Genomic DNA, 52,093 nt, shown 5'->3' with positions numbered 1-52,093 from the left:
TGCATCCTTGCAGAATAAAAATATTACTTTCTCTCAAAAATAAATCTTATTTACCCCAAACTTTAAACAGGACTGTAAGTCACATTGTGATATATAAAGTTATAATAGAGTTTCAGTTATGAAAAATAAAGTCACAACTGTGAGATAAAAAATAAATTGCAATAGTAAGAAAAAGAGTCAAATTTGTTTTTACTCCATGGTGGAATATTGTGTGTCGTAAAGTCATTTATCACAGAAAATATTTCTGACTCATCCTTAGGCTTTTTTGAAGTAGGACATATAGTTATACAACATCATAAATCATGATACAAGAACATTCGATAGCAAGAAGCAATACACAAGGTGTATGAAGAATGTAGAATGTACAGAATGTAAATTGCTGTCCGTGGTACTGAAGATGCAACACTGTTTTGTATTACAAAGATTCTCATTTCTCCTTTATATACCATAGTTTTGCCCTCATGGCCTTTAAGAGAATATTTAGTGTGTACTTAATGGTCTGAAAGACAGAACTGTCAGTGCAAAAAGGACAAGGAGAAAGACAGATTGTCCCCCAAGTAGCAGTCAGTCAACAGAACAAATGTCTCATTATCATAGTCACACCACAGTCTGGGATAGTTAATGTGTCTGAGTGCCAGCCCAGTGCTTCACACATTAACCCAAACATCAATAAGAAGGTGATGGAAAAGTGGTTAAAGAATTGAATTGCCTTTTAAATCCAACCCTGTATAGTGGCAATGTGTGAACTAAAAACATGCTGAACTGCCTAATTACAGCTGTGAACTGAAAAGTTAAGAGATAACTTGATTGCACAAACCAATCAAATCCATTGGTTAGCCTAGAAATCCACCATTATAGCATTTATTTGGCATTTATCACACATCTGTCTGACCATCGACTGCTGAATGATGTAAAAAAAAAAAATCTTTCAAACCATATTTATTATTACTAATTCATTATATGTATTACATTATTAGCCAGACTGCTGGAGGAATGATTCTTTCACAAAAACTAAGTTTTAAAGATGCTTTGTTGCATCATTTGAACTCCAACATTGATGATGAACGATCTGCTCACTTCAAAAGCTCTCAACGGTGAAATCTGGGCTTATGCTCTCAGAGGTTTTTAGAGGTCTCAACAGCTTTATTTCAATATTATTCTTAAATATTATTTAGCAGAATCTGTTAAAATAAAATATTTGTATCTTTACAATTACAACATGACTTACCTTCAATGATTTAAAAAAAAATATATATATATATATAATTTTTACTTTATCCTTATTTGAGTAACAGGTCAAGTAGTTGTGTTCGCATAAGTTTAATTTGTGCATGAGAGTGCACACAAATTTTATGCTATGATGCAGTCAGTGGATGAATGGAAATGAGAATTGAGAGAGACCTCATCTGCCCCTGATGACTCAGCAAATCTGGGCTCTGACTCAGTTACCTTCTCATGCAAAATGGAGTCACTGACAGAGCTGCAGCTACAGTGCTTAGCTCAAATACAACAATTGATACATCTGGTGATCCATTTGCTTGGATATTTGCAGAATATGCAAGATGTTTATCTTTTTTTTTTTAACGAGAGGGATCATAAACATTGCAATTTTATTTTTTATTTTTTACTGTGTACAGTGTATATAAATATAGAAAGTAACTGAAAGGGCTTTTTGTTTACAAATGATCTGACTCTGTTGTTTATCGAATGGGTGATAGCCCATTGCGTTGCATGTGCCTGTGTCAACAGTATTCTATAGTGCCCCTACAAAGAAATGTTTGTGCGTGGGGTTACAGAGGAGCTCAATTTGATGCAAGGTGTAAAGCTGGTCTTTGAACGATGTGTTTACATCATAAATCATAGATTTTCAGTTCTCATATATAAAAAAGCTTGATGAAAAGCAAAAAAAAAAAAAAAAAACAATCCATGCTGTAATCTTGGAGCCACCTTCAAATTTTTTAGGAAGGAGTCAACCAGAATATTTCAAGCATCAAGCAATGCAAAGCACGTGCAACCAAAATGCTTACATAATGCATGTAAAATTATATAATGCTATATAATGAAATTCATTTAATACTATTTTATTTATATACAGGATACTATACATGTATATAACCTATAAAATGAAAATTCTGTCATCATTCACCACACTTCCAAACCTGTATATGTTTCTTTCTTTTTTTCTGGAACACAAAATAAGATATTTTGCTGAATTTTCCTGAACTGGTTAACAAACATTCCTTCTATATATATATATATATATATATATATATATATATATATATATATATATATATATATATATATATATATATATATATATATATATATATATATATATGTGTGTGTGTGTGTGTGTGTGTGTGTGTGTGTGTGTGTCCCACAGATCAATCACTTTAAGGGAACTGTATGGACACCCTTATAGCTTATGCCCTTAACTCATATAATATGAATTTAATTATTTTTACATTTAACTTACAAAACAAGCATGAATCAAGTGTACTACCTCTTTTCGAGCGTTCGTTAGAATCAAACTTGCAACAGCGTTGAACTGCGGTGTTAAACAGTGAAAACTTGTTTATGGTACAGTACAGCCTGCTGCAATCTTGACGAAAGCATTTAAAAAGACTAAAAAAAAAAGACTAATGCTCACGCGCTCTAGAAACATCGCTGCTTTGAAATGTATCCAATAATTCACTCTGAGACAGACAAGTTCTGTTTCATTCAGAACTCTAAGCTCTGAGCTCATTTTGAGAAGCAGTTACAGAATCAAGCGATTAGAAATCGTGACTGTTCATGGTAAAAAGCCAGAAGCTGAAGCAGCACGTAGCCGTGTGAAGACACGACCACCTGTGCACGGAGTGCGCATGCGCATTAAATGCTGCCATTCTCTCTATTATTTAGGTTTATTTCTAGTTATTAGGAGTTTATGATCCGCCAATACTGACGTTTCGTCTAATATAATTTGGCTTTTTTTTATCCATGTTAAGTGTCAATAAACTGTCTTAAAGGTATATTAAATACACCAAAATATACAGTACAGACCAAAAGTTTGGACATACCTTCTCATTCAAAGAGTTTTCTTTATTTTCATGACTATGAAAATTGTAGATTCACACTGAAGGCATCAAAACTATGAATTAACACATGTGGATTTATATATGGAATTATATACATAACAAAAAATGTGAAAAAAAAAAACTGAAAATATGTCATATTCCAGGTTCTTCAAAGTAGCCACCTTTTGCTTTGATTACTGCTTTGCACACTCTTGGCATTCTCTTGATGAGCTTCAAGAGGTAGTCACCTGAAATGGTCTTCCAACAGTCTTGAAGGAGTTCCCCGAGAGATGCTTAGCACTTCTTGGCCCTTTTGCCTTCTGTCTGCGGTCCAGCTCACCCCTAAACCATCTCGATTGGGTTCAGGTCCGGTGACTGTGGAGGCCAGGTCATCTGGCGCAGCACCCCATCACTCTCCTTCTTGGTCAAATTGATGCCTTCAGTGTGACTCTACAATTTTCATAGTCATGAAAATAAAGAAAATTCTTTGAATGAGAAGGTGTGTCCAAACATTTGGTCTGTACTGTATATGTTGCATTATTTGCCACAACAACAACAACAAAAAACTCTTGTGATACACATTAAATTTAACATGCTTCAGTGCATCTTTCTTAGATTAACAGGTAAATTGCATCAGCCCAGCACAGCCCATCTGTCTGGCACAGCAGATATGAAACATTGAAATATGGAAACATTGCCAAGCTACGAAACATGTTGTCTGTTTCTGATGCAGAAAAGCTAGTTCATGCATTCATGACCTCTTGACTGGACTATTGTAATGCACTTCTAGGTGGTTGTCCTGCTTCTTCAATAAACAAGCTACAAGTAGTCCAAAATGCAGCAGCTAGAGTCCTTACCAGTCCTTACCTTAAAAACGCATCTCTTTCGCCAAGCATTCGAATAATGTATCTTAAATTGTGTGTGTAGTTGTATCTGATCAAATGTGCATTCTTATTCTTTAGCTTGGGTTAAACTAATTAATTTTACTTTGTTGGAACAGCAGCTATGCTAATGATGTCTCTATTTGTTTCTATGTTTTGTAACTAGGATTTACACAAGCTCCAGTCTGGATCCAGAACACCTGAGAAGAGATGATGCTGACCATCAGAGGACCTCAGATGATGCTAACCCTGAATCAACAACAGAACCAACTAATATTGCTACAAGTGTGACTGCATCATATAATAATTATTAATTATTAATAATATTAATAATGTTCATCATCTGGCTGACTACGTCTTGTATTCATTTTTCTACAAATCCTGTCATACGTGCACAAACTGACAGTCACCACTTATAAGCTATTACTAAATATTGTAGAAACATAATTTTCTTTAAAGTTGCTTTGTAACGATTTGTATTGTAAAAAGCGCTATACAAATAAACTTGAATTGAATTGAATTGAATATGGCAGTGCGTGGCATGGGGGAAAGAAGGAAACTGGCCAAGAATAGAAGGAAGGAAGTGGCACTTGGAGGGTGGTAAACTACCCAGGAAGAAGGATTGCAAAGCCCTTTTGATCCAACATGATCATGACTCATACATGCTCATGATATGCATGAGACTTTTACGTTTCAGAAGAAATGTACCGGTAAGTGGTTTTTGTCCATGCCACAGGTCTAGGGTGTTGTGAGTTTTTACCAAGTTATGGCCATGCAGCTGCTATTGCATTCTGTTTTTAACATGTCACTATGAGGATGTTCTGGGTTGCATTTCCCAAAAGCAACAATGGTTGCAAGTTCCATCACTACCAATAGAGTTCAGTGGAACTTGCAATAATTGTTAGATAACAATGCTTTTGGGAAACACACCCCTGGGTGGCTGTGTATTTTTCCAACCACCAAATTTCTAGGACATTCTGGTCCCTATATAAACCTGGGGCCAATTTAATATCGGTTTAATCCTTCTGTGTATATAGATGAGATATTTTTCCCTCCATTTTATTGTTGACCAGACAAAATTCTTAATTCTGATTGCTAAAAAAGTAATAGGCCAGTAATATCTCATCAATAAGCCACACAATTAGAAAAATAATTAATGCCAACATTCCGAGTAGCATGCCAAAGTTTAATACAAATTTTAATATTTAATATCTCTAACTCTTAATTATGAGAAATTATAACCTAGTGATGCTGACCTAAGCAAACAACATTAAATGTTAATTTTCATACTTAAAAGTAAATGTATGTTAGTTCATAAATAAAAAACATTATCTTTTTAATAAGCAGCACATTTATTTGTCCTCTTTCTGCATTGTGCTGTCACATCATGTGTGGGGATCTTGTCTCTGCAGTGTGGGAGCTTCACGGTCCACAGCCAGGTTTTGAAAATATGCTAGCAGTGGGGGTGCAACCCACAGTTTTTGTGTGTGTGTGTGTGTGTGTGTGTTTGTGTGTGTGTGTGTGTGTGGTGAGAAAATGGGAGTTCATTCAACTGTTAGCACCTATCGATCGGAAGAGCCGTCTCTACCCCACAAAAGCCTCAGTCAGGAGACCTATGCTTAGCTAAGCAAAAACTTCTAACAGTGCCGTCAATATCCTCCAGAACGCTGAAGAACGCCATAGATAGAAGAGGTCTGCACTGCATATGCTTAACTCAAAATTGAGCTTGGCACATACAGTACTGTAGTGAGACCTGACATCTAATGAGGCAATGAGGCATGGAAGAGAAGAGTTTAACTGAAAAATATTGGGTGAGAACTATCGAAGCGCTCTAGTGAAGATTATTCGCATTTACCAAGGACACACCAAAGACAAAGTTAAAAGGAGACATTTATAAATAACAACTGCAGTATTCAATAGTTTGTTCTCATCTGTTTTTTAAATTCATTAGAAGCTTCATACTGAACCAGGCAGCCCTGATGTACATGCATGCTATGATTTTTTTCTCATATATTGTATTGCATGACAGCATGGGCTCAAGCCACTCCCATTGCAACCAAATACATAGGTTCTCTTTACAACCGAGCAATAAAAAGTATGGATAAAAAACCAATATGCCACCATCACTGTACCATCCTTAAGAAATATAATTTAATGAATTTTGAGAGCTTTAGCAATTTTTGCTTTCTTAAATTAATCCACACGTGCATTAATCATTTAGCACCTGAGCCAATAAGTTCATTTATTGAGAGACAAAGCAGCACTCGAGTCACTATGGCTTTCACAAATCATGACTGTAAAATACCATTCTGCAGGACCAGCTTTGGTCAGACGACCTTCTCTGTGAAGAGCTCCGAACTCTGGAACTTATTACCATCTGACATCAAGACTATACTGGACTTTAAAGTTTTTACTTCCAGGTTAATAAACTGGTTAAAAAAAACTGGTTAAAACACAAACAAAGGTGTACTCATTTTTAATTAATGTAAGTAGGTAAGAGTTGTAAATGATTTTTTTGAGGTAGTGTAGTATGTAAACTTTATGGGTAAATTTCATGGGTAAACTTTATTGTGTATAACCAGGGACAGGAGTTGTTTATATATCATGTTGTATTGTTTTAAATTGAAATAGTTAAGTATGTAAATTGTATTGTGTCTAAAAGCCCAACCAGGGACAGGAGTTGAAAATTAGCATTTGCTATAAACTTTTTATGCAGCTCTTCAGTGACAAGCTTGCTTTGACAATATGTATGTTTGCATTGTCCCCTGCCAAATAAAAATAAATAAATAAATAAATAAAATCATGGAGAACAGAATGGTAAAAAGAATAAAATGACCCCTCCATATTTTTTTCTCTCTACCATAGATGGCACATAATATCATCTCAGCACATTTAATGAATGGACATGCTCTTTTTAGTTTTGTCATTTCATCTGAATATCAATATTTGTGAGATTTTGTCACTCAAGTTTAGAAGTTAATTGGTATAATTTTGTGTCTCTGGAAAATGGTGATCTATGGTATTATCTTATTGAAGGCTTTTTGTCTGTTTGCTAATAGGGAATTTGTGGAAAGATTGATGTTTTTAGATTTGTGAATATTTTGTGAATTGTGAATATATATATAATTAAAAATTAAATATTTATATATATATATATTACTACACAATTATAAAAACATTAATATTGTTAGATTTGTGGTTAAAAATATTTTAATAGACTTTTGGACTTTTAGACTTTTGGGTAAGATGGGTTCCCCACGAATTTGTACGAAAAGGCCCAGAGTGGCATGTTGTTACTAGTGTTATTTTTTTAATATATATAATATGTATTGTAATCCATAGGGTTATTATTCAGTAATTTCAAAAGTTATACAAGGGTGGCTTCTTGCTCCAGATAGGAGGTCATCTAACCCTCTTGAGTTGATCTGCTAGTCCTTCAACTGCCAGATAAAATACTGTACCTTTACCTTTGGTAACACACATCAAATGTTTTCATAGGAAAGAGCCATCAAAACAAAATCATCAATATTGTGGTTCTTTCTCCCAGATAGCAATGAGACTGAATGAAGATCAAAGAGTTCCCTTTCAAGGGAACTTCGAACTGCGTCCTCTGAGGGGACACTATGGGGAACACCTCGTCGTGACCCGTGTCTGAAGCATACTTTGAAAAACGCCAACGTGTTGGCCGGCGACAGCCTCTGACGTCACTACCAGCGTGACTATAAATACGCGCCCGTAGGACCCGTCACTTATCTTCTTCGTCTTCAGTTGACTGTTTTGTTTGAAGCGTGCATCTGAGAAACAACCAAAACGGTAAGAGCGATCTATTACTGTTTTCATCATGGCTTCCACTAGCAAGGCGTTTAGACAGTGTGTGCATCCATGTCAGCGTTATCTGACACCCGATGACACACACACTCTTTGCGTGTCTTGTTTGGGGCGAAGAGCACGCGCGCGATGTCCTTGAGGGGGCGGTCTGCGTGCACTGCGAGCGTTTCTCTCTGAGAAAGCTCCACTCTCGTTTGTCTCTCTTTTCGAAAGCCGTTGCCGAGGCACGGAGGAGAATGAGCTCGTGGGGATCACAAATGGATCTCGCTGAGGAGTGTAGAGAGGGACCTTCCCTTTCACACTCTCCGGCGGCGAACGAGAGCGAACTTCGGGAGGCAGATGTGGTATCATTAACCCATTCTGACACTGAAGTTAGTGCTCTGCTGGGTTCTACCCAGGAAGAGCAGGAGATGTCTGAGAGTGGTGAAGAAGCTGAGGCTGAGCCTTCTCAATCCTCCTGTCCCGCGTATGAGGAGCTGTTAGAGGTTATGGATCGCGCCACGGCAAAATTAGATTTGCCATGGAAGCGTGCCAGTAAGGTGGTGCCACGAGGTCGCCTCGCTGAGCGGTACTTGTCTGACCATAGCCCTCCAGCCCAGGTGAGCCTTCCATTCTTGCCTGACTTACATGAAAGGCTTAAATGGCAGGTCATACACGGCAGCTGGTCAGGCTGTGGCTTCACTGCACACGATGGCGGTGCTCCAGGCCTACCAGGCTGACCTGCTGAAGGACCTGGATACAGGTGAGGGCCTTTCACCTGACCAGGTAGCCAAGCTGCGCCGCACCACAGACCTCTCTCTCTGAGCTACCAAGCAGGCCGCCTCCGCCATGGGCAGGTCTATGGCGGCCATGGTGGTGACGGAGAGACATCTGTGGGTGAACCTGGCAGACATCGGGAAGGAAGAAAGGGGGTTTCTTCTCGATGCTCCGGTCTCGCCTTCTGATCTTTTTGGTACCTCCGTCGAGATGGTGGTCGGGAAGTTCAGGGAGGCAAGGGCGCGCTCAGCGGCCTTTAAATCCTTCATTCCACGAAGGTCCAGGTCCGAGCCCGAGCAACTCAGGGGTCCTGGCCCATCTCGAGCTGAGGGTCGTAGAGGGGCGCAGAAGGCTAGTGTTGCGGCTCGCGCTCCTCCCCTGTCTAAGGGCAGGGGCAAGAGGAACCGCGGGTCACGGAGCGGTAAGCAGGGTCTGAGGGACGTGATTCAGACGAGGCAGCGTCCTCGCCCGGGTCAGAGCGGTAGGATGACCTAGTAGCTCCGGATGTTTTTAACCTCTGTTTTTAGCCTCTGTTTTTTGTCCTCCCCTGCCTAATTCCCCTGTAGCCACCAGCTTTCCACCTGATCGAGGTTAGGTGGACAGTCTCTCACATAACAGTCTCCTTCCTGGACCTATGATGTTTTGGTTGGTTCTATGTTCATAGCAACCGCCTTACTGACGGTCCGGACCAGAAGGGGGCGCCCCGCAGCGGGACTCCAGTACAGGAGAGTGGGTGAGTACGTAACCCTTGCTCTACCTGTTTATGGACGTTATGTTGCTGGTGGTTATATGTCTACTAACAATCTCTGTGAGTTTCCTTTACAGTAGCTAGGTGGCCAAAGAATTGGCACAGCACTGCAGGGAATTCCATAGATGTCCGGCCAGGTCACCCTGAGGGGCCGCCTGGCCGCCTGGCGCATCCGGGGAGGTGGTGGTTATGGCAAGAAGCTCTGTATTTACTGCCTCAGGTGATGCTCCCCTCGCCTAGAAAAGAGGGTTGGAGCTCACCGCTCCCGTGCGATCCAGCGCCTCTGCGATGCTTGGGAACCTCTCTGTACACACGCTTGCCTGTGTACTTTCTCAAAACCACATAGTGGTCAGTGTGCACGTTAACGCTTTGCGCACTGTCTGAAATCCACGTAAAGTGGTAAGTGTGCACGCAAGACTCTGCGCACTTTCTGAAATCCATGTAAAGTGGTAAGTGTGCACGCATGACTTTGCGCACTTTCTAAAATCCTGTACGGTAGGGGTTACGCGCTTCGCTTCGTTCCCTTTCTTATGATGATTAGCCCTGGGTTCCATGGGCTTCATTCAACCAGTGTGTATTTGTTATACACCTCAAGCATCGCTTCCCTCAACATGAGGGGCTGGGTGGACTCCCACATATTGTGGTTATCAGGTGGTAGGCTTCATCAGGCCTCCCTGATGGTGAGCTCCCACATACTGTGGTTGCCAGGTAGTAGGCCTCACCAGGCCTCCCTGGAGATTTAGCTCCCACATACTGTGCATCTCCACTAAATAGCATATTGTGGTCTTTTCAGATAGTAGGCTTCACCAGGTCTCTCTGAAGGTGAGCTCCCACGTTCGGTGGTCGCCAGGTAGTAGGCCTCACCAGGCCTCCCTGGAGATTTAGCTCCCACATACTATGCGTTTCCACGGAATAGCATATTGTGGTTTTTTCAGATAGTAGGCTTCACCAGGTCTCTCTGAAGACGAGCTCCCACATACTGTGGTTGCCAGGTAGTAGGCCTCACCAGGCCTCCCTGGAGATTTAGCTCCCACATACTATGCGTTTCCACGGAATAACGTATTGTGGTTTTTTCAGATAGTAGGCTTCATCAGGTCTCTCTGAAGGCGAGCTCACACATACTGTGGTTGCCAGGTAGTAGGCCTCACCAGGCCTCCCTGGAGATTTAGCTCCCACATTTTGTGCGTTCCACTAAATAGCACATTGTGGTTTTCAGATAGTAGGCTTCATCAGGTCTCTCTGAAGACGAGCTCCCACATACTGTGGTCGCCAGGTAGTAGGCCTCACCAGGCCTCCCTGGAGATTTAGCTCCCACATACTGTGCGTTTCCTAAAAAGCGAGCTCCCGCGATTTGTGGTTGTCAGGTAGTAGGCCTCACCAGGCCTCCCTGGAGTCAAGTGCTTTCAGTTTCCACTGAGGTGGTTATCTGGTAACAGACAGTAGGCCTCTCTAGGCCTCTCTGTAGGTGAACTCCCACATATTGTGGTTATCAGGTAGCAGGCTTCACAGGCCTCTCTGAATGTGAGCTCCCACATACTGTGGTTGTCAGGTAACCTTTCAGTACACACGCTTGCCTGTGTACTTTCTCAAATCCACATGGTGGTCAGTGTGCACGTTAACGCTTTGCGCACTGTCTGAAATCCACGTAAAGTGGTAAGTGTGCACGCAAGACTCTGCGCACTTTCTGAAATCCATGTAAAGTGGTAAGTGTGCACGCAAGACTCTGCGCACTTTCTAAAATCCTGTATGGTAAGGGTTACGTGCTCCGCTTCGTTCCCTTTCTTGGGATGATTCACCCCGGTGTTCCTTGGGCTTCATCCTACTGGTGTGTACTTATTGTACACCCCAAGCCCCCTCAACTTGGGGGGGCTGTGTGGGCAATTCTCGGGTAGTTCAGCAGCGCTCCCCTTTTCTGAAAGGGTCACCTATGAGCATGCTGCTCGGAGCTCGGAGTCTTCCTCTCTTGGGAGACTGATTCCCGGTTCTTCAGAGCGCTCCAGTACCACATACTGTTTGAGACGCTCTGTGAGAGCAGGCATCCTGCTGAGGCAGGGGCTGAGGCCTCCAATTGCTCTCCCGGGCCATTCTTCTACGAGCTGCTCTGACAGAGTTCCACGAGAGCCCCTCCTTAGAACAGTATTTGTAAATCCATGTTATGGAAAGTGTGCACGTGGAGTCTTTGCGCACTTTCTGAAATCCACAGTGTGGTAAGTTCGCACGCTAGTCTCTGCGTTCTTTCTAAAAACCCTAGATGGTAAGGGCTTCGCGCTGCTGCTTCGTGCCCTTTCTTGAGTTGGTTTAAGCCCCGTTCATCTTGGGCACCACTCCACCTAGGTATCCTCGGATACCTATCTAGAACAGGGCGCCGCTACTAGAGTGCTGTGGGGACAGCCCTTTCGGCAAGTTTTGCGAAAGCTAGCAGTAGCCCCTGTGTGACAGGCAAAGACTTGGTAGAGGAAAGTGCCAGGCTCTTAGCCGTATCCCTTTAAAGGAATCTCTGTGATTCCAAGCCTTTAGCTCTACCCCGGGCCAGGGCCCTACAGGATAAGTTGGGTATGTAGCTTAGGCCTTTGGCCGTAAGGGATAATGTCATAAGGCAGCCGTCAGACCGTCCCAGGGGCGACTCTCGGTGAAGAGAAAAGCGGTAGAGTTGGTACTTAGTGTTTGCCATGATTCTGGTCTGCACTCCCCTCAGCATGGCGGCGTGGGTATACTGTTCCCCATAGTGTCCCCTCAGAGGACGCAGTTCGAAGTTCCCTTGAAAGGGAACGTCTCAGGTTACGAATGTAACCATGGTTCCCAGAGAGAGAACGAGACAGTGCGTCCTCTATCTCCCTGCCATGCTTCGGACGCAAGCTTCACGTAGAAGATAAGTGACGGGTCCTACGGGCGCGTATTTATAGTCGCGCTGGTAGTGACGTCAGAGGCTGTCGCCGGCCAACACGTTGGCGTTTTTCAAAGTATGCTTCAGACACGGGTCACGACGAGGTGTTCCCCATAGTGTCCCCTCAGAGGACGCAGTGTCTCGTTCCCTCTCAGGGAACCATGGTTACATTCGTAACCTGAGACGTTCTATATGAACCCAAATTTTTCTCATCAAATACTTTTGAAGCCTAATAATTCATATAATTTGTTATTTAAATGTATTTACATTTTAGCTATAATCTCCGTATAAGCATTCACAATGAATGAACTCTGTACTTTTACTGTTTGTTAACAAATGTCTCAATTGTCTCAAATGTCTCATATAAAGTCAATACCTACAGAAAATGAATCATTACTTAAACTTCCAGCTCGTTTCCTGAGGTATGCAAGAAAAATTTGTCTATTGCATGTTAATCATGCATCTAAAATGAAAACCAGCAGATACTAACAAGACATTGTTCAGAATATACTCAAAACCATCATTTTCCTATGATGTCAAGGAATTATTCACCTTTAGAGAAACCCTGAAATATAACCTATCGCTAAAAGCAAAATACATTGTCCATTTACAAGCTCAGCTTTCTCAGCAGTATTATCATACGCTGTGAAGATTATGAAAATGACATTTAGATGAATGTCTATAGGGAAGCTCAAGAAGGTCTCTTATAGTTTCATGTGCTGTCCTGTTCAAGTTTAACAAAGTGAACACAGCTGCAGGGCCTTGTTAACATAACCTCGGCCCAATTTCAGCACCACTATTACAGGATGGCATCAAATTCACTTTCAAACATCAGAGTAAATATCTCTTTTAACAGCACTGAGCAGGCATTCTGATAAACTGTTAACAGACTGTACAGCTGCTCAGGGTTTTAACACACCTATATAGCCTAGCAAAATAATCAAAGTAAACAACTCTTGAGAGGTGGAGATGTGTTTGGATTACATTTGATATGTGCTGCAAGTTCTGTTTCAGTTCATATGTACAAAATTGCGCTACTGGCTGAAGAATGGACACAATACAATTACAACATCTACAGTATAACCAAAAATCTAGTTTATTCTGTTTTGTTAAAGTGCAACTCAAGACATACAATAAATGCACAACTTTCAGTATCTTTAGGCATGTGCAATACAATTTAAATATGAAAATTAAAACCAAAAATTAATGATAAATTAACATTAATTCCCTTCAGCAATTTACCCAGTCACTGGGTATATGTCAAGAATGTACCGATGCACTGATGTGACTTATGTTCTCATCTTACAATACAACAGTAATGCCACTCAATGCACAACAGCACCTTTAGGTGGTGGACAATGCCTACTGCAACTGCAGAAGAGCCAACATGACTAAAGCCAAGTAAAGAAATGAAATATACAGATTTCTGATTGTCTGATGTCTCTACTAAAATGTATATTTTAAATTCCCTTTACAAGTTAATTAAAGAATGTCACAAGGGCCCTGCCACTGTCTATTCTAAAAAATCTCAGAAAAAACAACAACAATGCGCCATGGCTAAAGGCTGGAATACACTACATGATTTTTCAAATCTAAACAGATTTTAAAACACTAGGCATCGTGCAATTACAGACCTTGAGTAGAATTAAGACTGGAATACACCACACAACTTTTAAAACGACTAAAAGTCTATGGATCAAACAATCACCAGATTTTCAAGACTTTCCAAAAACACAACAAAAACAAAAACACAAAAAAAGGAGTCTGTGCCCATCATACACACCTTAAATGATTTTCTGCGAAATCTGTCAACTCTGACTGCCTAAAATTAATAGACTGATAGTGTCAACTTTTCCAGACTGTAAATCAGGGCAAAAATTGCCTTAAGAGTCATTTAGTGTTTTCCTGCCTTAAGCAATGCCTACAAACTTAGTAACCTGAAGACATGATTCCCATTAATACAGTATCATCTGTAATACAGGGTGTGGATCCCTTTAAGTCACCTAACAAGAACAGCATATGAAGTATGATATACTAGTCTACAACCACTTACCAGTTAACTATTTATATTCAGAGTCATGGATGGATTTATCTTTTACATATGCACACAAACACACACAAAACCCTGGTCACAACATGTTTTCCAGTTCAGCAGCTGCATGAACAATGATCTCATATGATATCATGTATTCTACAAATTCATATAATCCTTATCAATAACAAATTACCTTTAGCATGTGTTTCAAATATTTCTATCTATGGTAGTTTTCCATTAATGTGACAGCAGAATACACTAACAATACATTTATACTCTTAGCGGAGATGTTTCAGAAATATTAACGTGTCAAGTTTCGTGACAGAATTTCAGTACGTCTCATCGGTCCATTGGTCCACTGGAGGTAGCAGGTGAGGCAGAGACTATGTCATCAGGAAACATATCTGTCTTATCTTCCCTAAATGAGGCTGCCTGGTCTGACACAGAGGCAAATGAGAGGTGATCATGATCCACAATGTTAAGCTGGTCCTCTGTTTTTTGTTTCCTTAAGTAGAACATCTTCCTGAGCTTCTTCAGGTGCTGAAGTTCACAGAAGGTTTCCAGAACCACCAACATCGCGATCAAGCCCAATATCAGGTATACTGTACAAGAGAGAAACAGATTCAGAGAATCAGAAAGCGACCCTTAAGGGGTCTGCAGTGATATTACTCGGAGCGTTGGTCAATTAATTGTTTGGAAAAAAAAAAACAAAGTATGTAAATACTAAGTTAACAAAGCAACCTAAGATCTAAGATAAAGTTCAATCAAAGTTAAAGAAGCTAAAGTTCAAGTTCTGCTACATGTTTCATTGTCTCTATCAAATTCTGTTCAAAAGTTTTGGGTCAGTGAGATTATTACTTTTATTAAACACAAATGCATTAAATTAATCAAAAGTGACAGGAACTTTACACTGTTGAAAAAAAAATGCTGTTCTTTTGGACTTTCTATTCTTCAAAGAATCCTGAAAAAATGTGCCACAGTTTCTTAAAAAATATCAAGCAGCCTTAACCATGTTACTTGAGCACCAAATCAGCAGCATCTTCTTTTAAAAAACGTTTTAAACATCTTTCCAAACCCAAACCTTTGAACAGTAGTGCATGTATAAATGCAAGAAAGTAAAAGTAAAATGTAATGTACAATATATAGCTCTGTACAGCAACAATTAAATTGGTTTAAAATTTTTATTAAATTAAAATGATTAAACAAACTGTTCACTTACTTGTTATGCCTAATTTATAGAGTTCTCTGAACCTCTGATGATAGCCTTCTCCTGGTACATAGTCGCCTAAGCCAATAGTACTTAGAGAGATGAAGCAGAAATAGAAGGACTCCAGGAAATTCCAGTCCTCTTCCAGTACTGAGAAGATGATGGCAGGTATGAGGAAGAAGCAGGAGATGGTTATAATAGCCAGAAGAGTGGCGTGCAGGGCAGCCAGCGTAGGTTTGGACATGCCCCAGCGCCGGTGCAGGTACTCCACTGGCCTACGGGTACTGAACTCCATGATCCTCTGGACCACTGCAGTCAGGAACAGCAGGGTGAACGGGATTCCCACCACTGAGTAAATGATGCAGAAGGCCTTACCACCATCCGAGAGAGGAACGCTGTGTCCATATCCTGGAAAAAAAACACATGAAGCTCTTTGAATAGGTCAGTTCACAGGTTGATTTTTTCCCCCCGCTGGTTATAGGTCATATTGCACAGATTGTATTTGACTGTAATGCATGTACTAAACTATTTTACCGATTTTATATTCTACCAATAATAAAACTGTTCTACATGATGAGATAAGAGAGGGATACTGGTTGGGAGACATTGAGCTCCTATTAATGAAAACAGTTTAAAATAGTGCAGAAACAATGCATTCAAAAATTGCTAGTAAATTTCATAATTACAAAAAAATAATTGCACCGCTTTACCTAAATTTATTACTTCAGACTTGTGTTCACTCTAGAAACTTGCATTCTGCAATCGAACATCGCTTTATTGTCCCATCCCAAAGAGGCACAAAATCACTTTCACATAGTCCTTAGCCATCTTCAAGAATCAGCTAAAAACACATTTCTTCCATCTTTATTTGACCCTCTAACTCTAGCATTCTCTACTCTAATTATATTCTTTTAAAAAAAGACTTGCACTGTATTTTTTTAACTTCGTGTTTTCTTAAAAAAGCTGCTCTATTATTGTTCTATTCTTTTTATTATATAATAAAAATAAAAAATAAAAAACAAGAAAAAAAACCTTGCTAAGCTAACTGAAACTTGTTATAGCACTTGTATATCATTGCTCTCTTGTTGATTTTGATTGTTTCCATTGTCTTCATTTGTAAGTTGTTTTGGATAAAAGCGTCTGCTAATTGACTAAATGTAAATGTGAATGTAAAGAAATGGCAAGACATTGAATTAAATATAAAATTTGTAAAACATACTCCAATAATCTGTTAATTTTAAGTTAATTTTGTGTATAAAGCATAAACATAACTAAATTTGTTTTTAGGTATGGGAGTGGCATATTTTGGATTTTGGTATGTTTGGGATAAGTCATTTGGCTAGTTCATATCTAGCATTTTACTTAATTAACCAGTTAATTTGTTTTTTAATTGAACACCTTATTATTCACATAGTGCAAAGTTACTAGGAATGTCAAGGTTGGTACCTGTTGTAGTACTTAAATCCTTCTGGATTAAGTTACATAATCCTTGGAAACACTACACAAACGGCATGCTTATCCTTCAGACATCCTTCAGATCACCCACAGCAATGAATTACAAAACTACTAGGGCTCCTAAGGGGCTGTAAATATGTGAGCATGCACTTGTTTTTCTTTATTTGTAAGGGTGTATTAATAAATATAGTAAAATCTCTGATGATCATCATCATCATTAGTACAAAACGATTTAAAAGTAGCCCAATTACAATTGTAATGTTTTACCTATGTATTTGGTATTATATTATTGCTACTATCATGAGCACTGACTGAAATTTTAATGTTATTAATTAATAAGTTGCATGACACTGCTGGTCATTATTTTTGAAATAATGAAGCCCATTATAAGTAATTTGGTCTATGTTAAATATATATGATTTTTCTGTTAATAAAAGCCTCTCAGAGGCCACGCCCACTTGTGTCTGTCTTGTGCTCCTTCCGTCACAACACACAGGTGATGGTCACATAATTAGACGCATTAGACACAGACGTATGCAAAACTTGGGTTTCAGCTATTGCATTCCTTGTGTCAATCCACTCTTGAACAACAGACAGCGTCAGAAGCGTCTAAAGACAAAAAGGACTGGACTGCTGCTGAGTGGTCGAAAGTTATGTTCTCTGATGAAAGTAAATTTTGCATTTCCTTTGGAAATCAGGGTCCCAGAGTCTGGAGGAAGAGAGGAGAGGCACACAATCCACGTTGCTTGAGGTCCAGTGTAAAGTTTCCACAGTCAGTGATGGTTCGGGGTGCCATGTCATCTGCTGGTGTTGGTCCACTGTGTTTTCTGAGGTCCAAGGTCACACAGCTGTATACCAGGAAGTTTTAGAGCACCTCATGCTTCCTGCTGCTGACCAACTTTATGGAGATGCAGATTTCATTTTCAAACAGGACTTGGCACCTGCACACAGTGCCAAAGCTTCTAGTACCTGGTTTAAGGACCATGTTATCCCCGTTCTTAATTGGCCAGCAAACTCGCCTGACCTTAACCCCATAGAAAATCTATGGGGTATTGTGAAGAGGAAGATGCGATATGCCAGACCCAAGAATGCAGAAGAGCTGGAGGCCACTATCAGAGCAACCTGGGCTCTCATAAAACCTGATCAGTGCCACAGACTGATCGACTCCATGCCACGCCACATTGCTGCAGTAATTCAGGCAAAAGGAGCCCCAACTAAGTAGTGAGTGCTGTACATGCTATACTTTTCATGTTCATACTTTTCAGTTGGCCAAGGTTTCTAAAAATACTTTCTTTGTATTGGTCTTAAGTAATATTCTAATTTTCTGAGATACTGAATTCGGGATTTTCCTTAGTTGTCAGTTATAATCATTGTGAAGGCCAAAGCCATGGCCTCACAACCAGTTTAAGAGCGGTAACCTCATGTACTTAGTTTGTGCTGTTTTTCTTTAGGATTAGTTTGTATGCATTTTTCATTCACATTTGTTGCAAACATTTATTTAGTTAAAAATAACTCACAGGACACAAAGGTCATTTCACGTACATTGTATTTTATTTAGTTGACCATACAGAAGTATAGTTTTGGGAGCGCTCACCATTAGTTACTTTTGTAATTTTGTTTGTGTAATTATTTGTTTCTGAGCTTACCAGTGTTGGATTCCACACCCGGGAGAGATCCAGGAAGTTGGCTGGTTTAAAGGGGTGGCGGTTGGAGCAGGAGCAGTTTTATAGGGGAGGTGGCCTAATTGGACACTACCACTGTTTATGTCCTGGGGGGATAGCTCATTCTCTGCTTAGATATTATGGGGTTTGGATTTATATTATATTGAGTACTTTTGTTGAATTAAGATTAATTAAATGTTTATTACTTTTGGAATAAGTTTTATGTAGATTTTGCTGTTATTTGTAGCTTGTGTAGTAGTGTTGTTGTTGTTGTTAGTCTTCCCCTGTGTGTTAAAATTGGTCTGATCAGCCAATATATAAGTCCCCGTTGTTTCTTTGTAAGAGTTAGTTGTATTTTTTGTTTAGAGCTTTAGTTACTGTTTGTTTATTTGACTTTTGTTTTTGGGCCCAAACCTTTATTTTCACTTTGTTGTCATGATTTTTGGGAAATAAAAATTCTTATTTTTTAATTTCCCTTGCGACTCCTCTTGCTTAACTGCTTGGTCCCTGACATATGGTGGTAGCGGTGGGATTAGCCAGTTGAGGAGTGCAAGAATTTTATTTATTTTTTCTTTTTGAAGTTGGTGAAGCATGCGAGGAGGAAGAGTGATAAGAGGTGGCCAGACAGGGAATAAGAAGACTGAGTCAACCCATATAGAGCAAGGACACCGGGTGGAAAGTGAGGTCGCAATGGAAGGTGAAGCATTAAAGGGAGCATCAGGTGGTGAGGATGAAGATGGCAAAGAGCCAACAATGAGTGACCTGGCTGGGATTATGCGGTCATTTATGGATCAACAGGAGACCAGGGAAGTAAAATTGAGAGAGGAAGCTAACCGCCAGGAGTACCAGTTCAAAGCCCTACAGCATCAGTTTCACCTTCTACAGCAGGAGGTAGAGGTTCGCATATCTCCAATACCAGAGCCTGTTTCCACAATGCCAGATCCTTCTGAGGACTATGATTTGAATGTCGATCATCCAAAGGCCCAAGCCTCACACTCTATAGAGTCGACCCAACCCACTATGTCTACAGCAGGTCAGTTTCGATCTCTTCATGAGCTTAGAATGGAAAAATTAACAGAAAATGATGATGTTGAACATTTTCTAATTACCTTTGAGAGAATTGCAGCGGCATGTCGGTGGCCAAAAGTGGACTGGGTTTTTCGTCTCCTCCCATTGTTGACGGGTAAGGCTAGAGGAGCCTATGTGCACATGGATATAGATGATGTTCACGAATATGAGAAAGTGAAAACCGCAATTCTGAAGAAATATGATATTAACCCTGAGACTTACAGGCAGAGGTTTAGATCTCTCTATGTGGAACCTGAGGAAAGCCCCAAGGAGCTGTATGTGAGGCTTAAAGAGCTGTATGTAAAATGGATCCAACCGCAAGGTAAAACACTCCATGAAATTAGTGAAATCCTGATTATGGAACAATTCTTGAGAATGCTGTCCCCTGAGCTTCAGGTTTGGGTAAAGGAGCATGGGCCGAAATCTGCGGCTGAAGCTGCCACACTTGCTGATGTGTTTGTGGCTGCCCGGAAAAAGGGCCAGCCATGGAGTAGTATGGGTGGGAAGACTGGTAAGGATGGCCACAGGCCCATACCCCCTCAGTACCAACAGAGGCCGGCGCCAGGAGTGGGTAAGCCCCCTGCGAGGGAGAACCAATATATACCACCTAGAGCTCCTAACAGAACACCCATTTGCTACTTGTGTGGGCAGGAAGGTCATGTTAAACCAATGTGCCCAAAGAATCCAGGAAAGCTGACCCAAATGTGTTTTATTCCACGCCAGAGGGCTAACCCTGAACCCAAAGGTAATCTCACTATGAAAATGACTTGGGTTAAAATTAATGGGGAAAGCCTTAGAGCCTTGATTGACACTGGCAGTACTCAGACCCTTGTACAGAGAAAATATGTACCAGCTAATGCTATCTGTACCCTAGAGACTGTCCCTATTTGCTGTGTACATGGTGATGAGAAGCATTACCCCACTGCTGATATTTATCTGGAGATAGAGGGACAGATGTATCTGTTAAATGTGGGAGTTGCGGATAATTTACCATTCCCTGTAGTTTTGGGTGAAGATCTGCCAGTACTCTATGACTTGATAAAGCCAGTGCAAAGCTGTAATGTGGTCACTAGAGCACAAGCTAAGCAGGTGGATGCAGACTCCATAACCCTCAGTGCCTTACCCTTCTATAATGAAGTGTTTGAGACTGGTCCCTGGAAAGCTCACAAGACTCGTAGTCAGAGGAGGCAAGACAAGTTTCAGGGTACGCCTATACAACCATCAGCTGAGGCTACTCCAGATATGTCCCTGGGGTTTCAAATACCTACAGATATAATGCAAATGCAGGAAAATGACCCCACTTTGTCTACCCTTTTGCAGAGAGCACGAGGAAGGAAGCAGGAGACTAATATTAATGGTGTGCAAAATGAGTACGTCCTACAGAACGGTGTTCTTTATCATCAGAATGGCCAGGTGAAGCGGCTAGTGGTCCCACAGGTGGCCCGAGAAATAGTACTTAACTTGGGTCACTCCATTCCCTGGGCAGGCCACTTGGGGAAATATAAGACCACAGCTCGTATTAAGCGCCATTTCTACTGGCCAGGTTTGCAAACGGATGTCGCCCAGTTCTGTAGAAGTTGCTCTCAGTTCCAAAAGACATCAATGAAAAGTCCCTCCAAAGCTCCACTTCAACCTCTCCCAGTTACAAGCATCCCCTTTGAGCGTCTTGGGATGGACACTGTTGGTCCGGTGGAGAAAAGCAAAACAGGAAATCGCTTCATGTTGGTAGTAACTGACTATGCAACCAAATATCCAGAAGTCTTCCCATTAAAATCAGTTAAAGCAAAAACTGTGGCTTTTTCCTTGGTGCAATTTTTCTCAAGAGTTGGTTTTCCTTGTGAGATTTTAACCGACCAAGGCACTAATTTCATGTCTGAACTTTTAAAACAGGTTTACCAACTCCTTGGCATAAAGAGGTTGCGCACTACGCCCTACCACCCACAAACAGATGGGCTGACAGAGCGATTCAATCAGACGCTCAAGCAAATGCTCCGTAAGTTTTTTGAATGAAACTGGATCTGACTGGGATCACTGGCTCCCCTACCTCCTTTTTGCATATAGGGAGGTACCTCAGGCTTCCACAGGTTTTTCCCCTTTTGAATTACTCTATGGTCATGAGGTGAGGGGTCCTCTAGCCTTATTGAGGGACACTTGGGGAGGAGATCAGGGGAAGGAAGGGACCATTAATGTAATCTCCTATGTTGTTCAGATGAGAGAGAAACTGCAGCAAATGAGGGGACTAGCCCAGACACATATGCTGGAGGCCCAAAAGCACCAAAAGACTTGGTATGACAAGTCAGCTCGACAGCGAGTCTTTCAACCGGGCCAGAAAGTCTTGGTTATGTTGCCAACCAGTGATAGTAAGCTTCTTGCAAAATGGCAGGGCCCCTTTGAGGTGCAGAAAAAGTTGGGGCCCACCACCTATCAGGTTTCCACTCCAGGGCATCAGCGTTCTAGCCGGGTGCTTCATGTGAACCTCCTTAAGGAGTGGATCCCAAGAGCTGAGGTGCTCCTGATTCAGGCCGTAAAGGAAGAGGAGGAGGCGGATGACCAGTATCTGCCCTTGCCAGTGTCCACAGAGCTTGATGTAAGCCATCTGTCAAAGGATCGGCAGTCTCCGGTACAAACTCTACTTTTCAAGAATATCCAGGGCGCACAAACCTGGTTGAACACGACATTGTATTAAAACCTGATGTAACAGTGAGACGGATGAGTTATAGGATACCAGAGCGCCTCCTGGTGTCCCTGAAGAAGGAAGTTGACCTCATGCTATTTCTGGGGAAAAGCAAAGTATCTAACCACCATTGACCTCTGTAAGGGTTACTGGCAAGTGCCCCTAACTAAGCAGTCTCAGGAACTGACAGCCTTCCGAACTCCCTGGGGGCTTTTTCAGTTTACGGTGTTACCATTTGGGCTACATGGGGCTCCAGCAACGTTTCAAAGATTAATGGACCAGGTTCTCTATGGATTGTCTGAGTTTTCTTGTGCATACCTTGATGATATTGTCATCTACAGCCCAACGTGGGGGGAACATGTGGAGCATCTCAAAGTGGTCTTTGACCGCCTACGTTCTGCCGGCTTGACAATCAATCCAGCTAAATGTGTCCTGGCCAAGAAGGAAACTGAGTATCTGGGTTTCACCATTGGAGGTGGGTTAATTAAACCTCAGGTCCGAAAGATCCATGCAATTGAGTCATGTCCTCTCCCACAGACCAGGAAGCAGCTAAGATCTTTCCTGGGGATGGCTGGCTTCTACCATCGGTTCATCCCAAACTTCTCTGCCAGGGCTGCTCTACTAACTGATAAGACTGGCTCAAGATGTCCTAATCAAGTCAAGTGGACAGGGGAGGCAGTGGCAGCTTTCAAGGACATTCAAAAATCTTTGAGTAAAAGCCCTGTTTTACATAGTCCAAACTTTGAGGAACTGTTTATATTACAGACTGATGCCTCTGAGAGGGGTGTGGGGGCGGTGCTTCTACAGGGACCTAAGGAGGAACGACATCCTGTGGCATATATCAGTCGGAAACTTCTACCCAGAGAGGTCCGCTATTCAACAGTGGAAAAGGAGGCCTTGGCAGTCAAATGGGCCCTGGACTCTTTCAAGTATTACCTAATGGGTAGAGAGTGTACCTTAGAGTCTGACCACCGGGCATTGCAGTGGCTGGAGAGGATGAAATATACCAATAGGCGGATAACCAGGTGGTATCTGGCCATGCAGCCGTTCCGGTTTACAGTCCAGTACATCCCTGGCAAATTCAACACCACTGCAGATTACCTCTCTCGCTGGCCTAGCAGCAGCTTTGAAGGGGAGGGATGTGTGAAGCCCAAAGCCATGGCCTCACAACCAGTTTAAGAGCGGTAACCTCATGTACTTAGTTTGTGCTGTTTTTCTTTAGGATTAGTTTGTATGCTTATTTTCATTCACATTTGTTGCAAACATTTATTTCGTTAAAAATAACTCACAGGACACAAAGGTCATTTCACGTACATTGTATTTTATTTAGTTGACCATACAGAAGTATAGTTTTGGGAGCGCTCACCATTAGTTACTTTTGTCATTTTGTTTGTGTAATTATTTGTTTCTGAGCTTACCAGTGTTGGATTCCACACCCGGGAGAGATCCAGGAAGTTGGCTGGCTTAAAGGGGTGGCGGTTGGAGCAGGAGCAGTTTTATAGGGGAGGTGGCCTGATTGGACACTACCACTGTTTATGTCCTGGGGGGATAGCTCATTCTCTGCTTAGATATTCTGGGGTTTGGATTTATATTATATTGAGTACTTTTGTTGAATTAAGATTAATTAAATGTTTATTACTTTTGGAATAAGTTTTATGTAGATTTTGCTGTTATTTGTAGCTTGTGTAGTAGTGTTGTTGTTGTTGTTAGTCTTCCCCTGTGTGTTAAAATTGGTCTGATCAGCCAATATATAAGTCCCCATTGTTTCTTTGTAAGAGTTAGTTGTATTTTTTGTTTAGAGCTTTAGTTACTGTTTGTTTATTTGACTTTTGTTTTTGGGCCCAAACCTTTATTTTCACTTTGTTGTCATGATTTTTGGGAAATAAAAATCCTTATTTTTTAATTTCCCTTGCGACTCCTCTTGCTTAACTGCTTGGTCCCTGACAATCATCAAAAATAAAAGAAATAAACATTTGAAATATAGCAGTCTGTGTGTAATGAATGAATATAATATACAAGTTTCACTTTTTGAATGGAATTAGTGAAATTTTTTTTATGATATTCTAATTATATGACCAGCACCTGTGTGTGTGTGTATATATATTGTTTTTTCTAGAAGACTTAAATGTATTTATCTCATGTGATTGCATATAATTATATTTAGCAAAAGTGCTGTTCATTTAATTTTGTAAAGTTTGTTTAATGAGCAAAAAAGTACTAATAATTGTCCTTAAACATGCTAAATAAATTGTCTGAGTCTAAATTCCCACTGTATCTTATTTTATTGAATTTTGAAGTTTGTTATGAAAAAATATAATTTGCCTTTATTTATGGTCTGTATTATGTTTGTAAACGTTTGTGATATATTGCCATTGTTAACAATCAGGCACATAAAGCTTTGTTGAGTTTTAAGTCATTATGAAGGGAGGGAGAGAGACAGACTGCTCTAACCCATTAAACACAGTAGGATATACTAAATATGCTTAAAACAAGGATGTAACTCAAGAAAAGTGACCTGCCTACTGTTTAATGGCTTAGAGCAGTCTATCTACCTCCCTCCCTTCATAATGACTTAAAACTCAACAAAGCTTTATGTGCCTGATTGTTAACAATGGCAATATATCATGAACTATATATATATATATATATATATATATATATATATATATATATATATATATATATATATATATAGTAAATGCTGGGCTGTTTAAAAAGGGCACATCATATTGTACATGCTTTTCAGACTTCACAGGCGTCAGCTAATGCTTTTATCAGAGATCTCAGAGAGGACAGGTCGACCTTACAAATGACATCACAGCGGCCTCGCTACTTGCTGTCTTCTGTCATTGCGGCTCTTGGGTAAATGATTGTAAAGAACGGCTTACAGGACTACAGACAGTAAATTATATCATGTAAATCAACAACTGGGATAAAAAAATAAAAACAATTATATCATGGCTATTTAATATTGTCAAGAGAAAGTCTGTTTTCACCTGTCGTGGAAAGCACAGTGCTGGCGAAGAAGAGCGCTGATGTGAAATCCCAGTTCCAGTTAGTGGTAGCATTATTGAGAACCGATACACCGTAATTACTCGCCTCTAGAGCCCTGGTGAGAAACTCCTCCAGTCTTTCTTCGGACAGACATTCATTATCCTCTAGAAACTGCTGCTTCGCGGTCCGAAGCTCCTGCCGAAGCTGCTCTTCATACGGCAGCTCCACCGCGGAAAACACTAAAGCCCCGAATAATAGATATAACACATACGCCAGTACCAGGACCAAGAAATACCACGTAGACCTGTAACCTTCTATGACACGCACACACGAACTTCCAGATAGACACTGAAGCATTGTCTCCGCGGCTAAATAGGTGGGAGAATTAATACAAGCAGTTGAATAACAGGAATACACCCGTTTACTACAAATAAAAGGGAGCAAACACTCTTAAAGCTGTCTTTTAGTTAAAATTTCCTGTTCGTCTCCTGCCAGTATTGCGGAGCTGATGTGACGGAAGATCAGAAGCCGCGTTTCCTAATCGTACTATGGTGAAGGGTTACATTAATATTAATTAATCCACTATTCGCCTGTAGAAGGTAACAACGCAACGTCAGCAGTACCTAATTAATATATATAAAACAAGCCATCACCATTGGAAGGTTGCAACGGCCGTCAGAGTTGCCTAATTAATATTCATGAGATGGCCTTCGCCTTAGTGGGATTCATATTTTTTTGCGTCAGGCTCGTGACGTCTCGTTCCTCCACGCCTCAACTTACGCAGGTCGGCTCTATTCATTACATTTATCACGACAGGGCGCACCCAGTAAGGTAAACCTGAGGAATTTGCGTTTAGAAGACAGATACAGTTTAGCAGTTTTTTCAAAGAGAGGATACTTCAGTGCCTTAAGTATACTTAATATACTTGAGTGAAAATTAAGATACTTAAGTGAAATCCCCATTAGGGTCAGCAAGTGAGACATACATATTCTGTTACCTGGTAGAACAGGTTTGACCAGGTGGTGACTGGATGGGGTCATGGGATGGCAAAAGATTTGAAAAGTGATCTTAAACAAAAGTGTTGTTGGAGCTTTCCATGCATCCTCGTGTGAATCAAAAATCTTTTATTTGGAGCATGTATAGCCAAAACTCTTGTCTTGTTTCTGTAAAGGGCAGTTGCAAAGTGGTCTGTATGCAGTTTTAGAGTTCAGTGACCTGTTTCAGTCTATGATCTGATAAATAAATGTAAATGAACCCGGAATACAAAAGCATAATGAAAAAGTATCATAAAAGTAGTTAGGGTTTTTGTATGCTAATCTTCTAAATGCAAGAACAAGATCAGTTTGATTCACAAATGAATCATTCAGACCAGTTTTGTTATCTAGTTCATGTTTTAGTTCAATTTGTTATTGAATTGCTCTTTTGAATCAGATATTTTTAATATTGAATTTACTTGTGAATCAAATTGATCTTGTTCTTGAATCTCGAGAAGATCTAGGGCGAATGTCATGATTTTGGACAGTTTTGACAGATGAATTTTGATAGTTTCCTCACTTTAAAAGCATCACTCCACCCTCTGCCCAGAAATTGCATAGCAGGAGATGATTATCTCAGTAAACAGGTCGGAGCACATTTTGTAGCTACAACTGAGATCATCAGACTGCTTGGATAGTGTCTACTTGTCATACTTGTTATACATTCACAAACTCTCAACAATACTCTTGTCCCCATTTATTTTATTTTAATGGCAGATTTTGTGAGTGGCTGGACAGCTTGATGTGAGAGCTGTACTTCCTGCGCCTTTTGCCATTTTGCAGTTTTGCTGCATCACTGGATGACTGTATGTTTTATTTTTGGTACTGAACAGAAGAAACTGTAAGAGCTTCCTTTTTATGTTATGATCTGCTTCTTTGGGTTATTTCTGTATGATCGAGTGAAATGTGAAACTTCTGGCCAGACCTGAGCCCAGTAGTCAAGGTTGTTGCTCTCACTCAGAGGCACAAGGCTGCAGAGCCAATGTAATTGTTATACTGCAAGTAACACGTTAAAGCTAATCTGCTAAGACAATTATTGACATAAATGGAACTGGCAATAAGATTAAACTATGTTATTCTAGTGGAAATCACCAAATATTGAAAACCCTAAGGTGCACAGAATGGGTTGTTGCGTTTAAAAACATGAGGGCAGTGGAATCAGTGTTAGAACTGTGTCAAAGCTGGTCAGCGTGATTTTGCCAAGAAAGACATGTTCCTGGATCAACATCTTTTGTTGATCCTGGATCAACATTACTGTCCAAAAATACAGACTTAACCCAATCCGTAACCCCTAAACCTAACCTTATCCATAATTTATTCCTAAAATCAGAGGGAAATGATAGCTGATTAACAAGGGTTTTGAAGCACCTAATCCTGATCGTAAGCCTAAAACTGACATTTCCTGTAAAAGTTATCTCTCAATTCTGATTGGTTGATTGGAATGATGTTGAACATGTTGTACTTGGTGAAATCACGCTCACCGTCAAAGCTCTTGGGCATTGGTCTCAAACTCAATTCCTGGAGGGCCACAGCTCTGCACAGTTTTGATCCAACCCTAATCAAACACACCTGATCCAGCTAATCAAGGTCTTCAGGATTACTAGAAACTTCCAAGAAGGTGTGATTTGGAGCTGGTTGGAGCTAAACTCTGCAGAGCTGTGGCCCTCCAGGAACTGAGTTTGAGACCACTGCTCTTGGGGGTCCCCCTAACATGCAAAAACTTAGAGGTTTCAGCGATGACTAATGTGGATGCCTCTGATTGGCCACTGTGTTCATAAACTCAACAGAATCATGTGTGATTTTTTATAATGTGCAACGCTGTAAAAACGTGTAAAAATTCTTACAGCAACCAACACTTTTCATTTCATTTAAATTTAATTAATTTCATGTTTAAAGTATTATAGTTTTTTTTTTTTTTTTTTTGAAACACCAAGGGAACACTGAGTGGAAGAAGAAATAGAAGAAGAAGAAAAAGAAGAAGAAGAATTCTAGGTCTAGGTGTGTGATTCATTTAACTATTTATGTACTTTCAAAACTCTTGTGGCCATGCATTTTTACAAAAAAAAACAAAAAAACAACAACAACCGTATAATGCAAAACTTTTTAAAAACGCAAGATGCAGGGTAAGGGAATAAAAAGCATTGATAAAAGTTGAACAACTTGAGCGCGTTTTTACGCAAAAGATACGAGCGCAAAGGAGATTCACAACATCCATCAAGAGCATGTTTAAATCAGGCGGCAAGGAAGTCGACCGGAAGTTGAAGTCGGCCGCGAGCTGCCATCTTGTAGCAGAACTTCAATTGCATTAGCATCCCATTGACTTTGCATTCATTTTGGCGTCACTTTGACAGCGAATAACTTTACATCTGAGGCGTTTAAAGACTCCATTTGTCCATTATTTATTTTTCTAAAGATACACGACAATATATAAAGGGCTCCATTACCTTCTATGTTACATTATGGCCCCGTAGAAACAGTTTTTGTAAAAAAAGGCTAACGATTGCGTCATAACCACTCGACTCTCTGTCGCACAGTAGAGAAATTACCGTACAGACAGGAGGAGAAGCTCGCAGGCAATTAACTTAATATGGCGTACTGGCGTTACATTTTAAAATACTATACAGAATAATTAATCAGAATACTTACTCCTGCTCACTCACGTCAAAGAACTCCCCGCTCAAGCTCGCCGTCTCTGCAAGATTAATGATGGCAGTTTGCACGCACAGCCACTTAGAAGATTTACATCTGTCAGACAGGTTGCTGACGTCATCAAGCTTAGTTTGAGTCTGCGCGTCAGAAACGGAAGTGCTAAAAATCGCTAAAAAGGGCTTCACTTGTCTCAATTGAGTTCCAATGGGGTCGCTGTGTCCATTTCTTTAACTGTCTATGGTTTAAATAGAAAAACAGCATGGTGGAATGTAAAACCACGGTCTTTTGTGCGTATCCCTTTAATACTGCAGAATACGCTGAGCCATAAACACGTTATACATTGAAAATGCCACATGCATTCAAATTTTCAGATTACTGGTTGGTCGAGTAAGGTGTTTTCAATGACTGAACCTTAATTATCTGAGCTACCCAGTTTTGAATATGTGGTTGCGTACTTTTGTGCAAGCTCCTTTCAATGGCCACTGGAGGGTACTGTGGTTTCAAAAACTAGAAAAATCACGTTTAGAAGTTTGCAGAGGTAGGGTATTTGAAAAGTCAGATGCAGGCTGTGGAAAAGAGTCTAAAACCTGGTCTTGTTATTCTCCAGACCAAGTTTTTGAAAACATAGCAAACTTTTTCAGTCACCTTAACACTCATATTTGCATTACTCTACTGTGAGTGGAACAAAAAATACAAGTTTAACCTACCACATCTGTAGAGTTACAGTCCTTTAAACTGTCTAGAACACTTTCAATCTTACACCTGGGTATAATTTATCAATCCTGTTTCACAGCCGCAGACCTTTGATGTTCCTCTGTCTATTGTACTTCCCGCCTACTGTGGTAAGTGTTATATTTTAAAAGCTTGTGATTTCCATGTTTAGCCACTTTAAATACAGAGGAAGTTGTTTGTTATGTGTTTTAAATTATAGGATACTTTCTGATTTTCGAGGCAATCACTAGGTTATTGCCTACTGTTAAAGCCCTTTTCACTTGCTTATTCCATTATTCAAATAAGGAATGGTATTTCCATTACTCATTTGTGCCTTAATAATATTTTTCAGATCTTGTAAAGATATTTCCTATGTCAACGGGAGATTAATTGGTGGCTTTATCGACACTGTTGATCTACACCTGTGGGCATAAAGGAACGACAGAGAAGCATAAATGCTTAAAAAAAATTCCAACTTCATTTTTTTAGTGCTTCACAGAAGGCCTTTTTCTTCCAGTTACTGGCTTAAAGGAAAGACAAATGAAATGTCAATGCGCACATTGGGATTAAATATCAAGAATTTAAAACAAGAACGGGGTTACTTCATAAATCAAAAGAGATCATGTTGTTAGTCTCCCCCTAACCTTGTCTTTAGTCTATCATTTGTCTCTTGCATGGTACAGCCTGCTTATATTTTCACTGTAACCATGGCATAGCCTCGTAGACAGGAAGTGAACACGTGTAGAGCTTTCCAGCCAGAGTCAACATTCTGTCTCAATGGTTGGCATTTGTGTTTGGGTTGTTTTTGACCATCCCTGGGGTGTTGACTAGTTCCCAGGATTATGTTGCAATATAGTGCTGAAATTGAGATCAGGACAAATCTGACAGCTGGCCTCTGTTTGTCTTCTTTATTGACGCATAAGCGCCCTGACGCCATGTGCCCGCAAGGCAGCCGCTCGTTAGCTGGGTTGCGTGCCTTGGCAGGAGCTGCCATTCAGCGTGTATGTTCTCAGCTGTACTTTTTGGGGCACATCATTGATTGGGGCCACATGCAGCATATTTGTGCATAATGTTTCAGGTTGAGTGCAGGAGAAGACTCCTGGCTCAAAAAGTTCTGCGTTTCACCTTAGACATAGGCTGTAGTTTGGACACAGACTGCCGGCAGGTCCACCCCACAGGGGCTCTTATACTGGGTCAAGTTCATGAAGAGCTGTGGTAAGCATGCTGTATTCTGTAGACTCCTCTGAGAATAAAGTCTGCATTACCTCCTCTGATTTATATCACCCTTTTTTAAGGCCACTGGCAGAAAACTCAATGGCATTCTTGCATGCACTTTGCTGCGCAGTTAATGTTCGAAATACTAAATAAAGAATAACTAAAAATTAGAAAATAACTAAAATCTATCTATCTATCTATCTATCTATCTATCTATCTATCTATCTATCTATCTATCTATCTATCTATCTATCTATCTATCTATCTATCTATCTATCTATCTATCTATCTATCTATCACAGGGGTTCTCAACTCTGGCCCTCGAAGTCCACTTTCCTGCAGAGTTTAGCTCTAACCTCAAACAAACTCACCTGCCTGTAACTTTCTAGTGATCCTGAAGACCTTGATTAGCTTGTTCAGGTGTGTTTGATTAGGATTGGTCAGAGCTAAACTCTGCAGGAAAGTGGACCTCAAGGGCCAGAGTTGAGAACCCCAGATCTAGCATTTCTAGTGCACAGTGTAAAATATTGAGCTTGAGATGTTATCGATATCAACATTCAAATGTGTTCAAATAAAGATTTTATGGAGCTCCTAAGGGAACATGGTGACGAAAAAAAAAAAAAACACATGAGAAGAAAAATTATATTTCAATGCTTTAGTGTTTTATTGCAAAAGTAATTAATTCTGCCAAGAAACACAAACGCACTAAAATATTGTCACTATAATATCTGCCTACTGGCTTTTAAATATATCAAAGAAACATATTTTCAAAATGAAGGAGAAAACAAAATAAGAGGCTGGATAATTATTTTTCACTTTTAAATAGCAATAGCCCACAGAGATTTGCCCATGAAGTTAATAACAACACTTTGAGAGCCTGCTTTATGTAAAGCTTTTCTAATTTAATCTGCCATCTTCCTTCATGACTTCAACACCATTTTTTGGTGTTTTGAGTGCAGAGCTAATCAGCTTCACCTCTCAGACAGACTACTGGCTTGACACAGAAATGTAAAAGCGGCTGGCGTTTGAAATGTGCTGAACTTACTCCATGAGAGCATGTGACAATGTTAATATCCTCTTGATCTACCCTAAATCATACATCATCAGTTTGCCATGCCTCTATACAACAACTGAAAAGATGCATTTGTAATTTAATCTGAAATGAATACTCCGTCTTGTGGTCCCTCTATTTTCAAAACATTGAAACTGGCTCCCTTGCAGCATTAGTTCATGTTTATTTGCCTGCCAATAGTGAATTCAGACTGGTGTCTTTGATTAAGCTGTTTGCACTCCCATCAAACGCATTTAAAATAAGTGTGTTACCTTTGCAGATGACTTGCACCAAATTGTTGTGTTCTGTACAAACGTTTGCTTGAAATAGCCTTAGACCTATAGGAAAAATATGCAGATGAGTAAGCCAATGTAATTAAGCTTGTATTGACCATAGTGAGAGCTCAACCATTGTTATGACAGTTCAGTTCCTCTTACTCTATATGGTGTCTACAAAACAAGCTGTTATTTTGGGCCACAACACGCTGTAAGTATCATTAAAATCACATAGCAAAATGTGTGAAAGACATTTAGTCTGCTAGCTGGTCACTGTAATATCTGCCAAATTTAAGACAACCGATTTGTTTTACTGATTAATGTTCAATGCTTAATTGATAGACTGGACTCTTGTAGATTATTGTGGTATTTTTATCAGCAGTTTGGACTCGTACGGCACCCATTCACTGCAGAGGATCCACTGGTGAGCAAGTGATGTAATGCTACACTTGTCTAAATCTGTTCTGATGAAGAAAACAAACTCATCTACATCTTGGATGACCTGCGAGGTTGAGCAAATTCTCAACTAATTTTTATTTTTGAGTGAGCTATACTGGCCGGCCTACACTTTATTTTCTTTTATGTGGTTACTGCAGATGATATAGTAGTTTGTAAACTTTAAACTTTTCCCCCAATTTCCATGAAATATTGTTTTACTGCAGCACAGGTCCATCCTGCCACATATGACAGGCTTGTGTTTTGAAAGAGGAATGGCCTCTGCTGTATTCTTCCAAAACAGGATTAAATAAATATTTTTAGAAATTATAATTAATGAACTTTGCTGGGTCGTGAGAAGAAAAGCACTGCTAAGATGGCTGCATATTAAGGTTTAACAACAGCACTGAACCACTCTACTCACCATGACCCTTTAGTAATCCACATTTTACCCCTGCTGGAACAAGGATGACAACAGCAGGTAAAATAATTTTAAAAACATGCTCGTGATAAACGTTCTCTCTGCACACATTTGATCTGCAACAGTATTTCTTGGCCAGTTTCCCAGTTTTGAAGGACTATGTAGATTCTGGGAAATTGTTGTGCACAGGAGGTAAAGATAAAAGTGTGAAACTTTCCATTTCTGCTACTGAACATATGGTACATCTCTCCACAAACAAAATTGGACTATTGTGCTTTTCAAAATATTAAGAAGTAAAATTGTTTTGAAACATCTATAATTATAAGAAATGTTTCTTGAGCAGCAAAACATATTAGAATGATTTCTGAAGGATCGTGTGACACTGATGACTGCTAAAAATTCAGCTTAGCCATCAAAGGAATATATAAAACATATTTACATAGAAAATATTTATTTTAAATTGTAATAATATTTCACAATATTAATTATTTTAGTCTATTTAATAAATACAGCCTTGGTGAGCATAAGAGACTTCTTTCAAAAACATAAAAAATACATCTTACTTTCAGGACACCAAACTTTTGAACAGTGGGTATCCCAATTTTTTAGTTTATTTAAAAAAAAAAAGTTAATTATTATTATTCCTGTATATGTAAATATTTAAGTAAAATAAACTGAGATTTTCCCTTGTGCTATTTTTATCTAAGAAGAAGAGGAAACTATTTCTGACCTGTCTTGTTCATAAATTTCAGCTGCTTTATTTCTTGCGTTTTATCATTTTATTTATATATTTCTGTCACTATGGTTCTTTTTCATAATGATGAATAAGGTACAACCCGAATTCCGGAAAAGTTGGGACTTTTTTAAATTTTAATAAAATGAAAACTAAAAGACTTTCAAATCACATGAGCCAATATTTTATTCACAATAGAACATAGATAACATAGCAAATGTTTAAACTGAGAAAGTTTAAAATTTTATGCACAAAATGAGCTCATTTCAATTTTGATTTCTGCTACAGGTCACAAAATAGTTGGGACGGGGCATGTTTACCATGGTGTAGCATCTCCTTTTCTTTTCAAAACAGTTTGAAGACGTCTGGGCATTGAGGGTATGAGCTGCTGGAGTTTTGCTGTTGGAATTTGGTCCCATTCTTGCCTTATATAGATTTCCAGCTGCTGAAGAGTTCGTGGTCGTCTTTGACGTATTTTTCGTTTAATGATGCGCCAAATGTTCTCTATAGTTGAAAGATCTGGACTGCAGGCAGGCCAGGTTAGCACCCGGACTCTTCTACGACGAAGCCATGCTGTTGTTATAGCTGCAGTATGTGGTTTTGCATTGTCCTGCTGAAATAAACAAGGCCTTCCCTGAACTAGACGTTGTTTGGAGGGAAGCATATGTTGCTCTAAAACCTTTATATACCTTTCAGCATTCACAGAGCCTTCCAAAACATGCAAGCTGCCCATACCGTATGCACTTATGCACCCCCATACCATCAGAGATGCTGGCTTTTGAACTGAACGCTGATAACATGCTGGAAGGTCTCCCTCCTCTTTAGCCCGGAGGACACGGCGTCCGTGATTTCCAACAAGAATGTCAAATTTGGACTCGTCTGACCATAAAACACTATTCCACTTTGAAATAGTCCATTTTAAATGAGCCTTGGCCCACAGGACACGACGGCGCTTCTGGACCACGTTCACATATGGCTTCCTTTTTGCATGATAGAGCTTTAGTTGGCATCTGCTGATGGCACGGCGGATTGTGTTTACCGACAGTAGTTTCTGAAAATATTCCGGGGCCCATTTAGTAATGTCATTGACACAATCATGCCGATGAGTGATGCAGTGTCGTCTGAGAGCCCGAAGACCACGGGCATCCAATAAAGGTCTCCGGCCTTGTCCCTTACGCACAGAGATTTCTCCAGTTTCTCTGAATCTTTTGATGATGTTATGCACTGTAGATGATGAGATTTGCAAAGCCTTTGCAATTTGACGTTGAGGAACATTGTTTTTAAAGTTTTCCACAATTTTTTTACGCAGTCTTTCACAGATTGGAGAGCCTCTGCCCATCTTTACTTCTAAAAGACTCTGCTTCTCTAAGACAAAGCTTTTATAGCTAATCATGTTACAGACCTGATATCAATTAACTTAATTAATCACTAGATGTTCTCCCAGCTGAATCTTTTCAAAACTGCTTGCTTTTTAGCCATTTGTTGCCCCCGTGCCAACTTTTTTGAGACCTGTAGCAGGCATTAAATTTTAAATGAGCTAATTAAGTGGATAAAAGTGTAAAATTTCTCAGTTTAAACATTTGCTACGTTATCTATGTTCTATTGTGAATAAAATATTGGCTCATGTGAAAATCATGTGAAATTCCTTTAGTTTTCATTTTATTAAAAATTAAAAAACGTCCCAACTTTTCCGGAATTCGGGTTGTAATAAAGAGTGAGATCCAATGATGCCTTAAAATGTATTTAGATGAACAGTAAAGGAAAGATGTCTTAAATTCAAACCCTAATCCTAAAATGTTGGCAGATTTATGGCTTGTGTTAGCTTCAGTTCTGAAAAAAAAATCTCCAATACACAAGTCAAGAGAAGATTTCATACCATAATATTGAGTTGGCTTGGACTGAAATGGATCTTTTTTTTTTTTTTTTTTTGATATCACCTTGTGTGTTTTATGTCTTATCATTGCAATATTTAAAAGAAGAAGAAGAGAGAAACGGTTCATCTGAGGTAAATGGACCTTGAAACAGTGTTGTTGTTCTAAACAGTAAAGAACACTGTGGGCTGCAGTATCTCGTGTTTCACTTTGTTACCCAGATGCATAAGTCATACAAAATATTGCAAAGGCTTTAGTTTTTAATTATGTTTTACAGAAACAGACTTAAAAGCTTCCTTTGAGCTCTCTCTCTTCCTTTCTCACAGTTTTGTGCCTCACCTATGCCTGATGTCTCCACATGAAAATGACAGCACAAGAATTAGGTTCGTTATGGTTTACAGTGTACTGTGAGCACAGCTGGATCTGGTTATAGGTCTACTAAATAATGGTAACACAACATCCAAGCATTAGGAGAGCATCATTTATGTGCATCTAGCACAAAGATGACATATTTCACGATTCTCTCCAGTTTCAAAAAATTCTCTGCTTTCAAAAACCACAGATTCCCCACATGAAAGATAACAGAATCAGCTTCAGATGCTTCTCATACATGTCTCTCTGTCTGTTAGCAAAAAATTGTTTCCCTATGTGGCCCGATCATTAAATTGAACACAGCACTTCCTCTAAATTATCCCCTAATTGCACAGTTGTGTCAGCTGCATGCACACGAATACACACTTATGCTCGCATATCTTAACCACGTCAATACTTTTCAAAATACTTTGCAGCATCTGAAAGCAGTGAAATGTGGGCACTCTTTCAGAGACCAGAATTACTGCAGGACAACATGCCGTCTTAATCCTACCAAGCACTAAATGTTTTCCTCTAAATGCTCCAAAAAGAGCCCAGAGGATCACCAGATGGAAGAGAGAAAAACACTACCAAAATTGGACATGGTTAGCATGGTCCATGCCTTCATTTGCATTGAATTAAACCACTCATTTAAATTTGGTTTATTTTAAATTAAGAATTGAATCATTAAAGATGCACTTAGCAGTGTTTTGTTTGTTGCACTGGCAACTTACTCTTCACAGCATCTATCATCACTCAGAACGAGTAATTTTCACAATGAACAGGATTTATGCTGATTATTACCAATTTGAATAAATGCTAAATAATATGCTTATTTAAATACAATCAAACAGATACAAATAGTTGAATACTACTGAAATCTATCGATTTTCGCAATAGCTGACATAACTGAAATTTGAATTTTTTAAACTGAGTCATGTAGTTTATTCAATTTTATTGACAAAATTTATCACATAATTGCCATGAAAAGCACGAGTGATCAAAATAGCAAAAACAACCATCTGTTGGTTAATAAAAACAAGATGATACCAAAAAAATGTGATTAGCAGCAAGCAATACACTGTAGATGATTTCTGAAACTAACATCTAATGAAGTGTTCTGTATTGCGAGGTGAATGAAAGGACTGTAAATTAAACAAGTTGACATTTAAAGCATGTACACAAGAGGCGTAATATATCATTCTTAATCAGCTCATAAATATATGAATTTTATATTAAATCTCTCACTGCCATTTCCTGAATGGTGCTTTCTTATTGAATAATAAGACAGAAAAGAGTGTGCTGGTGAAGTGGAAACCTTCAAAATTGCTGGTTCAATGCCAAGTTATGGTGACCTAGAAACTGGAGAGTTACTGAGATCTCAATCCAGGTTTGTTACCATTGCACCTATGAGAGCAAGAAAAGTCTCTGCGGCTGGGATCACTGAGGAGGGGTGTTAAGTGATGGTTACTTACATGCAGGCTCTGTAGTTTAAAAGAAATGTGAAACATTACATTACACTTCTTCTTGTCACATTCATTTTCTATGTAGATACTGTACAGTAATAGCCAATGACAAAACCTTACTGATTTGAATGCAATTTGATAACATATGCAAAACATTCTTTTAAACCTCATCTGTAAAATGTGCCAATGCAAACAAATAAATAAGTATTTACAATTTGTCAATGAGGGATACATTAAAAAAGGAATGATAACTAATAACCAGAAATAACAAAACAAAAAAAACAAATAAGTTACTGTAGATAGTAGAAAAGGTCGGAATATAATACATCTCCCCTTAATGCTTGCAACGAACACAAAAGCCACAAAATATTTTCTCCACAAGAATGACGAGAAAGACATATAAAAGAATAAATGATACTGAATGAAAACTATAAACCCTTAACACTCAGAGCCTTGGGTTCATATTCAAGATGGCAGGACTCAATGTAGCATTACAAAGATTATTTGTGCAACGGTTAACTGAGAATCTAAAGCAATGCTGACCAAACTTTTGTTTTCTTTCATACTTGGTCAACTGAAGGTATATTCGCTTCTTGAAGGCACCTCTGGTCTGTGGATCTGAGTTCTCCTCTCATGTGGGCCCTTATTGCAGAAAGTCCTTTTTATAAAGGCACTACACTGATCCGGTTTTTGCTTTGACCAGAAAAGTCCATGACAGGATATAGAGTACACCAATCACACTCAGTTATCTGGAAAAAACAAACAAATAATGATAATAATAATAAATAAATATATATATATATATATATATATAAATAGAAAAAAGGAAGATCACAGGATATTCAAATATATTTTTATCTGTAAATGAAGTGCAAATTTGTTCACCTCTGCATTCATATTTGAGGTCAGAGAAGACGACGGCCTCCTGGGAGAAAACGAATAACCCGATTCTTCCACCTGTAAATGTCTTGTCATAAATGGGTCCTGAGTCTGCCATGATCTGCTTGCCTTCATACACAACAACTCTGGGAGAAAAAAATAATAATTAGATATTTTTTATAAACATAACATTTTCACATATTTTTTTTTTATATTGATATGTTATAAAATGTATAGAATATACTACACATTAATTATGTTTATAATATATTTGATCAAATGTACATATTTTATATTATTTTATATAATAAACATTCGATTCTCTTTTATTCTATTCAAATAAATGCATTTCACAAAAATATGTGTCTAGGAACACAATAGGTTGTTGCTGTTTAAAACAATAGTCTATGCCTAATAAATTATTATTTTTTTAAACAATATATTGTTATATAGTATAAAAAATAATGAACATTATATTCATAATGTTATTTATAAAATCCTTTACATATATAATTTTATATATATTATATTATATTATATTATATTATATTATATTATATTATATTATATTATATTATATTATATTATATTATATTATATTATATTATATTATATTATATTATATTATATTATATTATATTACAATAAAATGTGTCTTTGAATAGTAAAGGAGATTTACTATTTACTTGTAATAGTTAAAGTCTGAGTCTGTACCTAATGAAGCCAGTCTTCGGTCTGTGGATGAGATGCCAGCGGTAGGCTGTATAGTCTTTCCAGCCAATATTCTTCGGGTCGTGCCACAGAGTGCGTACCTAAACGATATTGGAGAGCCATCCATCATTTTGAGAACTAAGACAGACAGCACTGCTTTGAATCATGGGAATTAATTGGATAGTTTATTGTTTGTAATGGCATGAAAAGAGAAGTCTGTCAGGACTAATACAAGTGAAGGGAGAGTTCACCTGCTGTTTGGTGTTGCCTGTGTGCCATAATGCATTGCGTAGATTTTTCCCAGTGCCTGTGGTGGAGTTGACCACCTTGAGAGAGACGCCAGAGATGCCAAACGCCTTTGATGGCTTCTCTTCCCAGTACGTCTGCGTGATCTGTTTCCACATTACTACGTAAAAACGTCGACTAGACTGGTATCCAAACACAAAACCTGCATAGTCATCATCCCTGTCTGTATTCACATAGAAGGTCCCGCTGAAATCCACAGCGCTGAACTCATCAAAGCCTGTTATTTTGCAAAAAGACAATCGCAAAATCACGTCTTAGCTTTTTATGTTTGGTAATGTTTACATTACAGCTCACTTACCCACTGCAATTCCAGGGTCAGAGTTGGCAGTTTGCACGAGCTCTTTGCCCTGGTTTCGGACCACCCAGTTGGGATCAATCTGCGTGGTTCCCTTGGGGTCGAGGTGCACCATTTGAAACTTCCGGAAATCTGTGACACTGATGGCATTGTTTTCCGGGCACGCATCGAAGATATCCGGGACTTTGTCGTTGTCGAAATCATTCTCACAGGCGTCACCACGGCCATCACCTGAGAGAAAACATAAGAACATTAAACCAACTGCTAGGTTGAATGTCAAAGTAGGTTCAACTAGATAAATAATTAAAAACAGCTCATTATGAGATTATGAGGTCATATAAAAGTTCATTATGAGATTATGAGGTCATATAAAGCCATACTGTATACACCGTTCGTGTTAAGACTTCATAACTCCAAAGTCACTGACCTTGAAATTTTTATCTAAGCTTGAAAACATTCAATCATTTGATCTGCAAACTACTGGCATCACAGTATAGTCTCAACCAAGAGGTACTTGTCCTTTTGGAAAACAATAGCTTTTCCCAAAGCTTTAGGATTGTCTCTTTAAGCCAACAAAACCTCAAGATCTCCAATCTCCCCATAGACCATGACAGCTTCAGCTAGCACTTGGAGATCAGAGGGCTGCTGAAATGAAAACTCTTTGGAATGCCAAGGCAAATTTCACCTCATTTAAATTTCAAATCCACTTTATAAAAGAAAACACAAGCTGTAAGCATGGCATGACAACAGAGAACTTTTTCAACCATTAAAAGTTTTAGGCTTAATGTCAAGCTGCGTATATCTATGTCTAAAATACCTCATAAAACACAAAAAGATGTGGAGTACTTCCCCAGGATGCAACTCTTCAGCATTTATGATGCCGAGAAACTTATGCATTTCTTATCTACCTGCTTTTTATGCCTTGTCTTTGATTTTCTTTTTAATGGGACAGATTTTTGGACAACCCTCATAGGAAATATGAACAACATCCAAAACAACAGACTCTTGCATGACACAAAAATTGAATGCAGGATTGTGTATCAAGACGAACAGGTGTGAGGAGCCCCCAGGGAAATTCTCAACGTTGTTTATCCGTTTTCTCTGGTAATCTGCTGAGCAACTGTCCACACATGATGCCATATTAATAATTAGTCACATCATTATTTCAACCATATTCCTTATTCTGGAGTGAAATGGAAAAGACCAGAAATTATTCATATGAAGCGAGATATGAAGTGTTCTATAAGATGTTTATATATATATATATATATATATATATATTATAATAAAGGACCTACAATAATCAAAAAATGCAATTATCAACAATAAACATTTGGTACCAATTAATCATACATCTCTAAAAAATATAGGTACCATTTTACAATAAGGTTAACTACATTAGTGAATGTGACCTATTTTAAAGCATTTATTAATCTTAGTATTTTTTTTATAAAGTTTAATAAATACTATAACAAATGTATTGCTCAATGTTAGTTATTGTGAGTTAATGCACGGACTAACTTTAATTGATAGGAACTTACTGTAAAGTGTTATCAAAATAATCATTTTTTTTAAATTAATGATAAATATATATAATTTTTACTATAAAAAGAGACCAAATTAAGAGGGATATTGTTTTATGTAGTATATATAACTACCTAAGTAGTGTTTTTACCATCAGAGTCTGTTTGTTCCTTGTTGGAAACTAGTCTGCAGTTATCTCGGTCATCAGGAATGCCATCATTATCATCATCAAAATCACAAGCATCTCCTTTCCCATCTCCGTCGTGGTCGGCTTGGTTAGCATTGCTTATGTACGGGCAGTTATCCATGTTATTTTGATGGCCATCTTCATCTATGTCCTGGTTGTCATCACACTGGTCTCCAATTAGATCGTTATCTGCATCTGTCTGCAAAAACAAAATGGTACATTCATTAAAAAATGAATAAAGATGTTTAAAAACAACAAAAGCACTCAGTTGCCATTTTTCTCCAGACCTGCTGTGGGTTGTGAACTAAGGGGCAGTTATCACACTGGTCTCCGACACCATCTAAATCTGTGTCTTTCTGGTCTGTGTTGTAAATGAGAGGGCAGTTGTCTCGCTGGTTTAGAATCTCTAAGAGCAGAAAGAAAAGGACATGAATCACATCTGTTCCAATCCAAAAAGGGGTCACATGGATTATAAATGAGGATCAATGCTTTTTGTACCATCTCCATCCATATCAATAGAACAGGCATCTCCTTCCCCATTGTTGTCAGTGTCAGTCTGAGCAGGGTTATGCTCATACGGGCAGTTATCACACCGGTCTCCAACATCATCCTTGTCATAGTCATACTGCCTGGGGTTATACATCAGGGGGCAGTTGTCCTGGAAGAAATATCATATACATGTGTCTGTATGCACACAGTCTATTATACAAGTCAGCAGCATGAAGACAAGTCCATAAACCTCACATTTATTAAATCTGCCTTACCCTTTCATCCACAATTTCATCATTGTCATCATCTTTATCACAAGCATCTCCTTGCCCATCATTGTCAAAGTCCTCCTGACCAGAGTTGGGTAAAGTCGGACAGTTGTCCTGCAGAGATTGCAAAATACAGTTGATAGTTAGAAACACAGGCCTTTTCACATTGAAAGCATAAGCAGTGTGTATTTATTCGTAAAAATCCTAATCTGACTGAGTAAATCGAAGCCGAAAACTGAAGACTACTAAAATGCGACTTAATGTCTATTAAAGAAAGCATCTGTCGCAACCTGCATATCTTCCTGAGTGATGAAGATTTAGCATTAGAAATTATGTTTTTCTCTCCTGAACTGCATGTGGTGACACACCTGTGGAATGTAGAAAAACAAGCCACCACAACAAAACAATGAATAACAAAAAAAAAAAAAAAAAAAAAAAAAAAATATATATATATATATATATATATATATATATAAATTTTTTTTTTTTTTTTTTTTTTTTAAATAATGTATATGAACTTTCTATTCATCACACAACCCTGAAAAAAATTGACATGGTTTCCACAAAAACCTTAAGAAACACAACTGCTTAGAACAATTTATAATAATATGAAATGTTGCGTGAGCACCAAAATCAACATATTAGAATGATTTCTGAAGGATCACTTAACTGGAGTAATGGCTGCTAAAAAATTCAGCTTTGCCGTCACAGGATTAAATTACATTTGACAATAAAGAAAACAGAAAACAGTTATTTAATATTGTAATATTTCTTTTTCCACAAAATTACTGTTTTTACTGTATTTCTAACAAATAAATGCCATCTTGATAAGCATAAGAGAATTCTTACAAAAAAATCTTTGAATTATTGTGTTTATATAACTACATATGTACACACGCAAGATGTTTTTCATGAAATTATTCTGGAAGCAATTCTTTTTTGAGTGTGCTTTGTGAAACAAGGCTTTATTCCAGAAATGTGCCACTAATAGTTATTCATATCAAATGAACCACATCAAATCACCCACATACTAGAAGCTTCTTTTGCTATGATATCTCAATTCTTCATTCTGTGCATTACCAATTTTTTCCTTTATTTATTTTTTGCGCATATTTTATCCTTTATTGCTTTCTCGCTTGGCTCTCTTTGCTTCCCAGGCATCAGATCTATGATGTCTTGCAGATTCTGGTTCTGGTTTTTTCTCCACGGTGTGTCATGACATAATCAAGCAATTATTAATCACAGGAGAAGAACAATGCAATTATTACTTTTGCTCTTTTGCCCTTTGGCTAAACACTTCACCACAAAGACATTTTAGGGATATAAAATATAAGATTCCAAAAGGCACTATAGACAGTAAACACTGGGCCAAATCAAAATACTCCTTAAGTTCATGGTCAGTGGGCATGATACTGATTAATGTAGTTATGTAGTACCTTTTTGCAATGGTAGGTGGCATTTGCTCCACACACAAGATCCTGGTTGGGCCATCCATCCAAATCAAAGTCCTCTCCGCAGATGATGCCATCTCCAGCATAACCAATACGGCACTCACACTTGTACATTGGGTCACTAAAGTGACTAAGAAAGATGCATACAGCATACTTGTGGCAACTGTGGCTGTTGTCCTTGCAGGGGTTGTAGGGTTCACACACCTATATTCATAGGAAAAAAAAAAAAAAACACATATTGAAACTTTGTCTATTTAAACACACATGGACCCAGAACTTTGAGAGCTCAATGCTGAAGGTATCTGTTGGGAGGATGGATGTAAATTAGCTGCTCGGTAAGTGTTATGCGGGGTTATGTATATATGACTGACCTGTTTGTTGGTTTTAGCTGACTCCACTCCCATGCCGTAGGGCTGAGTCCCTTTGTAGCGCGGGGGGCAGGGGAGACAGTGGAATCCAGGGTCTGTATTCACACATTGCTGTAGGCCACCCACCTTATGACACAGATCTGATACCATATCGCACTGCACACCGCAGAATTCAAAGGAGAGAAATAGAGAAGCAGTACAAGGATCAGAAACATCAAGTGGTTGGCATGTTAAAATAACTGACCCCCAGTCTCCATGATATTCTGACGTCTGGATATGGCTTTTGGTTCCTTTTTCAGTAAATATATGTGAGTAAACAGACAGCTATTTGGTTTGAAACCTTAACATGGCAAGTTTAATACTTAGAGTTACAAGTTTGTTCAGAAGTATTTTGATGTAATTATTTTGCTCACCTCATTGACATCTTTACAGAAAGTTCCATTGCCACTGTAACCATTTGGGCAGCGTCCACATTCCCAGGATCCATCAGAAGCTGTGATACACTCAACTCCGGAGAAGCAAGGGTTCGAAAGACAGCCATCTGTAAAATCAACACAGCACTCATTTTAGCGTAAAACATGACATATTATTCTTTCTTTCTTAATTTCCATGTCTAATGCTATGAAAGTTTTAGGATGTTGAAAGGGAAAAGCACTGTATTTATGCATATATGCAACATATTTTGTTCACAAGTTTGTTTTTCTCACCAATAGGACACTCTTGTCGGTTGCAAATTTCATTTTCAATGGAGTCTCCAAGACACTTCCTTCCTCCATGCTGTGGTTCAGGGCTGTTACACTCCCTAACACGACTCTTCAGACCCCCTCCACATGTAGCCGAACATGTTTCCCAGAGAGACCATGGACCCCAGCCACCATCAACTAAATGGCACAATATGGGTTACTTTACCGTCTGTTAGATATCTCACCTTAATTCTTTGATGCACAAATCTATTTGTAGGGAGTAAGTGCCCCCTGACGGCATCTGTGACATCTGTTTTGTGACCTTATGAAATTAGTGTTAATAATATAATAATAATATTAATAATTGTAAAATATAAAGTACTATGTTGTGTTTTTAATGTGACAAACTCCATCTGCTTGTTATTTAATTTTTGTTTTGTATTAAACTGGTTATTTCGTTTTATTGTGCCATTGTTCAGCTTATGCAATTTTAAAAGAACACAGCACAGAAATTCTAGTGCAGACTTCAAAGAACTGATATTGATGTAATGAAACTTTTTAATAAAACTAGCTAAAAACATATTTATATATGGATTAACTTGGATTTTATTTTGGACCAAATGTTATGTTATGTAATGCCTCCAATGTGTGCTTGCACATTCCTGGCTAATGCGGAAATAACACATAAACACCCCAAATAAGCAGGCAAAATACACATAGCATGCCCTTTTCTGGCAGGCACTGCTGTTTAGAAACTAAAAGTTAGCCCAGATCCTAAACATTCATTAGCCCCTGATTGGGGGGTGTTCCCAATCATCTGCTATATCATGAGCATCTTTGCCACAATTCTCTGATTGAACAAACTGCCCAAATTGTGTACCCTTCCGCTCTAATGATAATATAACCCCTGGAAAGAATGATATAATCCTCTCAATGTTTTCCAGTTAAGATCTGAACATCAGGGTGGATGAGATGGTTTCTTTATGAGCATGTGTGTGGTTGGGCTCAAATTGGGAATGAGCTTTAAGTTTTGTAGGATTGTAGAAGTTAATGTTTAACAGCATTACATTTTTTGAAATGCAACACTTTTTTTTCAATTTGACGTTAAATATAACAGTGGTGATTAAATATGCAATACTCACTCGGACAGGGGTCTGTGTTACAGCTCTGTGTCTCTCGTCCATCACCTTCACAGTCCTTTCCACCTCTTTGTGGAACAGGAGCATTGCAGAGACGGATACGTGTGATCAGTCCCTCTCCACACGTCACTGAGCAGGATGACCATGGAGACCATAAGCTCCAGCTACCATCTTTACGAACTATTAGTGCAAAACACAATGTTTCTATAAGCATGTTACAATGATACACTGCCACTTATCACATATACAGTGGTTGTATTCATACCTTTGCGGTCACATTTTCCCAAACTGCACTTGCGTGTCTGAATCGAGGGTCCAAAACATGTATTGCTTGTGTCATCACAAGAGCGCCCCCTCTGTTGAGTGCCACTTCCACATGTGACTGTGCACCGAGTCCACTCTGACCATGGAGACCAGCCATCCTCACTATCCAATGCTAGACAAAAAAATAAAAAATACAACACCATAAGAAAATATATATACAAATATATATGCTGCATGTTTTTAGGACTGTACTATATTTAAACAAACAAAAGATTGGAGTATGTAAGATTTTTTTTTTGTTGAAAAAAATCAAAAAGCTGAATAAAAGTATGCATTTTTAATTTTATTAAATATATATATATATATATTTTAATTTCAGTACTATTGAATCATGTTAAAACGATTTAAATTTAATTACCAAACACATAAATAAAGACAAAAAGAAATTGGTTGTAATATATCTCTGTGCATCTACTTACGGAGGCAAACTGGACAGCATTCGCCATCGATGAAGGATGGATTGGCACATGCCACTGGAGGACAAGTGATCTGACGACAAACAACTTTTCCTTCTTGGCAGGTACATTTAGTACAGCTATCTACAATCCAGTCCTCTTTGTCCTCAAACACTCGACCATCTTGCCAACACATAGTCTGCTCTGAAAGACTCTGCATCTTATTTAATGCCTCCTTCATCGCTGTGTTTTCTTCTGTCTAAAAAGTTAGTTTGAAACGAATCACAGTTGTTCATCTTCATGCTGCAATGAGACGTCATGCAGTCTTTCCACACATTCAAACATAACCAGCAGTCAAAATAACTATAAATTTTCACGCATTGAAAACTGTAGATTTTTTCCAACAGAAAATGCCTAACACAGTGATTTACTGAGCTCACATTCAAGCCACAGTTATGTGGGTAGATACCAAATTAATGGTCCAACTATCCTGTTCATGTGCCCACAAACATAACTGCCATCACATTTCTCAAACATCTGACAAAATCAGTTAACTTCAACAATATGGCATACTATATCTGCATGTTCGATCTTAGAGGAAAGGTTAGCCTGTCTTTTCTAAATTACAGAAGTTAAACAGTAGGTGTCCGGGCTTGTTTAGGCGTAGGATAACACAGGTTACAAAGCAACACAACAGGACTCACCACTTTCTGCAGACCATCTATGAGGTTGCTAACGACAACTCTGAGACCCTTGAGCTCCTGGAGGAGGTTTGCCAGCTCTTCACAGGAATGTTCACACATCAGCTCTGAGGAGCTGGTTGCTGGAACATCTGTATTCTGGCCAATCACATTGGTGGCAATTGAAGATGGAACATCCACCTCCTCTTCACTCTCGCTGACTACATTCACCTCGACTGAGGAAAGAGAAAAGAAATTCTGATTAGTTTTGCGTGATGAACAGACCAGCATATCATGAATCCAGTCCGGGAGAGCATAAGACACTTCGTTTTACCATCCCAAACATTTGAAGTAGTGTATACTGCAATATCCATCATTTAAGATACTGATCATTAAGCAAAAATCAGTGCAAATGAGCAAGATCTGAAAAAAAAAAGAAAAAAAAAGAAAACTGCATCGGCCATTGGTCACAGAACTGGGTAAGCAGATATTGTGTCAGGTTGGTTGAGATGTTTTGATAGAGCCAAAGTTTTACACTTTTCAGAGAAACCACACACTACATATGGCTTACTTATAGTAATTTGAGCAAGATGGGATACAAGAAAATCTTATAATGTCTGAAAAATTACACACTTCACCTTTAAGACAAATACAAAGACTGAAAATGCAATGCATTGGGTATTTCACAGCGTGACAGCTAAACCTGTTTGCAATAAAGCTCTTTATACACGACACTTAGGCGCTAGAAGATTGTAATAGGATGTCAAATGAAAACCTTTCATTGGCTCCTGTGATGTAACACACATGTAACCAAGAGCAAACTATTTCTAGGCACACAGACCTATCTCAGGAATTCTTGGTCACCGTCTTTAGAAGCAACATTTTTTTAAAGTTATTTTTAAGTAGTTCAGAAGGAATAGTATAATACTAAAGTCTGGGTGGGGCAGTAGTGTGATTTACCCCAATAAACTATTATTAAAAACATAAAACAGCATTTAGATTAGACCATTGAAAATATCTTCACTTGATTCCATTGTTATTGCCAGATAGCAAAGAAAGAAAGGACAGCATCAAAGATAACTTCATAATTTCTGGATATATTATGTGTATGCTATATTAACATCATGCATAAAGAGGTATTTGTTGAACATACTCGAGACATTCCAAACATTTCTACACCATGATAGTATTTGAGTTTGAACTCCCTTATGTGAAGCCAGGACAGTTTTCTATATTTGTGGAACTCTTTTAATTCTCAGGGGGCTATAATGTGTGTCTGTGTGTATGTGGCAATGTGAGTGTGTGTGGTTGCATTCATGTTTAACTTTAACCGCCCTTCCTATCTTCCTGGCCTTAAGACCTACTGACCTGTCTATTTGACCACACACATGGTCCGTTTGCTTCTAACAAGTTAAAATAATTTAAAAAGAATCTAAAGATGAACTACATGCAATATTTGTAAAATTACAAAAACATATCAATCTTAAACCTAAATCACCAGGGCCGATGTGCTCTGAAAACTCTTGCAAAGTCAGACGGGATTGATGGATGGCCTATTTAGACAAATACAGGTTTGTAATACATGCACATTATGGCAATACCAAGCTAATAATTTATTTAGTCACGCTGGTTACTGCTAATCTGAGTGAGTGTGCACAGGTCTCCACAAGCGTAAGCCAGACTAAACATGTTTATTAAGAGATAGATGTGTCAAGTGTCAAAAACCTTCCCCTGAGCAAAGGATGTCAAAAGTCTGCAGATTAAGAACCTATTCTTTCCACAGCCACCATTCAGCTGACACTGAAGAAAACCTAAACCCAAATATTCCAACAAAAGTGGACATCATCATAGGACGAATGCCTTCCTGTCTGTGAGTTGTGTATTCCTACAGCAGTTCCAATTAAACAGGAACTTCATCTTGATCCCACAAATCTTTTTTGGCTGGAATGTTAATGTTAAGAGAATGTTAAGACTCACAAGCCCCTCCTACCTGGGTTTCCAAGATCACATCCCCTGCTCTCCAGAATGTCCTCAAGTGGGGTGTCAAAGATAAAACGTACATTCTGCAGCAAGCCCTGAAAGAAACAACAGCTGCTGTCAGGCTTACTTTGCCAATTTTCAACCGTTCACATATATCTCCCGGGACTGGGAAGTTGGATTGGATTTACAGAACACTAGAGGATCAGCTGTAATTTATTACTCATTTTCCAACAACTTGTTTTGCATGCACTGGTACTACAAATGCCAAATAAATTGCCTTACAAAGAGCAAAAATTTATTAGTTACTATTCTTGATATCCTGTAGCTTATGTCCTAATGATTTCTACTGGCATGCACTTTACTTTTCTTGATAACGGGAGGTCAAACATACCCTAAAATGGCTTTCTCGTGTGGCCCCTTTGGCCACATACATATGACCACCTGTGGCGCTCAGGTGTTCATAGAAAGGTTCATCGAGAATAAAGCTATCAATAAGTCCACAACCAATGTACAAAGTTGCCGTCTCTCCATGCACATAGAGTGTTACATTCTTCCACTGTGAATCCGAGAGGTCTACATCCTCAAAAGAGATCACATTGCGTGAGCCATCAGCCCACCAGTACACCAAATCTAATGTGTTGGTTCTTCCGTCCGAAACAACTTCAAACTGTCTGCGCTCTCTGGGGCCTTCCAGTGCAAGAATGGTTCCACGGGATGTCCGGTCCTGGCGCAGAGTGGCTGTCAGAATGAAGCCTTCATTGTTTTGTATCTGCAAAAGAAGTTTTTGTAGCGCAAAGGAGCTGACTGAGGGGAGCTGATCGAAACGGATGAAGCGATATGCTGGAGCATCGCTGTCCAGGCCTTTAAAAAGCTTCACACCGATAGTCTTGTGTGTGATCCCACTGGTTTCAAACATGTCAAAAACGGTGTCATCTTCCAGTTGTGCATCTAAAAATGGGTACATGTTTTGTTATTTTACATTTGATTAATCTATATTCAATTTGTCACTATATACCACATCTGACTCCATGTTTATTGAGCCATATGGAATATTTTACACCACAGGACCATTTAAGGTCAAAAAGGCAAAAAGGTGAAAAAAGAAGGTGTAACACTGAAATTATGATTGGTCACAGGACATACGAAACATGCTTTCCCTTGTATACAAACACACACACACACACACACACACACACACGTGTTTGTTTTTGTGAAAAGTGGGGACATCCCATTTACTTTTTCAAAAAAACTCATTCTGTATGGTTTATACGCATTTTGAAAAATGGGGACGTGGGTTATGTCCTCATAAGTCACCCTCTCCTTGTAATACCTGTGTCATACCCATGTCATTATACAGAGTTGTGTCCTGATATGTCACAAAAACATGCACACACACACACACACATATGTATATACATCACAGTAAATATTATATATACAGTAAGTATACAGTATTACCTTGAGATTTTATGGAGGTGTACAGAAGAAAAAGGACCAACACTTGGAGACATCTTCTGAGAATCATTTTTCTATGGATAACAATGGTAACAAAATATTAATTTTTCACATTTATTAAATTACCTGCCCCACAGTGGATCTGCTCTGCTAAAAATCAGGAGACCTCACCTAGCATTAAAATTCATTTTTAGACATGCCCAAATTTTTCAAAGGAATTTCCGTCAGTATTTTTCAGGGCACAATCCTTGAGATTTCAGTCCCACAACCAAAATTGTCTTGGCGTCCATAACTTTTTTTTTTCTTTTGGTGATTACACCCGTCATAAGTAAATACAATAAAGTATTACGAATACGAATGATAGCTACGGGAAAATGAGCGATTGATCGGCGTAGAACTGCTAGGTTAGCCTACCTGTTCACTCTCTTGCAACGCGTTCTACTTGGCACACTCTGGCAAAAATATTGTGGTTAAGAATCAGCAGTGAAAAACACTGTTAAAACGCATATACAGACCATGTAAAAAGAATACACACTTTAAACAACCCACGCCACATTTGTTTTGCCTTAAAGTTAACCAGATAAATGACAAGCACCTCACTTACCCGAGCCAAAGGTGAACTCCGTTTATTACAGCAAAAAAAAAAAAAAAAAAAAAAAAAATCTTTATCTATATATATATATGTATGTACAAGACTGCTCCTCAGACAGTTCCACAATGGTAAACCCAGGATAACGATCAAAAATTCAGTGCGTAAAACCTGGAGATGCCACAGGTCCCCAAGCGCAAAGTTTAAAATTCGCGCACGAAGCGAGTTGCACGGTTCACGGAGGACTGCAGTCAGTCATGAGGTGTTAGGGAACAATGTCTTTATGCTCCAAAGCTGATACGTGATAAATCCAGATGATTTCGGACTCACGTGCTGTCTCCTCACAACTGATATATTTCGTTTCAAAAGGGGAGGATTTGGGGTGCCGGAGGAGGGCGGGTTGTTGCTTTTTACAGCACGTCATGCCAGTTTTCATTAACTAATGCACGCCTGGCCCGGGGTAAGGTTGAAGACCAAAATGTAAGCATAGGTATGTGAGCAGGCTAAAACTGAAGTCCGGTTTATATTTAAAAGCACTAGAAAAGAAGTGCCAATGGACAAATGCCAGATATTTCACACTAAATATCTAAGACTAACGTTATTTATAAATTAAAAACAATATGATAATATAATACATAATAATTTTGCATAAATAATGCCACATAAATATTCAGACTAACAGACAGACAGACTGACTGACTGACAGAAAGTTAGACATATAGATAGATAGATAGATAGATAGATAGATAGATAGATAGATAGATAGATAGATAGATAGATAGATAGATAGATAGATAGATAGATAGATAGATAGTTGATATTAAATATGCCTGTTGTTGCAATGAACACCTTACAGCACAACAGGACTTTTACCATTTAAGATGCATGAATTTAATTTGATCTGTTC

The 52,093-nt window shown here is 38.8% G+C and overlaps 2 protein-coding genes across 3 annotated transcripts; both read right to left on the bottom strand.

Moving 5' to 3' along the window:
• Positions 1 to 13,930: 13,930 nt before the first annotated feature.
• LOC132121585 (potassium channel subfamily K member 1-like) lies at positions 13,931 to 25,845 on the bottom strand. The gene is made up of 3 exons (XM_059531117.1): positions 25,253 to 25,845; positions 15,411 to 15,806; positions 13,931 to 14,793 (listed from the first exon to the last, which is right to left on the bottom strand). Exons 1-3 carry the CDS (start codon positions 25,605 to 25,607, stop codon positions 14,531 to 14,533), a joined length of 1,014 nt encoding a protein of 337 aa, XP_059387100.1. The 5' UTR covers positions 25,608 to 25,845; the 3' UTR covers positions 13,931 to 14,530.
• A 12,276-nt stretch (positions 25,846 to 38,121) lies between these two features.
• LOC132121584 (thrombospondin-2-like) lies at positions 38,122 to 51,081 on the bottom strand. Of its 2 annotated transcripts, XM_059531116.1 has the most exons (21): positions 51,012 to 51,081; positions 50,601 to 50,671; positions 49,534 to 50,090; positions 49,153 to 49,237; positions 47,187 to 47,398; positions 46,507 to 46,741; positions 46,029 to 46,199; positions 45,767 to 45,943; positions 44,649 to 44,822; positions 44,355 to 44,482; positions 43,945 to 44,097; positions 43,559 to 43,777; positions 42,129 to 42,236; positions 41,863 to 42,022; positions 41,652 to 41,770; positions 41,329 to 41,563; positions 39,657 to 39,884; positions 39,304 to 39,575; positions 39,056 to 39,153; positions 38,348 to 38,487; positions 38,122 to 38,211 (listed from the first exon to the last, which is right to left on the bottom strand). In XM_059531116.1, the coding sequence occupies exons 2-21, from the start codon at positions 50,665 to 50,667 to the stop codon at positions 38,204 to 38,206; spliced, it is 3,546 nt and encodes a 1,181-aa protein (XP_059387099.1). In that variant the 5' UTR covers positions 50,668 to 50,671; positions 51,012 to 51,081; the 3' UTR covers positions 38,122 to 38,203. The 2 variants fall into 2 exon arrangements, with proteins under 2 accessions (XP_059387099.1, XP_059387098.1); XM_059531115.1 differs by lacking the exon at positions 51,012 to 51,081 and having other exon boundaries at positions 50,601 to 50,934.
• Between the last annotated feature and the right edge of the window lie 1,012 nt (positions 51,082 to 52,093).

The sequence above is a fragment of the Carassius carassius genome, chromosome 39, assembly GCF_963082965.1.
Source record: "Carassius carassius chromosome 39, fCarCar2.1, whole genome shotgun sequence".
NCBI lineage: Eukaryota > Metazoa > Chordata > Actinopteri > Cypriniformes > Cyprinidae > Carassius > Carassius carassius.
The sequence above is the reverse complement of the archived record's forward strand: the minus strand, read 5'-3'. Positions and strand labels throughout refer to the sequence as shown.

Excerpts from the sequence above, each read along its gene's own strand:
- LOC132121585 (XM_059531117.1), bottom strand. The coding sequence starts at position 25,607 with ATGCTTCAGTGTCTATCTGGAAGTTCGTGTGTGCGTGTCATAGAAGGT. Across the intron at positions 15,807-25,252 it reads CACTGTGCTTTCCACGACAG|GATATGGACACAGCGTTCCT; the intron begins GTGAAAACAGAC and ends TTTTTTTTCCAG. Across the intron at positions 14,794-15,410 it reads CTATAAATTAGGCATAACAA|TATACCTGATATTGGGCTTG; the intron begins GTAAGTGAACAG and ends TCTCTTGTACAG.
- LOC132121584 (XM_059531116.1), bottom strand. The coding sequence starts at position 50,667 with ATGATTCTCAGAAGATGTCTCCAAGTGTTGGTCCTTTTTCTTCTGTAC. Across the intron at positions 50,091-50,600 it reads CACCTCCATAAAATCTCAAG|ATGCACAACTGGAAGATGAC; the intron begins GTAATACTGTAT and ends ACCCATTTTTAG. Across the intron at positions 41,564-41,651 it reads TAGTTCACAACCCACAGCAG|ACAGATGCAGATAACGATCT; the intron begins GTCTGGAGAAAA and ends TTGTTTTTGCAG.